This window comes from Sorex fumeus, unplaced genomic scaffold (genome assembly GCF_029834395.1).
Source record: "Sorex fumeus unplaced genomic scaffold, SorFum_2.1 ptg000069l, whole genome shotgun sequence".
NCBI classification, from domain to species: domain Eukaryota; kingdom Metazoa; phylum Chordata; class Mammalia; order Eulipotyphla; family Soricidae; genus Sorex; species Sorex fumeus.
The window spans coordinates 2,950,290-3,018,563 of NW_026606126.1; positions in this window are offsets into that span (position 1 = coordinate 2,950,290).

The window sequence follows — 68,274 nt, forward strand, 5'->3', positions numbered from 1 at the left end:
CGGCACCCGCTGGCCGAGGGCCAGGCCGCGCGTCCGGGCCGCCCCGCGCCCGTAACGACAGTCGGCCGCTCTCCCGACCGCTGCCGACCCCGGAGCTTAGCTCTGCGGTACCCACGAACCGAGGGCCGGGCCACATGCCCCAGCTGCCCCGCTCCCGTCGCGACCCTCGGCCGTGCTCCGGGCCGCTGACGAACCTCGGGCTTAGCTCCGCGGCACCCGCCGGCGGAGGGCCAGGTCACGTGCCCGGGCCGCCACGAGCCCGTCCCGTCCCTTGGCCCCGCTCCGGGCCGCTGCCGTCCCCGGGGCTTTGCTCCGCTGCACCAGCCGGCCAAGGGCCAGGCCGCGCGCCCGGGCTGCCCCGCGCCCGGCCCGGCCCTCGAACGCCTCCGGGCTGCTGCCAACACTGGGGCTTAGCTCCGCGGCACCCGCAGGCGGAGAGCCGGGCCTCGCGCCCGGGCCACCCCACTCCCGGTCCGGCCCTCGGCCCCGCTCTGGGCCGCTGCCGACCCCGGGGCTTAGTTCAGCGGCACCCACGGGCCGAGGGTCGGGCAGCGCGCCCGGGCCACCCGTCTCCCGTCCCGACCCTCGGCCGCCTTTAGGGCCGCTACCAAGACCGGGGATTAGCTCCGCGGCACCCGCCGGCGGAGGGCCGGGCCTCGCGCCCTGGTCGCCCCACACCCGGCCTGGCCCTCGGCCCCGCTCGGGCCGCTACCGACCCCGGGGCTTAGCTCCGCGGCACCTGCCGGCGGAAGGCCGGGCCTCGCGCCTGGGCTGACCCTCGCCCGGCCCGGCCCTCGGCCGCACTCCGGGCCGCTGCCGACCCCGGGGCTTAGGTCCGTGGCACCCGAGGGCCGAGGGTCGAACAGCACACCCGGGCTGCCCCGCTCCTGTCCAGACCCTCGGACCCGCTCCAGGCCGCTGCCAACCCCGGGGCTTAGCTCCGTGGCACCCGTCGTCGGAGGACCGGGCCGCGCGCCCGGGCTGCCCCGCGCCCGGCACAGCCCTCGTACCCGCTCCGGGCCGCTGCCGACCCCAGGGCTTATTTCCGTGGCACCCGCTGGCGGAGGACCAGGCCACGCGCCCGGGCCATCCCGCGCCCGTCACGGCCCACATACCTGCTCCGGGCCAGTACAGACCCCAGGGCTTAGCTCCGCGGCACACGCCAGCGGAGGACCAGGCCGCGCGCCCGGGCCGCCCGGCGCCCGGCACGTCCCTCGTACCCGCTCCGGGCCGCTGCCGACCCCAGGGCTTAGCTCCGCGGCACCAGCGGAACCGAGGCCAGGGCCGCGCGCCCGGGCCGCCCCGCGCCCGTACCGGCCCACGAACTCGCTCCAGGCCGCTACCGACCCCGGGGCTTAGCTCCGCGGCACATGAGGGCCGAGGTCCGGGCCGCTACACCGGGCCGCCCCGCGTCCCTAACGACGCTCGGCTGTGCTCCGGGCCGCTGCTGACCCCGGGGCTTAGCTCCGAGGCACCAGCCGGCGGAGGACCGGGCAGCGCGCCCGGGCCGCCCCGCGCCCGTCACAGCCCTCGTACCTGCTCCGGGCCTCTGCTGACCCCAGGGCTTAGATCTGTGGCACACACCAGCGGAGGACGGGCCACGCGCCCGGGCAGCCACGCGCGCGTCCCTGCACGCGGCCCCACTCCGGGCCGCTGCCGACCCCAGGGCATAGCTCTTGCGGTACCCGCCGACGGAGGGCAGGGCCACGCGCCCAGGCTGCCCCGCTCCTGTCCCGAACCTCGGCCGCTTTCCGGGCCGCTGACGACACCTGGACTTACTTCTGCGGCACACGCCAGCGGAGGGCCAGGCCTCGCGCCCGGGCTACCCCGCTCCCGGCACGGACCTTGGCCCCGCTCCGGGCTGCTGCCAACCCCGGGGCTTAGCTCTGCGCCACCAGTGGAGCGAGTGCTGGGCCGTGCGCCCGGGCCGCCCCACGCCCGTACCGGCCCTCGACCCCGCTCCAGGCCGCTGCCGACCCCAGAGCTTAGCTCCGCAGCACCCAAGAACCTAGGGCCGGGCCACGTGCCCTGGCACCCTGCTCCTGTCCCGACCCTCGGCCGCCTTTCGGGCCGCTGGCGACACCTGCGCTTACTTCTGCGGCACACGCCAGCGGAGGGGCAGGCCTCGCGCCCGGGCTACCCCGCTCCCGGCCTGCCCTTGGCCCCGCTCCGGGCTGCTGCCAACCCCGGGGCTTAGCTCTGCGCCACCAGCGGACCGAGGGCCGGACCACGCGCCCGAGCCTCCCCACGCGCGTACCGGCCCTCGGCCCTGCTCCAGGCCGCTGCCGACCCTGGAGCTTAGCTCCGCGGCACCCGCAGGCCGAGGGTCGGGCCGCGTGCCCGGGCAACACCGCGCCCGGCCCTTGGCCCCGCTCAGACCGCTGCCGACCCCAGGGCTTAGCTCCGCGGCACCAGCCGGCGGAGAGGGGGGCCCCGTGCCCGGACCGCCCCGCGTCCAGCACGGCCTTTGACCCTGCTCTGGGCCGCCGCCGACCCCGGGGCTTAGCTCCGTGTCACCCGCCGGCGGAGGACCGGGCCACGCGCCCGGGCCGCCCCGCGCCCGTCACGGCCCTCGTACCTGCTCCGGGCTGCTGCAGACCCCAGGGCTTAGCTCCACGGCACCAGCGGAACCGAGGCCAGGGCCGCGCGCCCGGGCTGCCCTAAGCCCGTACCGGCCCATGACCCCGCTCCAGGCCGCTACCGACCCCGGGGCTTAGCTTCACGGCACACGCGGGCCGAGGTCCGGGCCGCTACACTGGGCCGCCCCGCGCCCCTAACGACCCTCGGCTGCGCTCCGGGCCGCTGCCGACCCCGGGGCTTAGCTCCGAGGCACCCGCCGGCAGAGGACACCGCCGTGCGCCCCGGCGGCCCCACGCCCGGGACGGACATCGTACCCGCTCCAAGCCGCTGCCAACCCCGGGGCTTAGTTCCGCGGCACCCACGGGCCGATTGTCGGGCAGCGCGCCCGGGCCGCCCGTCTCCCGTCCCGACCCTCGGCCACCTCTCGGGCCGCTGCCAAGACCGGGGCTTAGCTCCGTGGCACCCGCCGGCATCGGGCCGAGCCTCGTGCCTGGCCTTCCCGCTCCCGGCCCGGCCCTCGGCCCCGCTCGGGCCGCTGTCGACCCCGGCGCTTAGCTCCGTGGCACCTGCCGGCGGAGGGCCTGGCCTCGCACCTGGGCTAACCCTCGCCCGGCCCGGCCCTCGGCCACGCTCCGGGCTGCTGCCGACCCCGGGGCTTAGGTCCGCGGCACCCAAGGGCCGAGGGTCGGGCAGCGCGCCCGGGCCGCCCCGCTCCCGTCCCGACCCTCGGCCGCCTTCCGGGCCGCTGCCAACACCGGGGCTTAGCTCCACGGCACCAGCGAACTGAGGGCGGGGCCGCGCTCCCGGGCCGCCACACGTCCGGACCGGCCCTTGGCCCCGCTCCAGGCCGCTGCCGATCCCGGGGCATAGCCCCACGGCACCAGCGGGCTGAGAGCTGGGCCACACGCCCGGGTTGCCCCGCGCCCGGGCCAGCCCTCGACCCCGCTCTGGGCCGCTGCCGACCCCAGAGCTTAGCTCCGTGGCACCCGCAGGCCGAGGGTCGGGCCGCATGCCCGGGAGGTGCCGCGCCTGGCCCTTGGCCCCACTTGGGTCGCTGCCGACCCCGGGGCTTAGCTCCGCGGCACCAGCCGGCGGAGAGGGGGGCCCCACGCCCGGGCCGCCCCAGGCCCGGCAGGGCCCTCGTCCCCTCTCCGGGCTGCTGTCAAACCCGGGGCTTAGCTCCACAGCACCTGCCGGCCGAGGTCCGGGCTACGAGCCCGGGCCACCCCGTGTCCGGCACGGCCCTCGGGCCCGCTCCGGGCCGCTGCCGACCCCGGGGCTTAGCTCCGTGGCACCCAAGAACCGAGGGCCGGGCCACGTGCCCGAGCCACCCCGCTCCTGTCCCGACCCTCGGCCGCCTTCCGGGCCGCTGACGACACCTGGGCTTACTTCCGCGGCACACGCCAGCGGAGGGCCAGGCCTCGTGCCCGGGCTACCCCGCTCCCTGCCCGGCCCTTGGCCCCGCTCCGAGCTGCTGCCAACCCCGGGGCTTAGCTCTGTGCCACCAGCGGACCGAGGGCCGGGCCGCGCGCCCGGGCCACCCAACGCCCGTACCAGCCCTCGGCCCCGCTCCTGCCGCTGCCGAACCTGGAGCTTAGCTCCGCGGCACCCGCAGGCCGAGGGTCCGGCCGCGTGCCCGGGCAAACCTGCGCCCGACCCTTGGTCCCGCTCGGGCCGCTGCCGACCCCGGGGCTTAGCTCCGAGGCACCAGCCGGCGGAGGACTGGGCCACGCGCCCGGGCCACCCCGCGCCCTGCACAGCCCTCGTACCTGCTCCAGGCCGCTGCAGACCCCAGGGCTTAGCTCCACGGCACCAGCAGAACCGAGGCCAGGGCCGCGCCCCCGGGCCGCCCCGCGCCCGTACCGGCCCACGACCCCGCTCCAGGCCGCTACCGACCCCGGGGCTTAGCTCGGTGGCACACGCGGGCCGAGGTCCGTGCCGCTACACCGGGCCACCCCGCGCCCCTAACGACCCTCGGCTGCGCTCCAGGCCGCTGCCGACCCTGGGGCTTAGCTCTGCGGCACACGCTGGCCGAGGCCTGGGCTGCGCTCCCGGGCCACCCCGCGTGTGTCCCTGCTCGCGGCCCCACTCCGGGCCGCTGCCGACCCCGGGGCATAGCTCCGCGGTACCCGCCGGCGGAGGGCCGGGCCACGCGCCCATGCCGCCCCGCTCCTGTCCCGAACCATGGCCGCCTTCCGGGCCGCTGAAGACACCTGGGCTTACTTCCGCGGCACACGCCAGCGGAGGGCCAGGCCTCGCGCCTGGGCTACCCTGCTCCCGGCCCGGCCCTTGGCTCCGCTCCGGGCTGCTGCCAACCCCGGGGTTTAGCTCCGCAGCACCAGCGGACCGAGTGCCGGGGCCGTGCGCCCGGGCCACCCCGCGCCCTTACCGGCCCTTGGGCCCGCTCCAGGCCGCTGCTGACCCTGGGGCTTAGCTCTGCGGCACACACTGGCTGAGGGCTGGGCCACGCACCCGGGCCGCCCTGCGTGCGTCCCTGCCCGCGGCCCCACTCCGGGCCGGTCCCAACCCAGGGGCTTAGCCCCACGGTACCCACTGGCCGAGTGCCGGGCCACGTGCCCTGGCCGCCCTGCTACCGTCGCAACCCTCGGCCGTGCTCCGTGCCGCTGCCGACCCCGGGGCTTAGCTTTGCGGCACCTGCAGGCCGAGGGCCGGGCCACGTGCCCTGGCCGCCCTGCTCCCATCGCAACACTTGGCCGCCCTCCGGGCCGCTGCCAACCCTGGGCTTAGCTATGCGGAACACGCCGGTGGTGGGTTTGGCCTTGCGCCCGGTCCGCCACACTCCTGAAATGGCCCTCGGTTCTGCTCCGGATCACTGCTGACCCCGGGGCTTCGCTCCACGGCACCCGCGGGCCGAGGGATGGTCCTTGAGCCAGGGCCACCCTGCGCCCGACCCGGCCCTCGGCCCTACTCTGGGCCACTGCCGACCCCGGGGCTTAGCTCCGCGGCACCCGCTGGCCGAGGGCCGGGCCACGTGCCCCGGCTGCCCCGCTCCCGTCGCGACCCTCGGCCTTGCTCCAGGCCGTTGACGAACCTGGGGCTAAGCACCGCGGCACCTGCCGGCGGAGGGCCTGGCCGCGCGCCCGGGCCGCCCCACGCCCGTACCGGCCCTCAGCCCCGCTCCAGGCCGCTGCCGACCCCGGAGCTTAGCTCCGTGGCACCCGCAGGCCGAGGGTCAGGCCGCGGGCCCGGGCAACCTCACGCCCGGCCCTTGGCCCCGCTCGGGCCATTGCCGACCCCCGGACTTAGCTCCACGGCACCAGCCCGCGGAGAGGGGGGCCCCGTGCCCGGACCGCCCCGCGTCCAGCACGGCCTTCGACCCTGCTCTGGGCCGCCGCTGACCCCGGGGCTTAGCTCCGCGTCACCTGCCGGCGGAGGAGCAGGCCGCGCGCCCGGACCGCCCCGCTCCTGTTACGGCCCTCGTACCTGCTCCGGGCAGTTGCAGACCCCAGGCCTTAGATCCACGGCACACGCCAACGGAGGACCGGGCCGCGCGTCCGGGCCGACCGGCGCCCGGCACGGCCCTCGTACCCGGTCTAGGCCGCTGCCGACCCCAGGGCTTAGCTCTGTGTCACCCACCGGCGGAGGACCGGGTCATGTGCCCGGGCCGCCCGGCGCCCGGCACGGCCTTCATACCCTCTCCAGGCCGCTGCCGACTCCAGGGCTTAGCTCCGCGGCACCAGCGGAACCGAGGCCAGGGCCGCGCGTCCGGGCCACCCCGCGCCCGTACCTGCCCACAACCCCGCTCCAGGCCCCTACCATCCCCGGGGCTTAGCTCCGCGGCACACGTGGACCGAGGTCCGGGCCACTACACCAGGCCGCCCCGCGCCCCTAACGACCCTCGGCTGCGCTCCGGGCCACTGCCAACCCCGGGGCTTAGCTCCGAGGCACCCGCCGGCGGAGGACTGGGCAGCGAGCCCGGGTTTCCCCGCGCCCGTCACGGCCCTTGTACCTGCTCCGAGCCGCTGCAGACCCCAGGGCTTAGATACGCGGCACACACCAGCGGAGGACCGGGCCACGCGCCCGGGCAACCCGGCGACCGGAACTGCCCTCATACCCGCTCCGGGCCGCTGCCGACCCCAGGGCTTAGCTCCGCAGCACCAGCGGACCGAGGCCGGGGCCGTGCGCCCGGGCCGCCCCGCGCCCTTATCGGCCCTCGTGCCCGCTCCAGGCCGCTGCCGACCCTGGGCTTAGCTCTTCAGCACACGCTGGCCGAGGGCTGGGCCACGCACCCAGGCCGCCCCGCGCGCGTCCCTGTCCGCGGCCCCACTCCGGACCGCTGCCAACCCAGGGGCTTAGCCCCATGGCACCCGCTGGCCGAGTGCCGGGCCACGTGCCCTGGCCGCCCCACTCCCGTCGCAACCCTCGGCCGTGCTCCATGCCGCTGCCGACCCCGGGGCTTAGCTTTGCGGCACCCGCGGGCCGAGGGCCGGGCCACGTGCCCTGGCCGCCCCGCTCCCGTCGCAACACTTGGCCGCCCTCCGGGCCGCTGCCACCCCTGGGCTTAGCTCCGCGGAACCCGCCGGTGGTGGGTTTGGCCTTGCGCCCGGGCCGCCACACGCCCGAAACGGCCCTCGGTTCCGCTCCGGATCACTGCCGACCCCGGGGCTTCGCTCCGCGGCACCCGCGGGCCGAGGGATGGGCCTTGAGCCAGGGCCACCCTGTGCCCAACCCGGCCCTCGGCCCTTCTCTGGGCCACTGCCGAACCCGGGGCTTAGCTCCGCGGCACCCGCCGGCGGAGGACCGGGCCGTGCGCCCAGGCTGCCCCGCGCCCGCCACGGCCCTCGTACCTGCTCCGGGCCGCTGCCGACCCCAGGGCTTATCTCCGTGGCACCCGCGGTCCGAGGTTTGGTGCGCGCCACCGGGCCGCCCCACGCCTGTACCAACCCTCGGCCGCGCTTCGGGCCACTGCCGACCCCGGGGCTTAGCTCCGCGGCACCCGCCGGCGGAGGACCGGGCTGCGCGCCCAGGCCGCCCCTCGCCCGGCACGGCCCTCGTACCTGCTCCGGGCCGCTGCCGACCCCAGGGCTTAGCTCCGCAGCACCCACCGGCGGAGGACCGGGCCACGCGCCCAGGCCGCCCCGCGCCCGGCACAGCCCTTGTACCCGATCCGGGCCGCTGCCGACCCCGGGGCGTAGGTCCGCGGCACCCGTGGGCCAAGAGTCGGGCAGCCCGCCCAGGCCGCCCCGCTCCCGTTCCGACCCTCGGCCGCCTTCCAGGCGCTGCAAACACCGGGGCTTAGCTCCGTGGCACCAGACAACCGAGGGCCGGGCTGTGCGCCCGGGCCGCCCCATGCCCAGACCGGCCCTCGGCCCCGCTCCAGGCCGCTGCCGACCCCAGGGCATAGCCCCGCGGCACCCGCGGGCTGAAGGCTGGGCCGCGCGCCCGGGCTGCCCCGCGCCCGGTCCGGCCCTCGGCCCCGCTCCGGGCCGCTGCTGACCCCAGAGCTTAGCTCCACGGCACCCGCCGGCGGAGGACCGAGCCGCGCGCCCGGGCCGCCCCGTTCCCTGCACGGCCCTCGTACCCGCTCCGTGCAGCTGCCGACCCCGGGGCTTAGCTCCACGGCACCAGCGGACTGAGGTTGACGCCGCGCACCCAGGCCTCCCCGCGCCGTAACTAGCCCTCAGACCCGCTCTAGGCCACTGCCGACCCCGGGGCTTAGCTCCGCGGTACCCGTCGGCGGAGGGCCGGGCCACGCGCCCGGGCCGCCCCGCGCCCGACCCAGCCCTTGGCCTCGCTCCGGGCCGCTGCCGACCCCGGCGCTTATCCCTACGGCACCCGCTGGCCGAGTGCCGGGCCACGTGCCCTGGCCGCCCCGCTCCCGTCGCAACCCTCGGCCTCGCTCTGGGCCGCTGCTGACCCCGGGGTTTAGCTCCGCAGCACCCGCCGGCGGAGGACCGGGCCGCACGCCAAGGCCGCCCCGCACCCAGCACGGCCCTCGTCCCTACTCCGGGCCGGCTGCTGACCCCAGGGCTTAGCTCCACGACACGTGCTGAAGGCTGGGCTGCGTGCCCGGGCCGCCCCATGACCGTACCGACACTCGGCCGCTCTCCAGACAATTGCCAACCTTGGGGCTTAGCTCCACGCACACTCCGGAGGAGGACCGGGCCCTGCTCCAGGCCGCTGCCGAACCCGGGGTTTAGCTCTGCGGCGCCAGCCAGTGGAAGGCAGGTCCGCGCGTCCAGGTCGGCCGCGCCCGGCACAGCCTTCGGCCCAGCTCCGGGCAGCGGCCGACCGCGGGGCTCAGCTCCACGGCACCCGCGGGCCGAGGGCCGAGCCGTGCGCCCGGGCCGCACGCGCCCGGCTCGGCCCTTGGACCTGCTCCGGGCCGCTACTGACTCCGGGGCTTAGCTCTGTGGCACGCGCCGGCGGAGGGCCGGGCGGCGCGCCCGGGCCGCCCCGCGCCCGCCCCGGCCCACGGCCCGCTCTGGGCCGCTGCCGAACCCGGGGCTTAGCTCCGTGGCACCCGTGGGCCTAGGCGGGGCCGCGCGCCCAGGACGCACCGAGCCTGTACCGACACTCAGCCGCTCTCCAGATCGCTGCCGACCCCAGGGCTTAGCTCCGTGGCACCCGCCGGCCGAGGGCCAGGCCACGCGTCCGGGCCGCCCCGTGCCTGTACCGACACTCGGCCGCTCTCCAGACCGCTGCTGACCCCGGGCTTACCTCCGCGGCACCCACCGGCCGAGGGCCAGGCCGCGCGTCCGGGCCGCCCCGCGCCTGTACCGACACTCGGCCGCTCTCCAGATCGCTGCCGACCCCAAGGCTTAGCTCCGTGGCACCCGCCGGCGCAGGTCGGTGCCGCACGCCCGGTCTGCCCAGCGCCCTGCCCGGACCTCGTCCCTGCTCCGGGCCGCTGCCGACCCCGGGGCTAAACTCCTCGGCACACTCTGGCGGAGGACTGGGCCACGTGCCCGGGCCAAGCCGCTCCAGTAGGTACCCTCGGCCGCGCTCCGGGCCCCTTCCATCCCCGGGTCTTAGCTCCGCGGCGCCAGCCGGCGGAGGGCAGGTCCACGCGCCCGGGCCGGCCGCGCCCGGCACGCCCTTCGGCCCAGCTCCGGGCAGCTGCTGACCACGGGGCTTAGCTCCGCGGCACCCGTGGGCCAAGGGCCGGGCTGCACGCCCGGGCCACCCCGCGCCCGGCACGGCCCTTGGACCCGCTCCGGGCCGCTACTGACCCCGGGGCTTAGCTCCGTGGTACACGCGAGCCTAAGGCCGAGCCGCGCCCCGGGGCCGCCCCACGCCCGGCCCGGCTGTGGCCCCGCTCCAGCCCCCTGCCGACCCCTTGGCTTAGCTCCGCGGCGCCAGCCGGCGGAGGGCAGTTCCGCGAGCACGGGCCGCCCCGCGCCCGGCACAGCCCTCGGCCCGGCTCCGGGTTCGCTGCCGACCCCAGGGCTTATCTCCGTGGCAACCCACGGCCGAGCGTCGGTCCACACACCCGAGCCTCCCCGCTCCCGTCCCGACCCTCGGCCTCGTTCCGGGCTGATTCCGACCCCGGCGCTTAGCTCTGCGGCACCAGCCGCAGAGGACCGGGCCGTGCATCTGGGCTGCCCCGCGCCCGGCCCGGCCCTCGGCCCCTTTCCGGGCCGCTGCCGACCCCGAGGAATAGCTCCGTGGTCCCATAGGACCGAGGGTCGGGGCGCGCGCCCGGGCCGCCCCACTCCCGGCCCGGTCCTCGGCCCCGGTCCGGGCCGCTGACGACCCCGGGGCTTAGCTGCGCGACACCAGCGGGCTGAGGGCTGGGCCGCGCGCCTGTGCCAACCCGCGGCCGGCTAGGCCCTCGGCCCTGCTCTGGGCCGCTGCTGACCCCGGGGTTTAGCTCTGCGGCAGCCGCGCGCCGAGGGCGGTACGCGCTCCAGGGCCGCACCGCGCCCGGCCCGGCCCTCGGACCACCTCCAGGCCGCTGCCGACCCCGGGTGTTAGCCCCGCAGCACTCGCCGGCGGAGGGCAAGGACTCGCGCCCGGAACACTCCAGGCCCGTCCCCGCCCTCGGCCCCGCCCCGGACCTCTGCTGACCCCGGGGCTTAGCTCCGCGGCACCCGCCTGCCGAGGCCGGGCCGCGTGCCCGGGCCGCCCCGCGCTCGTACCGACACTCGGCCGCTCTCCAGACCGCTGCCGACCCCGGGGCTTAGCTCCGCGGCACCCGCCGGCGCATGATGGTGCCGCGTGCCCGGTCTGCCCCGCGCCCTGCCCGGCCCTTGTCCCTGCTCCGGGCCGCTGCCAACCCCCGGTCTTAGCTCTGCTGCACCTGCCGGCAGAGCACCGGGCCACGTGTCCCGGCCGCCCTGCTCCCGTCGGGACCCTCCGCCGCGCTCCGGGCCTCTGCTGACCCTGGGGCTTAGCTCCGTGGCACCCACCGGCAGAGGACCGGGTCGTGCACCCGAGCCGCCCCGCTCCCCTCCTGACCCTCGATCGCGTTCTGGGCCGCTGCCGACCCCGGGGCTTAGCTCTGCAGCACACATCAGCGGAGGGCCAGGCCTCGCGACCGGGCCACCCCACGCCCGGCCCGGGCCTTGGTCCCGCTCCGGGCCACTGCCGACCCCGGGGTTTAGCTCCTCGGCACAGAAGAGCGGAGGGCAGGGCCGAGTGCCAGAGCCGACCTGTGCCCGGCTCAGCCCTCGGCCCTGCTCTGGGCTGCTGCTGACCCCGGGGCTTAGCTCCGCGGCACCCACCGGCGCAGGACCGTGCCGCATGCCCGGTCTGCCCCGCGCCCTGCCCTGCCCTCGTCCCTGCTCTGGGCCGCTGCCAATCCCGGGGCTTAGCTCCGCGGCACCTGCCGGCGGAGGACTGGGCCACGTGTCCCGGCTGTCCCGCTTCCGTTGGAGCACTCGGCCGCGATCTGGACCACTGCCGACTCTGGGGCTTAGCTCCACGGCACCCGCGGACCGAGGGCGGGGCCGCGCGCCTGGGCCGCCCTGCGCCCTGCCCGGCCCACGGCCCGCTCCGGGCAGCTGAAGACACCGGGGCTTAGCTCCGCGGCACCCACAGGCGCAGGACGGTGCCGCGCGCCCGGTCTGCCCCGCGCCCTGCTCGTCCCTCGTCCCAGCTCCGGGCTGCTGCCGACCCCGGGGCTTAGCTCCACGACACCCGCCTCAGGAGGACCGGGCCGTGCGCCAGAGCCGCCCCGCTCCCGTCCCGACCGTCGGCCGCGTTCTGGGCCGCTGCTGACCCCGCGGCTTAGCTCTGCGGCACTCGTCGGCGGAGGGCCAGGCCTCACGACTGGGCCACCCCGCGCCAGGCCCGGCCCTTGGCCCCGCTCCGGGCCGCTGCCGACCCCGGGGCTTAGCTCCGCGGCACTCTCCGGCGCAGGGCCTGGCCACGCACCCAGGCCGCCCAGACCCTGCCAGGCCCTCGGCCCCGCTCCGGGCCGATGCCAACCCCGGGGCTTAGCTCTGTGGGACACGCCGCGGAGGGCCGGGCCGCACGTCCGGGCCGCCCCGTGCCCGGCCCGGTCCTTGGCCCTGGTCGTGGCCGCTGACGACCCCGGGACTTAGCTCCGTGACACCAGCGGGCCAAGGGCCGGGCCGCGCGCCTGGGCTGCCCCGCGCCCCTGCCCGGCCCTCGGCCACGCTCCGGGCCGCTGCCAAACCTGGGGCTTAGCTCCTCGGCACACAACGGCGGAGGGCCGGGCCGAGCGCCAGGGCCGATTCGTGCCCGGCTCGGTCCTAGGCCCCGCTCTGGGCCGCTGCTGACCCCGGGGCTTAGCTCTGCGGCAGCCACGGGCCGAGGTCAAGGCCGCGCTCCTGGGCCGCACCGCGCCCGGCCCGGCTCTGGGCCCACCTCCAGAACGCAGCCGACCCCGGGGCTTAGCCACGCGGCATCCGCCGGCTGAGGGCTGGGCCTTGTGACCGAGCCACCTCGCACCCTGCCCGGCCCTCGGCCCCGCTCCTGTCTGCTGCCAAACCCGGGTCTTTGCTCCGCGACACACGCGAGCCGAGGGCCGAGCTGCGCGCCGGGGACATTTACCGCGCCCAGCCCGGCCCTGGCCCTGCTCCAGGCCGCTGCCGACCCTGGGTCTTAGCTCCGCGGAACCCGCGGGCCTAGGGTGGGGCCGCAGAGCCCGGACCGCACCGCGCACGGCCAGGCCCTTGGCCCCGCTCCGGGCCGCTGCCGACCCCTTGGCTTAGCTCTGCCGGCACCTGCCGGCGGAGTACCGGGCCACGTGTCCCGGCTGCCCCACTCCCGTCGGGACCCTCGGCCACGCTCCGTGCTGCTGCCAACCCTGGGTCTTAGCTCCTTGGCACCCGCGGACCGAGGGCGGGGCCACGCGCCCAGGCCGCACCGGTCCCGGCCCTGCCCTCGGCCCCACTCCGGGCCGCTGCCGACCCTGGGGCTTTGCTCCGGAGCACCCGCGGGCCGAAAGCCGGGCCCAGTGCCCGGGCCGCCCCTTACCTGTACCGACACTCGGCCGCTCTCTGGACTGCTGCTGACCCCGGGGTTTAGCTCCGCGGCACCCACCGGCCGAGGGCCAGGCCGCGCGTCCGGGCTGCCCCGCACCCGTAACGACACTCGGGCACTCTCCAGACCGCTGCCGACCCCGGAGCTTAGCACCGCGGCACCCGCGGGACGAAGGCAGGGCCGCGTGCCTGGGCCAACCAGTGCCCGGCCCGGCCCTCGGCCCCGCTCCGGGTCGCTGCCGACCCCAGGGCTTAGCTCTGTGGCACCAGAGTGCCGAAGGCCATGACGCGTGCCCGGGCCACCCCGCGCCCGTACCGACACTCGGCCGCACTCCAGACCGCTGCGAACCCCAGGGCTTAGCTCCACGGCACACTCAGGCGGAGGACCGGGCCATGTGCCCTGGCCACCCCGCTCCCCTCGGTACCCTCGGCCGTGCTCCGGGCTGCTTTCTACCCCGGGTCTTAGCTCCACGGCGCCAGCTCTGGGCAGCTGCTGACCGCAGGGCTTAGCCACGCGGCACCCGCCGGCGGAGGGCCAGGCCACGCTCCCGGGCCGCCCCGTGCCGGCCCGTCCTTCGGACCCGCACCGGGCCGCTGCTAACCCCGGGGATTAGTTCCGCGGCACCTGCCGGTTGAGGGCAGGGAGGCGCCTGGGCCACACCGCGCCCAGCCCAGCCCTCGGCCCCGCCCCAGGCCGCTGCCGACTCCGGGGCTTAGCTCTGTGGCACCCGTGGGACGAAGGCCAGGCTGCGTGCCTGCGCTAACCCGCGCCCGGCCCGGCCCTCGGCCCCGCTCCAGGCCGCTGCCGACCCCGGGGCTTAGCTCCGTGGCACCAGCGTGCCGAAGGCCGGGCCGCGTGCCCGGGCCGCCCCGCGCCCGGCCCAGGCCCTCGGCCCCGCTCCGGGCCGCTGCCGACCCCGGGGCTTAGCTCCGCGGAACCCGCCGGCCGAGGGCCGGGCCGCGCGCCCGGGCCGCCCCGCGCCCGGCACGTCCCTCGGCCCCGCTTTGGGCCACATCTGACCCCGGGGTTTAACTCCTTGACACCCCCTGGCCGAGCGTTGGGCCGCACGCCCGAGCCGCCCCGCTCCCGTCCCGGCCCTCGGCCTCGTTCCGAGCCGCTGCAGACCCCGGGGCTTAGCTCTGCGGGACACGCCGCGGAGGGCCGAGCCGAGCGTCCGGGCTACCCCACGCCCGGCCCGGTCCTTGACCCTGGTCCGGGCCGCTGACGACCCCGGGACTTAGCTCCATGACACCAGCGGGCCAAGGGCCGCGCAGCGCGCCTGGGCCGCCCGGCGCCCCCGCCCGGCCCTCGGCCACGCTCCGGGCCGCTGCCGACCCTGGGGCTTAGCTCCTCGGCACACAAAGTCGGAGGGCCGGGCCGAGCGCCAGGCCGACCCGTGCCCGGCTTGGCCCTCGGCCCCGCTCTGGGCCGCTGCTGACCCTGGGCCTTAGCTCCGCGGCAGCCGCGGGCCGAGGTCCGGGCCGCGCTGCCGGGCTGCACCGCGCCTGGCCTGGCCCTGGGCCCACCTCCGGACCGCAGCCGACCCCGGGGCTTAGCCACGCGGCACCCGCCGGCGGAGTGCGGGGCCGCGTGCCCGGGCCGCCCCGCGCCCTACCCGTCCTTCGGCCCCGCTCCGGGTCGTTGCAGACACCGGGGCTCAGCTCCGCGGCACCCGCGGGACGAGGGTCGGGCGGCACGCCCGGGCCGCCCCGCGCTCGGCCCGGTCTTCGGCCCCGCTCCGTGCCGCTGCTGAGCCCGGGGCTTAGCTCCATGACACCCGCGGGCCGAGAGTCGGTCCGTGTGCCCGGGCCGCACCACTCCCGTCCCGACCCTCGGCCGCCTTCCGAGCCGCTGCCGACTCCGGGTCTTAGCTCCGCGGCACCCGCCGTCAGAGGGCCGGTCCGCGCACCCTGGCCGGTCGCACACGGCCCGGCCCTCGGCCACGCTCCAGGCCGCTGCCAACCCCGGGGCTTAGCTCTGCGGCACCCGCGGGCCGAGGGCAGGGTCGCGCGCATGGGCCGCCCCGCGCCCGTACCGACATTCGGCCGCGCTAAGGGCCGATGCGGACCCCGGGGATTAGCTCCACGGAACCCGCCGGCGGAGGACCAGGCCACGCGCCCGGGATGTCCTGCGCCCGGCCCGGCACTCGGGCCCGCTCTGGGATGCTGCCGACCCTGGGGCTTAGCTCCGCGGCACCCGAGGCCCGAGGGCCGGGCCACGTACCCGGGCCGCCCCGCTTCTGTCGCGACCCTCAGCCGAGCTCCGGGCCGCTGCTGAGCCCAGGAGATAGCTACGCGGCAACCATCGGCGGAGGGCCTGGCCGCCCACCTGGGCCACCCCGCGCCCAGCACGGCACTCGGCCTCGCTCCTGGCTTCTGCCGACCCCGGGGCTTAGCTCCGTGGCACCTGCCGGCCGAGGGCGGGGCCGCGTGCCCGGGCCACCCCGCGCCCGGCTTGGCCCTCGGCCCCGCTCAGGGCCGCTGCCAACCCCGGGGCTTAGCTCCGCGGCACCCGCCGGCGGAGGGCCAGGCTGGGCGCCCGAGCCGCCCCGCTTCCATCCCGACCCTCGGCCGCATTCTGGGTGGCTGCCAACCCCAGGACTTAGCTCTGCGGCACCCGCCGGCGGAGGGCGGGGCCGCTCACCCGGGCTGCCCCACGCCCGACCCGGACCTCGGACTCGCTCCGGGCCCCTGCCGACCCCGGGGCTTATCTCCGCAGCACACGCCAGCGGAGGGCCTAGCCACGCGCCCGGGCCGCCCAGCGCCTGGCGCGGCCCTCGGCCCCGCTCCTGGTGGCTGCCGACGCTGGGGCTTAGCTCCGCGGCACCTGTGGGCCGAGGGCGGGGCCGTGCCCGGGCCGCTCCGCGCCCAGCCCAGCCCTCGGCCCCACTCCAGGTCGCTGCCGACCCCGGGGCTTAACTCTGCGGCACACACCGGCGGAGATCCGTGCCACGTGCCCGGGCTGCCCCGCAGCCGGCCCAGCCCTCTTCCCCGCTACTGGCCGCTGCTTACCCCGGTGCTTAGTTCCGCAGCACCCACAGGCGGAGGGCCTGTCCACGCGTTCGGGCCGTCCAGCGCCCAGCCCGGCCCGTGGCCCCGCTCCGGGACACTGCCAACCCCAGGGCTTAGCCCTGCGGCACACACGGGCCGAGGGCTGTGCCGCGCGCCCGGGCCACCCCTTGCCCGGCCATTCCCTGGCCCCGCTCCCGGCCACTGCCGACCCGAGGGCTTAGCCCCGTGGCACCCGTCGGCGGAGGGCCGGGACGCACGCCCGGGCCGGCCGCGCCCACCATATCCCTCGGACCCGCTCCGGGCAGCTGTCGACCGCAGGGCTTAGCTCCACGGAAACCGCGGGTCGAGCGCCGGGCCGCGAGGCATGGCCAACCCTCCCCCTCCACGGACCTCGGCCCCGCTCCGGGCCGCTGTCGACCACAGGGCTTAGCTCCACGGAAACCGCGGGCCGAGCGCCGGGCAACGAGGCATGGCCGACCCTCCCCCTCCACGGACCTCGGCCCCGCTCCGGGTCGCTGCCTACCCCGGGGCTTGGCTACGTGGCACCTGCCGGCGGAGGGCCGGGCCGCGTGCCTGGGCTGCCTCGCGCCCAGCTCGGCCCTCCTCCCCGCTCTGCGCCGCTGCCGACCCCGGGACTTAGCTTTGCGGCACCCGCCGGTGGAGGACCGGGCCGAGCGCCCGGACTGCACCGCGCCCGTCACGGCCCTCGGCCCCACTCCAGGCCAGTGCCATCCTCGGGGCTTAGCTCCGCGGCACCCGCGGGCCAAAGGTTGGGCCGCACGCATGGGCCGCCCCACTCACGTCCTGACACTCGGCCGCGCTTCGGTCCCCTGCCGACCCCGGGGCTTAGCTCCACGGCACCCACCGGCGGAAGGCCGGGCCGTGCGCCCGAGCCGCCCTGCTCATGTCCCAACCCTCGGACGCATTCTGGGCCACTTCCGACCCCGGGGCTTAGCTCCGCGAGACACGCCGGCGGAGGACCGTGCCGCATACCGGGGCCGCCCCTCGCCCGTCCCAGCACTGGCCCCGCTCTGGGCCGCTGCCAACCCCGAGGCTTAACTCCGCGGCACCCGCCGGCGGAGGGCTTGTCCACTCGCCCGGGCCGCCAAGCACCCGGCCCGGCCCTCAGCCCCGCTCCTGGCCGCTACTGACCCTGGGGCTTAGCTCCGCGGCACCCGCCAGCTGATGGCCGGGTCGTGCACCCGGGACGCCCCGCGGCCCCACTCCGCGCCACTGTGCCGGGCCGCCCCGCACCCGTGCCGACCCTCGGGCACGCTCTGGGCCGCTGACGACCCCGGGGCTTGGCTCCACGGACCCCGCCGGCGGAGAACCGGGCCGTGTGACCGGGCCACCCAGCCCCCAACCCGGTCCTCGGCCCTGCTCCTGTCCGCTGCAGCCCGTGGGACTTAGCTCCGCGGCACCCGCGGTCCGAGGGCTGGGCCACGCGCCCAATCCACCCCGTGCCCGGCACGGCCCTGGCCCCGTTACGGGCCGCTGCCAACCCAGGGGCTTAGCTCTGCGGCACCCGCCGGCAGAGGCCCGTGCCGCGCGCCAGGGCTGCCCCGCGCCTGACCCGGCCTCGTCCCCCCTCCGGGCCGCTGCCGACCCCGGGGCTTAGCTCGGCGGCACCCGCCGGCGGAGGACCGGTACACTTGCCCAACTGCCCCGATCCCATCCCGACCATCGGCCGCGCTCCGGGCCGCTGCCGAACCCGGGGCTTAGCTCCGCGGCACCCACGTGCCGAGGTCCAGGCTGCGTGCCCAGACCGCACCGCACCCGGCATGGCCCTCGGACCCGCTCCGGGCCGCTGCCGACCCAGGGGCTTAGCTCTGCGGCACCCGCCAGTGGAGGGCCGGGCCGAGAGCCTGGGCTGCCCCGCGCCCGGCCTGGCCCACCTCTCCGCTCCTGGCCGTTGCCGACCCCGGGGATTAGCTCCGTGGCACACGCTAGCGTAGGGCCTGGCCACGCTCATGGGCCAACCAGCGCCTGGCCTGGCCCTCGGCCTCTCTCCGGGCCGCTACGGACCTCCAGGCTTAGCTCCGCGGCACCCACAGGCCTTGGGCAGGGCCGCGTGCCAGGGCCGCTGCGTGCCCCACCCGGCTCTGACCCCGCTCCGTGCCGCTGCCAACCCCGGGGCTTAGCTCCACAGCACCCCCAGGCGGAGGGCTAGGCCACGCGCCTGGGACTCCCCGCGACCGGCCCGGCCCTAGGATCCGCTCTGGGCCGCTGCCTACCCCGAGGCGTAGCTCCGCGGCACATGCCAGCAGAGGGCCTGGCCACGCACCTGGGCCGCCCAGCACCCAGCTTGGCCCTTGGCCTCGCTCCGGGCCGCTGCCGACCCCGGGGCTTAGCTCCGCGGCCCATGCGGGCTGAGGGACAGGCCACGCGCTGGGGCCGCCCCGCGCCCGGCCTGGCCCTGGCCCCGCTCCGGGCCGCAGCCGACCCCGGGGCTTAGCTCCATGGCACCCTCCGGCGGTGGGGTCGGGCCGCCCGACTGGGCCGGCCGCGCCCGCCACGGCTCTCGGCCCCACTCATGGCCGCTGCTGACCCCTGGGCTTAAGCTCCGCGGCACCCGCGGGACAAGGGCCGGCTGCGCGCACCGGCCGCTCTGCTCACGTCCCGACACTCGGCCGCGCACCGGGCCGCTGCCGACCCCGGGGCTTACCTCCGCGGCCCACGCGGGCCGACAGACGAGCCACGCGCCGGGGCGCTGCCAACTCCAGGGCTTAGCTCCATGGCACACGCGGGCCGAAGGCTGTGCCGCGGGCCAGCGCCACCCCGCACCCGGCCCTGCCCTGGCCCTGCTCTGGGACGCTGCCTACCCTGGGGCTTAGCTCTGCGACACCCGCTTGCCGAGGGCCAGGCCGCGTGCCCGGGCCGCACCGCGCGCGGCCCGGCCTTCGGCCCCGCTCCGGGCTTCTGCCGACCCCAGGGCTTAGCTCCGCGGCACCCGCGGTCCGAGGGTCGGGCCGCGCGCCCTAGCCACCCCGCTACCGTCCTGACCCTCAGCCGCGTTCTGGGCCGCTGGCGAACCAGGGGCTTAGCTCTGCGGCAGCCGCCGGCGGAAGGCTGGGCCACACGCCCGGGCAGCCCCGCGCCCGGCCCAGCCTTCGGCCCTGCTCTGGGCCGCTGCAGAACCCGGGGCTTATCTCCGCGGCACCCGCGTGCCGAGGGCCAGGCTGTGTGCCCGGGCCGCATCGCGCCAGGCCCGGCCTTCGGCCCCGCTCCGGGCCACTGCCAAACCCGAGGCTTAGCTCCGCGGCACATGCGGGCAAAGGGCCGTGCCAGGCGCCGGGTCCGCCTTACGCCCCACCCGGCCCTGGCCCAGCTCCGGGCCGCTGCCGACCCGGGGCTTAGCTTCGCGGCACCCACCGGCGGAGTGCCGGTACTCGCACCCGGGACGGCCGCGCCCGTCATGGCCTTCGGCCATGCTCCGGGCTGCTGCCGACCCCGGGGCTTAGCTCCGCGGCACCCGCGGGCCGAGGGTCGGGCCGCGCGCCTGCGCCGCCCCGCGCCCGACCCGGCCCTCGCCCCAGCTCCGGGCCACTGCCGACCCCGGGGCTTAGCTCCGAGGCACCCGCCACGGCCCTCGGCCCCGCTCCAGGCCGCTGCCGACCCCTGGGCTTAAGCTCCACAGCACCCGCGGGAAAAGGGCCGGACTCTCACCGGGGTGTTGCCAACTCCAGGGCTTAGCTCCGTGGCACATGCGGGCCAAGGGCTGTGCCGCGGGCCGGTGCCGCCCCGCACCCGGCCCAGCCCTGGCCCTGCTACAGGCCGCTGACGACCCTGGGGCTTAACTCCGCGGCACCCGCGGGCAAAGGGCGGTGCCGCGCGCAGGGCCTGGCCCCGCTCTGAGCCGCTTCCGACCCGGGGCTTAGCTCTGTGGAACCACCCGGCGGACAGCTCGGCAGCGTGCCCGTGGCGCCCCGCGCCCGGCCCGGCCTTCGGCTGCTGCCGTCCCCGGGGCTTAGCTCTGCGGCACCCGCGGTCCAAGGATCGGTGGAGGGCCGGGCCGAGAGCCTGGGCGCCCCGCACCCGGCCTGGCCCACGTCCCCGCTCCAGGGTGCTGCCGACCCCGGGGCTTAGCTCCGCGGTACCCGCCGACAGAAGGACGGGCCGCGCAATTGTGCCGCCATGCACCCGTCCGGCCCCTGGCCCTGCTCCGTTCCGCTGCCGAACCCAGGGCTTAGCTCCGCGGCACCCCCAGGCGGAGGGCTAGGCCACGCGCCCGGGAGTCCCCGCGCCGGTCCCGAAACTCGGCTGCACTCCTGGCCGCTGCCGACCCTGGGGCTTAGCTCTGCGGCACCCGCTGTCGGAGTGCCGGGCCGGCGCCCGGCCCGCCCCGCACCCGGCCCGGCCCTTGGCACAGCTCCGGGCCGCAGCTGACCCCGGGCCTTAGCTCCGCGGCACCCGCAGGCCGAGGGCCGGGCCATGCGCCTGGCCGCCCTGCGCTGGACCTGACACTCGGCCGTGCTCCGGGCCGCCGCCGTCCCCGGGGCTTAGCTGCACGGCACAAGCCGGAGGAGGGCCGGCCAACCCTGGGCATAGCTCCGCTGCACCCTCCGGCGGAGAGCCGGGTCTTGCGCCCTGGCCGCCCAGCGCCCGGCCCCGCCCTCGAACCCGCTCCTGGCCGCTGCCAATCCCAGGGCTTAGCTCCGCGGCACCCGCCGGCCGAGGGCCGGGCCACGCGCCCGGGCGACCCCATGCCTGGCCCGGCCTTCAGCCCTGTTCCGGGCCACTGCCGACCCCGGGGCTTAGCTCCGCAGCACCCGCCGGTGGAGGGACGGGTCGCGCGCATGGACCTCCCCGCGCCCGGCCCGCCCCTCGGCCCCGCTGCGGGCCACTGCCGACCCCGGGGCATAGCTCCGAGGCACCCGCGGGCCGAGGGCCATGCCACGCGCCCGGCCGCCCCGCGCCGGTCCCCACCCTTGGCCGCGCTCCGGGCCGCTGCCGACCCCGGGGCTTAGCTCCACGGCACCAGCGGGCCGAGAGATGGGGCCGTGCGCCCCGGCCGTCCCGCGCCTTGCCCGGCCCTCGGCCCCGCTCCCGGCTGCTGCTGACCCTGGGGCTTAGCTCCGCGGCACTCGCCGGCGGAGGACCGGGCCACGTGCCCGGGCTACCACGATCCCGTCGGGACGCTCGGCCACGTTCTGGGCCTCTGCGATCCCCAGGGCTTAGCCCCGCGGCACCCGCGGTCCGAGGGTTGGGCCTCGCACCCGAGCCGCCCCGCTCCAGTCCCGACCCTCGGCCCCAATTCGGGCCGCTTCCGACCACGGGGCTTAGCTCCGTGGCACTCGCCGACGTAGGGCCGGGCCGTGCGCACGAGCTGCCCTGCACCCGGCCCGGCCATCGGACCTGCTCCGGGCCGCTGCCGACACTGGGGCTTAGCTCCGCGGCACACCTCGAGCGGAGAGCCTGGCCACGCGCCCGGGCCTCCCAGCTCCCGGCCCGGCCCTCGGCCCCGCTCCGGGCCACTGCCAACCCCGGGGCATAGCTCTGTAGCACACGCGGGACAAGGGCCCGGCCGCGCGCACGGGCCGCCCTGCTCCCGTCCTGAAATTCGGCCGCGCTCCAGGCCGCTACCGACCCCAGGGCTAAGCTCCGTGGCACCAGCAGGCCGAGGGCAGAGCCGCGCGCTCGGGCCGCCCCGCGCCCAGACCGGCCCTCGGCCCCGCTCCAGGCCGCTGCCGACCCCAGAACTTAGCTCCACGGCACCTGCCGGCGGAGGATCGGGCGGCGCACCAGGGCTGTCCCGCGCCCAGCCCGGCCATCGGCCCTGCTCCGGCCGCTGCCGACCCCAGGGTTTAGCCCCGCGGTACCCGCGGGCTGAGGGTCGGGCCGCGTGCCCGGGCCGCCCCGCGCCAGCCCGGCCCTCGGCCCTGCTCCAGGCCGCTGCCGACCCCGGGGCTTAGCTCTGCGGCACACGCGGGCCGAGGGTCGGGCTGCGAGCCGGGGGGGGGGCCAGTCCCGTCCCGGCCATGGCTCCGCTCCAGACCGCTGAATAAACCCGGGGCTTAGCTCCACGGCACCCGCGGGCCGAGAGATGGGGCCGTGCGCCCCGGCCGTCCCGCGCCTTGCCCGGCCCTCGGCCCCGCTCCCGGCTGCTGCTGACCCTGGGGCTTAGCTCCGCGGCACCCGCCGGCAGAGGACCGGGCCACGTGCCCGGGCTACCACGATCCCGTCGGGACGCTCGGCCACGTTTTGGGCCTCTGCGATCCCCAGGGCTTAGCCCTGCGGCACCCGCGGGCCGAGGTTTGGGCCGTGCGCCCGGGCCGCCCCGCGCCAGCCCGGCCCTCGGCCCCGCTCCGGGCCGCTGCCGACCCCGGGGCTTAGCTCCGCGGCACCCGCGGGCCGATTGCCGGGTGGCGAGCCGGGGGGGCCCCACTCCCGTTCCGGCCATGGCCCAGCTCTGGGCCGGTGCCGAACGCGGGGCTTAGCTCCGCGGCACCAGCGGAGCGAGGGCCGGGACGCACGCCTGGGCCGCCCTGCACCCTGCCTGGCCCTCGGCCACGCTCCTGGCCACTGCCGACCCCGGGGATTAGCTCCACTGCACACAACGGTGGAGGGCCGGGCCGCGCGCCCGGGCAGACACGCGCCCGGCCCAGCCCTCGGCCCCGCTTCGGGCCGCTGCCGACCCCGGGGCTTAGATCCGCAGCATACGCTGGCCGAGGGCCGGGCTGCGCACCTGTGCCGCCCCGCACCCGCTCGGGCCCGCGGCACCGCTCCAGGCCGTTGCCGAACTCCGCGGTACCCATGGGCCGAGGGCCGGGCGGCGAGCCGGGGGGGGGGCGCTCCTGTTCTGGCCATGGCCCAGTTCCAGGCCGCTGCCCAACCCGGGGCTTAGCTCAGCAGTACCCGCTGAAGGAGGGTCAGTCTGCGTGCCAGGGTCGGCCGCGACCGGCCCGGCCTTCGTCCCTGCTCCAGGGCACTGTCGACTCCGCGGCTTAGCTCCACGGCACCCGCGGGCCGAGAGACGGACCGCGCACCCGGGCCACCCCGCGCCTTGCCCGGCCCTCGGCCCCGCTCCCGGCCGCTGCCTACCCCGGGGCTTAGCGCCGCAGCACCCGCCGGCGGAGGACTGGGCCGCGCGCCCTAGCAGCCCCGCTCCCGTCCCGACCCTCGGACGCAATCTTGGCTGCTGCCGACCCCAGGGCTTAGCTCTGCGGCACCCGCTGGCGGAGGGCCAGGCCGCGCGTCCGGGCTGTCCCGCGCCCGGCCAGCCCCTGGCCCCGCTACGGGCCGCTGCCGACGCCGGGGCATAGCTCTGCGGCACACGCGGGTCGAGGGCCGTGCCGCGCCGGGGCCGCCCCGCGCCCGGCCCGGCCCTGGTCTCGCTCCGGGCCACTGCCGACCCCGGGGCTTAGCTCCGTGGCATCCGCTGGCGAAGGCCCGGTCTGCGAGCCCGGACCGATCGCGCCCTTCACGGCCTTCAGTCCCGCTCCTGGCAGCTTCCTACCCCGGGGATTAGCTCCGCGGCACCCGTGGGCCGAGGGCCGGGCCGCGCGCCAGGGCCGTCCCACGCCCGTCACATCCCTCGGCCCCGCTCCGGGCCACTGCCGACCCCGGGGCTTAGCTCCGTGTCACCCCCCGGCGGAGGGCCGGGCCGTGAGCCCATTCCGCATCGCACCCGTCACTGCCTTCGGCCCCCTTTCGGGCCGCTGCCGATCCCGGGGCTTAGCTCCACGGCAGCCGCCGGCGGAGGGCCTGTCCACGTGCCTGGGCCGCTCAGCACGCGGCCCGGCCCTCGGTCCCGCTCTGGGCCCCTGCCAACCCCGGGGCTTAGCTCCGCGGCACCCGCGGGCCGAGGGTCGGGCTGCGAGCCGGGGGGGCCCCACTCCCGTCCCGGCCATGGCTCCGCTCCAGACCGCTGAATAAACCCGGGGCTTAGCTCCACGGCACCCGCGGGCCGAGAGATGGGGCCGTGCGCCCCGGCCGTCCTGCGCCTTGCCCGGCCCTCGGCCCCGCTCCCGGCTGCTGCCAACCCTGTGGCTTAGCTCCGCAGCACCCGCCGGCGGAGGACCGGGCCGCGCACCCGAGCAGCCCCGCTCCCGTCCCGACCCTCGGCCGCGTTCTGGGCCGCTGCAGACCCCGGGGCTTAGCTCTGCGGCACTCGCCGGCAGAGGGACGGGCCGCGAGCCCAGGCCACCGTGCGCCCAGCCCGGCCCTCGGCCCCGCTCCGGGATGCTGCCGACCCCGGGGCTTAGCTCCACGGCACCAACAAGCCGAGGGCCGGGCCGCGCGCCTGGGCCTCCCTGCTCACAGCCTGGCGCTCGGCCACGTTCCGGGCCTCTGCTGACCCCGGGCCTTAGCTCCGCGGCACCCGCGGGCCGAGGGCCGGGCCGCACGCCCGGGCCGACCCACGCCTTGCACGTCCCTCGGCCCCGCTCCGGGCCGCTGCCGATGCCAGGGCTTAGCTCTACGGCACCCCCCGGCGGAGCGCCGGGATGCGCGCCGGGGCTGCACCGCGACCGGCCCAGCTCTCGGCCCCGCTTCGGGCCGCTGCCTACCCCAGGGCTTAGCTCCACGAAACCCGCCGGGGGAGGGCCTGTCCACACGCCCAGGCTGCCCAGTGCCAAACATTGCCCTCGGCTCCGCTCTGGGCCGCTGCCAACCCCGGGGCTTAGCTCCGTGGCACCAGCGGGCCACTGGCCGGGCCGTACGCCCGGGCAGCCCAGCGCCCTTCACGTCCCTCGGCCCCGCACCGGCCCGCTGCCGACCCCGGGGCTTAGCTCCGCGGCAACCCCCGGCGGAGGGACAGTCCACGTGCCCGGGTCACACCGCGCCGGCCCTGCCCTGGGCCCCTCTCCGGGCCGTTGCCGAAGCCGGGGCATAGCTTCACGGCACCAACAGGCCGAGGGCCGGGCCGCGAGCCCGGGCCGCCCCGCGCCCGTACCGACGCTTGGCCACGTTCCGGGCCGCTGCCAACCCCGGGGCTTAGCTCTGCGGCACCCGCCGGCGGAGGCCGGGGCCGCGCGCCCGGTCTGCCCCGCGCCCGGCCTGGCCCTCGGCCCCGCTCCGGGCCGCTGCCGAACCCGGGTCTTAGCTAAGCGACACCAGCGGGCCGAGGTTGGGTCCGTGCGCTTGGGCCTCCCCGTGCCCAGCCCGGTCCTCGGCCACGCTCCGGGCCGCTGCTGACCCCGGGCTTAGCTCCGCGCCACCTGCGGGCCGAGGACCGGGCCGCGCACCCAGGCCGCCCCGCGCCCAGCCAACCCTCGGCCCTGCCCCGGGCCGCTGCTGACCCCGGGGCTTAGCTCCGCGGCACCCACGGGCTCAGGGCCAGGTCGCGCGCCCGGGCCCCACAGCTCCCGGCCGGGCCTTTGGCCCTGCCGCGGGCCGCTCCTGACCCTGGGGCTTAGCTTGGTGGCACCCGCCCGTGGATGTCCTGGCCGCACGCCCGGGATGCCCCACGCCCAGCGCGGCCCTTGGCCCCACCCTGGGCCGCTGCCGACCCCGGGGCTTAGCTCCACGGCACCCGCTGGAAGAGGACCGGTACGCGCACCCGAGTCCCACTCCCGTCCCGACCATCGGCCGCGTTGTGGACCACTGCCGACCCCAGGACTTAGCTCTGCGGCACCCGCCGGCGGAGGGGTGGGCAGCGCGCCCGGGCTGCCCCCGCGCGGCCCGCCTCTGGCCCCGCTCCGGTCCGCTGCTGACCCCGGGGCTTAGCTCCGTGGCACCCCCCGGCGGAGGGCCTGTCCACGCGCCTGGGCCGCCCAGCGGCCGGCCCGGCCCTCGGTCCCGCTCCGGGCCACTGCCGACCCCGGGGCTTAGCTTCGTGGCACCCACATGCGGAAGCCCGGTCCTCGCGCCCGGGCCGGCCTCGCCCGTCAGAGCTCTCAGCCCGGATCAGGCCACAGCCGACCCCGGGGCTTAGCTCCGCGGCACCCCCCGGCAGAGGACCAGGCCGCGCGCCCGGGCCGCACCGCGCCTGGCACGGCACTCGGCTCTGCTTCGGGCCACTACCGACCTCAGGGCTTAGCTCCGCGGCACATGCGGGCCGAGGGCCGGGCCGCGCACCTTGGCCACTCCGCGCCCGGCCCGCCCTTGCCCCGCTCCGAACCGCTGCCTAACCCGGGGCTTAGCTCCGCGGCACACGCGGGCTGAGGGCCGGGCCACACGCCCGAGCCACCCCGCGCCCGGCCCGGCCCTTGCCCCTCTCTGGGCCACTGCCGACCCCGGGGCTTAGCTCCGCGGCACCCGCTGGCGGAGGGCTGGTCCGCGCGCCCGGGCCAGCCGCGCCCGCCACAGCCGTAGGCCCCGCTCCGGGCCGCTGCCGACCCCGGGGCTTAGCTCCGCGCCACCCGCCAGCGGAGGGCCTGGCCATGTGCCCGGGCTATCCAGCGTCCGGTCCGGCCTTCGGCCCTGCTCCGGGCAGCTGCCGAATCCGGGGCTTAGCTACGCGGCACCCGCCGGCGGAGGACCGGGCCACGTGCCCGGGCTACCCCGATCCCGTCGGGACCCTCGGCCACGTTCTGGGCCTCTGCGATCCCCAGGGCTTAGCCCCGTGGCACCCGCGGTCCAAGGGTTGGGCCGCACGCCCGAGCCGCCCCGCTCCCGTCCCGACCCTCGGCCTCGCTTCGGGCCGCTGCCGAACACAGGGCTTAGCTCCGCGGCACCCGCCGTCGTAGGGCCGGGCTGTGCACCCGAGCTGCCCCGCGCCTGGCCCGGCCCTCGGACCCGCTCTGGGCCGCTGCCGACACTGGGGCTTAGCTCCGCGGCACCCGCCAGCGGAGGGAATGGCCACGCGCCCGGGCATCCCAGCTCCCAGCCCGGCCCTTTGCCCCGCTCTGGGCCGCTGCCAACCCCGGGGCATAGCTCTGTAGCATACGCGGGACAAGGGCCCGGCCACGTGCACGGGCCGCCCTGCTCCCGTCCCGAAACTCGGCCACGCTCCGGGCCGCTATTGACCCCAGGGCTAAGCTCCGTAGCACCAGCGGGCCGAGGGCAGAGTCGCGCACTTGGGCCACCCCGCGCCCGGACCGGCCCTCGGACCCGCTCCGGGCCGCTGCCGACCCCGGGACTTAGCTCCGCGGCAACTACCGGCAGAGGACCGGGCGGCGCACCAGGGCTGTCCCGCACCCGGCCCGGCCATCGGCCCCGCTCGGGCCGCTGCCGACCCCGGGGCTTAGCCCCGCGGCAACCGCGGGCCAAGGGTCGGGCCGCGCGCCCCGGGCGGCCCCGCGCCAGCCCGGCCCTCGGTCCCGCTCCGGGCCGCTGCCGACCCCAGGGCTTAGCTCCGTGGCACCCGCGGGCCGAGGGCCGGGTAGCGAGCCGGGAGGGCCCCACTCCCGTTCCGGCCATGGTCCAGCTCTGGGCCGCTGCCGAACGCGGGACTTAGCTCCACGGCACCAGTGGAGCGAGGGCCGGGACGCGCGCCTGGGCCGCCCTGCACCCTGCCCGGCCCTCGGCCCCGCTCCGGGCTGCTGCCGACCCCGGGACTAAGCTCCGTGACAAAAGCGGGCCGAGGGCAGGGCCGCGAGCCCAGACCGCCCCGCGCCAGCCCGGCCCTCGTCCCCGCTCCGGGCCACTGCTGACCCCGGGGCTTAGCTCCGCGGCACCTGCCGGCCGAGGGCCGGGCCGCTCACCCGGGCCACCCCACGCCCGGCCCAGCCCTCGGCTCCACTCCGAGCCGCAGCTGACCTCGATACTTAGCCCCGCGGCGTCCGCTGGCTGAGGGCCGGGACACACGCCAGAGCCGCCCCGCTCCCTTCCTGACCCTCAGCCACGTTCCGGGCCGCTTCCGACCCTGGGGCTTATCTCCGCAGCTACCGCCGGCGTAGGTCCGGGCCATGCGCCCGGGCTGCCCCGCACCCTACCCGGCCCTCGGCCCCGCTCCGGGCTGCTGCCGACCCCGGGGCTTAGATCCGTGGGACCCGCGGGACAGGGGCTACTGCCGCGCGCACGGGCCGCCCCGCTCCTGTTCCGACAATCGGCCGTGCTCCGGGCCGCTGCCGACCCCGGGGCTAAGCTCCATGGCACCAGTAGGCCGAGGGCCGGGCCACGCGCCCTGGCCGCCCCGCGCCCGTACCAGCCCTCGGCCCCGCTCCGGGCCGCTGCCGACCCCGGGACTTAGCTCCGCGGCACCCGTGGGCAGAGGACCGCACCGCGCGCCCGGGCTGCCCCGCGCTCGGCACGGCCATCGGCCCAGCTCCGGGCCGATGCCGATGCTGGGGCTTAGCTCCGCGGCATCTGCCGGCAGAGGACCGGGCCACGTGCCCGGCCTGCCCCGATTCCATCGGGACCCTAGGCGGCACTCCGGGCCTATGACGACCCCGAGGCTTAGACCGTGGTACCGCCGGCGGAGAGCCGGGCCGCGTGCCCGGGCAGCCCGACGTCCGCCCCGGCCCACGGCCCCGCCCCAGGCCCCTGCTGACCCCGTGGCTTAGCTCCGCAGCACCCGCGGTCAGAGGTTCGGGCCGCGTGCCAGAGCCACCCCGCTCCCGTCCCGACCCTCGGCCGCGTTCTGGGCCGCTGCCGAACCCGGGGCTTAGCTCTGCGGCACCCACCGGCGGAGGGCCGGGCCGCGCACCTGAGCCACCCCGCGCCCTGTCCAGCCCATGGCCCCGCTCCGGGCTGCTGCCGACCCCGGGGCTTAGCTCCTTGGTACCCGCGGGCCGAGGACGGGGCCACGCGCCCTGGCCTCCCCGTGCCTGCTCCGGACCTCGGCCCCGCTCCGGGCCGCTGCCGACTCCGGGGCTTAGCTCCACGGCACCCGCCGGCGAAGGACCGGGCCATGTGCCCCGGCTACCCCGATCCCGTTGGGACCCTCGGCCGCGTTCTGGGCCGCTGCCGACCCCGGGGCTTAGCCCCGCAGTACCGCCGGTGGAGAGCCGTGTGGCGTGCCCTGACAGCCCCGCGACCGCCTCGGCGCTCGGCCCCACCCTATTCCGCTGCTGACCCCGGGGCTTAGCTCCGCGGCACCAGCGTGCTGAGGGCCGGGACGCACGCCTGCGCCTCGCCGCACCTGGCCCGGACCTCGGCCACGCTCCGGGCCGCTGCCGACCCCGGGAGTTAGCTCCGCGGCACACTACGGCAGAGTGCCGGGCCGCGCGCCCGGGCAGACCCGCGCCCGATGCAGCCCTCGGCCCCTCTCCAGGCCGCTGCTGACCCCGGGGCTTAGATACGCGGCACACAACGGCCGAGGGCCGTCCCGCGCCCGGCACATCCCTCGGCCCCGCTCCAGGGCGCTGCTGACTCCCTGGGGCTAAGCTCCGTGGCACCCCCCGGCGGAGGTCCGGGCCGCGCGCCCGGGCCGCACCGCGCCCGTCCCTTCCTCCGGCCCCGCTTCGGGCCGCTGCCGATCCCGTGGCTTAGCTACGCCGCACCCGCCGGCGGAGGGCCGGTCCATGCGGCCGTGCCGCCCAGCGCCCGGCCCAGCCCTCGGTCCCTCTCCGGGCAGCTGCCGACCCCGGAGCTTAGTTCTGCGGCGCCAGCAGGCCGCGGGCCATGCTGCGCGCCCGGTCCGCCCCGTGGCCGTACCGACACTTGGCCGCACTCCAGACTGCTGCCAACCCCGGGGCTTAGCTCCGCGGCACCCGCCGGCAGAGGACCGGGCCACATGCCCGAGCTACCCTGATCCCGTCGGGACCCTCGGCCACGTTCCGGGCCGCTGCAGACCCCATGGCTTAGCCCCGTGGCACCCGCGGTCCGAGGGTCGGGCCAGGCGCCCGAGCCGCCTCGCTCCCGTCCCGACCCTCTGCCCCGCTTCGGGCCGCTGCCGACCCCGGGGCTTAGCTCTGCAGAACACAACTGTGGAGGGCCGAGCCGTGCGCCCGGGGCAGACCCGCGCCTGGCCAAGCCCTCGGCCCCACTTCGTGACGCTGCCGACTCCGGGACTTAGCTAAACGGCACGAACAGGCCAAGGGACGGGCCGCGCGCCCGAGCCGGCACGCTCCCTTCCCGGCCCTCGCCGCGTTCCGGGCCGCTGCCGACCCCGGGGCTTAGCTCTGCGGCACCCACCAGCGGAGGCCCGGGCCACGCACCGGGTCTGCCCTGAGCCCAGCCCGGCTCTCGGTCCTGCTCCGGGCAGCTGCTGACCCCGGGGCTTAGCTCCGCGGCACCCGCCGGCAGAGGGACGGGCCGCACGCCCGAGCCGCCCCGCGCCCGGACCGGCCCTCGACCCCGCTCCGGGCCGCTGCCGACCGCGGTACTTAGCTCCGCGGCACCAGCGGGACAGGGGCCACTGCCACGCGCACGAGCCGCCCCGCTCCCGTCCCGACAATCGGCCGTGCTCCGGGCCGCTGCCGACCCCGGGGCTAAGCTCCGTGGCACCAGCGGGCCGAGGGCCGGGCCACGCGCGCTGGCCGCCCCGCGCCCAGACTGGCCCTCTGCCCCGATCCGCGCCGCTGCCGACCCCGGGACTTAGCTCCGCGGCACCCGTGGGCGGAGGACTGCGTCGCGCGCCCGGGCTGCCCCGCGCTCAGCCCGGCCATTGGCCCAGCTCCGGGCCGATGCCGACGCTGGGGCTTAGCTCCGCGGCATACGCCGGCGGAGGACCGGCCCACGTGCCCGGGCTGCCATGATTCCGTCGGGACCCTAGGCCGCACTCCGGGCCGCTGATGACCCCGAGGCTTAGACCCGCGGTACCGCCGGCGGAGAGCCGGGCCGCGTGCCCGGGCAGCCCCAAGTCCGTCCCGGCCCTCGTCCCCGCCCCGGGCCCCTGCTGACCCCGGGGATTAGCTCTGCGGCACCTGCGGTCAGAGGTTCGGGCCGCGCGCCCGAGCCTCCCCGATCCGGTCCCGACCCTCGGCCGTGTTCTGGGCCGCTGCCGACCCCGGGGCTTAGCTCTGCGGCACCCGCCGGAAAAGGGCTGGGCTGCGTGCCCGGGCTGCCCCGCTCCCGGCTCGGCCCTCGGCCCCACTCCGTGCCGCTGCTGACCCCAGGGGTTAGTTCCGTGGCACGCGCGGGCCGAGAGTCGGGCCGCGCGCCCGGGCCGCCCCGCGACCAGCCTGGCCCTCGGCCCCGCTCCAGGCCGCTGCCGACCCCGGGGCTTAGCTCCGTGGCACCAGCGGTCCGAGGGTCGGGCCGCGCACCTGGGCCGCCCCGCACCCGGCCCGGCCCTCGGCCACGCTCCGGGCCGCTGCCGACCCCGGGGCTTAGCTCAGCGGCACCCGCTGGTGGAGCACTGGGCCACGTGCGTGGGCTGCCCCGATCCTGTCTGGCTCCTTGGCCACATTCTGGGTCGCTGCGGACCACAGGGCTTAGCCCCACGTCACCCGCGGTCCGAGGGTCGGTCCGCGTCCCTGAGCCACCCCGCTCCCTTCCCGACCCTCGGCACCGCTTTGGGCCACTGCCGACCCCGTGGCTTAGCTCCACTGCACCCCATGGCGGAGGCCTGGGCCGAGCGCCCGGGCCACCTGCCCCTGGCACGGCCCTCGGCCCCGCTCCGGGCCGCTGCCGAGCCCGGGGCTTAGCTCCGTGGCACCTGCTGGCCGAGGGCCGGGCCGCTCGCCCGGGCTACGCCACGCCCGGCCCAGCCCTCGGCTCCACTCCGAGCCGCAGCCGACCCCGGGGCTTAGCGCAGCGGCATCCACCGGCGGAGGCCCGGGACGCGCGCCCGGGCCACCCCGCTCCCTTCCTGACCCTCAGCCATGTTCCGGGATACTGCCGACCCCGGGGCTTAGCTCAGCGGCACCTGACGGTGGAGGGATGGGCCGCGCCCTCCTGTCCCGCGCCCGGCCCGGCCCTCAGCCCCGCTCCGGGCCGCTTCCGACATCCGGGCTTAGCTCCGTGGCACCCGCTGGCATAGGGCTGGGCTGTGCGCCCGGTCTGCCCAGCGTCCGGCCTGGCCCTCGGCCCCGCTCCGGGCTGCTGCTAATCCCGGGGCTAAGGTCCGCGGCACCAGCGGGCCGAGGGCCGGTCCGCGCGCCTGCGACGCCCCTCGCCCGGACCGTCCCTTGGCCCTGCTCCAGGCCGCTGCCGACCCCGGGACTTAGCTCCGCGGCACCCGCCGGCGGAGGACCGGGCCACTCGCCCGGGCTGCCTCGTGCCTGGCCCTGCCATCGGCCCTGCTCCGTCCAATGCCAACCCCGTGGCTTAGGTCCGCAGCACCCACCAGCGGAGGACCGGGCCACGTGCCCGGGCTGCCCCGATCCCGTTGGGACCTGAGGCCGCGTTCCGGGCCGCTGCCGACCTCAGGGCTTAGCTCCGCGGCAACACCCGGCGGAGGGCCGGGCCGCGCGTCTGGGCCGCACAGCGCCCGGCCCGGCCTTCGGGCCCGCTCCAGGCCGTTGCCGACCCCAGGGCTTAGTTTCACGGCACCAACAGGCCGAGTGCCGGGTCGCGCGCCCGGGACAGCCCGCACCCGTAGCGACACTCGGCCACACTCCAGACCGCTGCCGACCCCGGGGCTTAGCTCCGCGGCACCCGCGGGCCGAGAGATGGGGCTGCGCACCCAGGCTTTCCCGCGCCTTGCCCGGCCCTTGGCCTCGCTCCCGGCTGCTGCCGACCCTGGGGCTTAGCTCCGCGGCACTCGCCGGTGGAGGACCGGGCCGCGCACCCGAGCAGCCCCACTCCTGTCCAGACCCTCGGCCGCGTTCTGGGCCAATGCAGACCCCGGGGCTTAGCTCTGCGGCACCAGCCGGCGGAGGGCCGGGCCGCGCGCCCGGGCCAACCCGCGCCCTGCCCAGCCCTCGTCCCCGCTCCGGGACACTGCCGACCACGGGGCTTAGCTCCGCGGTACACGCGGGCCGAGGGCGAGGCCGCGCGCCCCGGCCGCCCCGTGCCTGGTCCGGCCCTCGGCCCAGCTCCGGGCCGCTGCCGACTCCGGGACTTAGATCCGCGGCACCCGCCGGCAGAGGACCGGGCCACGTGCCCGGACTACCCCGATCCCATCGGGACCCTCGGCCGCGTTCTGGGCCGCTGCAGACCCCAGGGCTTAGCCCCTCGGCACCCGCGGTCCGAGGGTAGGGCCGCACGCCCGAGCCACCTCGCTCCCGTCCCGACCCTCGGCCCCGCTTCGGGACGCTGCAGACCCCGGGGCTTAGCTCCGCGACACCCCCCTGCGGAGGGCTGGGCCGTGCTCCCGCGCCGCCTCGCTCCCGTCCCGACCCTCGGCCCCGCTTCGGGACGCTGCAGACCCCGGGACTTAGCTCCGCGGCATCTGCCGACGGAGGGCCGGGCCGCTCGCTCGGGCCAACCCACACCCGGCCCAGCCCTTGGCTCCACTCCGAGCCGCAGCCGACCCCGGGGCTTAGTCCCGCGGCATCTACCGACGGAGGGCCGGGCCGCGCGCCCGAGCCGCCCCGCTCCCTTCCTGACCCTCGCACACGTTCCGGGCCACTGCCGTCCCCGGGGCTTAGGTCTGTGGCACCTGACGGCGGAGTGACGGGCCGCGCACTGGCTGTCCCGCGCCCGGCCTGACCCTCGGCCCCGTTCTGGGCCGCTGCCGACCCCGGGGCTAAGGTCCGCGGCACCATCGGGACGAGGGCCGGGCCGCACGCCCGGGACGCCCCGCGCCCGGACCGGCCCTTGGCCCCGCTGCTGGCCGCTGCCGACCCCGGGACTTAGCTCCACAGCACCCGCCGGCGGAGGACCGGGCCGCGCGCCCGGGCTGCCCCGCGCCTGGCCTTGCCATCGGCCCTGCTCCAGGCTGATGCACCCCCGGGACTTAGGTCCGCGGCACCCGCCAGCGGAGGACTGGGGCACGTGTCCGGGCTGCCCCGATCCCGTCGGGACCTGAGGCCGCGTTCCGGGACGCGGCCGACCCCGGGGCTTAGCCCCACGGTACCGCCGGCAGAGAGCCGTGTGGCGCACCCGGACAGCCCCGCGTCCGCCTCGGCCCTCGGCCCCGCCCCGGTCCGCTGCCGACCCCGGGGCTTAGCTCCACGACACCAGCGTGCCGAGGGCCGGGACGCACGCCTGGGCCGCGCCGCACCTGGCCCGGACCTCGGCCACGCTCCGAGCCGCTGCCGACCCCGGGGTTTAGCTCCGTGGCACACTACGGCGGAGTGCCGGGCCGTGCGCCCGGGCAGACCCACGCCCAACCCAGCCCTCGGCCCCGCTCCGGGCTGCTACCGACCCCGGGGCTTAGCTGCGCGGCACCCACCGGTGTAGGACCGGGACGTGCACCCGAGCAGCCCCCCTCCCGTCCCGACCATCGGCCGCGTTCTGGGCCGCTGCCGACCCCGGGGGCTTAGCACCGCAGCACCCGCCAGTGGAGGGCCTGGCCATGTGCCCGGGCCTCCCAGTGCCCAGCCCAGCCCTCGGCCCCACTCCATGTCGCTGCCGACCCCGGGGCTAAGCTCCGTGGCACCTGCAGGCCAAGGGCCGGGCCACGCGCCCGGGCTGCCCCGCCCCCGGACTGGCCTTGGCCCACCTCTGGGCCACTGCTTACCCCGGGGATAAGCTCTGAGGCACCAACGGGCTGAGGGCCTGGCCGCGTGCCGGGGCCGCCCCACCCAAGGAACGGCCCTCGGTCCTGCTCCAGGCCGCTGCATCCCTCAGAACTTAGCTCCACGGCACCCGCCGGTGGAGGACCGGGCCGCACGCCCAGGCTGTCCCGCACCCGGCCCGGCCATCGGCCCCGCTGCGGGCCGCTGCGGGCGGTGGGTCGGGTCGCGCGCCCGAGCCTTTCCGCTCCCGTTCCAACCATCGGCCGCGTTCTGGGCCGCTGCCGACCCCGGGGCTTAGATCCGCGGCACCCACCAGTGGAGGACCGGGATGTGCACCCGAGCTGCCTCGCTCCCATCCCGACACTCAGCCTCGCTCCGGGCCGCGGCCTACCCCGGGGCTAAGCTCCGCGGCACCCTCGGGCCGAGGGTCCGGGCCGCGCGCCCGGGCCGCCCCGCCCCCGGACCGTCCCTCTGCCCCGCTCCGGGCTGCTGCATACCCCGGAAGTTAGCTCTGTGGCACCCGCCGGTGGAGGACCGGGCTGCACGCCCAGACTGCCCCGCGCCCGGCCCAGCCATCGGCCCTTGCTCCGGGCAGCTGCCAGCAGAGGGTCGGGTCGCGCGCCCGAGCCGCCCTGCTCCCCTCCCGACACTCGGCCGCCTTCTGGGTCTCTGCCGACCCTGGGGCTTAGCTTCGCGGCACCAACAGGCCAAGGGCTGGGCCGCGCGCCCGGGCCGCACCGTGCCCGTACCGACACTCGGCTGCGCTCCAGACCGCTGCCAACGCAGGGGCTTAGCTCCGCGGCATCCGCCGGCGAAGGGCCTGGCCGCGCACCCAGGCCGCCCAGCACCCAGACGGCCCTTGGCCCTGCCCTGGGCCGCTGCCGACCCCGGGGCTTAGCTCCGCGGCACCCGCGGTCCGAGCGCCGGGCCGCGTGCCCGGGCCGCTCCGCGCCCGTTCCGGCCCTCGACCCCGCCCCGGGCTGATGCCGACCCCGGGGCTTAGCTCCACGCCACCTGCCGGCGGAGGACCGGGACGTGCACCTGACCCGCCCCACTCCCGTCCCGACCATCGGCCGCGCTCCGGGCCGCTGCTGACACTGGGGTTTAACTCCGCGCCACACGCCAGCGGAGGGCCTGGCTACGCGCCCGGGCAGTCCAGCGCCTGGTGCGGGCTTCGGCCCTGCTTCTGGCCGCTGCCAACACTGGGGCTTAGCTCCGCGGCCCAGGCGGGCCGAGGGCCGAGCCGCACGCTGGGGCCGCCCCGTGCCCGGCCCGGCCCAGGCCCCGCTCAGGTCCACTGCCGACTCCGGGGCTTAGCTCCGTGGCACCCGTCGGCGAGTGCCAGGCCGCGCGCCCAGGCTGGCCACGCCCGCCACGGCCCTCAGCCCCGCTCCGGGCCGCTGCTGACCACGGGGCTTAGCTCCGCGGCACCCGCGGGCCGAGAGATGGGGCCGTGCGCACAAGCCATCCCGCGCCTTGCCCGGCCCTCGGCCCCGCTCCAGGCCGCTGCCCACCCTGGGGCTTAGCTCCGCGGCACTCGCCGGTGGAGGACCGGGCCGTGCACCCGAGCAGCTCCGCTCCCGTTCCGACCCTTGGCCGCGTTCTTGGCCGCTGCAAACCCCGGGGATTAGCTCTGCGGCACAGCCAGCAGAGGGCCATGCCGCGCACCCGGGCCACACCGCGCCTGGCCCCGCCCTCGGGCCCGCTCCAGGCCACTGCCGACCCCGGGACATAGCTCCGTGTTGCCCTCCGGCCGAGGGCCGGGCCGCGCGCCCGGGCCGCACCGCGCCCGGCACGTCCCTCGGCCCCGCCCAGGGCCACTGCCGACGCCGGGGCTTAGCTCCGTAGCACAGGCCGGCGGAGGGCCTGTCCACGCTCCCGGGCTGCCCTGATCCCGACGGGACCCTAGGCCGTGCTCCGAGACGCTGCTGACCCCGGGGCTTAGCCCCACAGTACCCGCCGGCGGACGGCTGGGCCGCGCGCTCGGGCCGCCCCACGTCTGCCCCGGCACTCGGCCCCGTCCCTGGCCACTGCTGAACCCGGGGCTTAGCTCCGTGGCACCCGCCGAGGGAGGGCCTGTCCACACAGCTGGGCTGCCCAGCGCCCAACCCGGCCCTCGGCCCCGCTCTGGGCCGCTGCCGAGTCCGGGGCTTAGCTCCGCGGCACCAGCGGGCCGCGGGCCGGGCTGCGAGCCCGGGCCGCCCCGCGCCCGTCACGTCCCTCGGCCCCGCTCCGGGCCAATGCCGACCCCGGGGCTTAGCTCAGCGGCAACCCCTGGTGGAGGGCCTGTCCGCACACCCAGGCCGAACCACACCAGGCCTGGCCTTCGGTCCCGCTCCGCCCTGCTGCCGACCCTGGGGCATAGCCTCGCGGCACCAACAGGCCCAGGGCCGGGCCGCGCGCCAGGGCTGCCCCGCGTCCGTACCGACACTCGGCCCCGCTCCAGACCGCTGCGAACCCCGGGGCTCCGCTCCGCGGAACCCGCCGGCGGAGGGCCGGGTCGCGCGCCCCAGCCGGGCCGCTCCCTTCCCGACCCTGCGCCACGTTCCGGGCCGCTGCCGACACCAGGGCTTAGCTCCACGGCACCCGCGGGCCGAGGGCCGGGCGGTGCGCCCACACCGCACCACGCTCGGCCCGGCCCTCGGCCCCTCTCCAGGCTGTTGTCGTCCCCGGGGCTTAGCTCCGCGGCACCAATATGCTGAGGGCCGGGCCGCCCGCCCGGGCTGCCCCGCGCCCGTACCGACACTCGGCCGCGCTCCAGACCTCTGTCGACCCCGGGGCTTAGATCCGTGGCACTCGCTGGCCGAGGGCCGGGCCGCTCGCCCGGGCCACCCCATGCCCGGCACAGCCCTCGGCCCCACTCCGGGCCGCTGTCGACCCCGGGGCTTAGGCCCGCGGCTTCCGCCGGCGGAGGGCCGGGCCGCGAGCCCGAGCCGCCCCTCTCCCTTCCTGACCCTCAGCCGCGTTCCGGGCCGCTGCCGATCCCAGGGCTTAGCTCCGCGGCACCCGCGGACCGAGGGCTGGACCGCGTGCCCGGGCCGCCTTGCGCCGGTACGGACACTCGCCTGCGCTCCAGACTGCTGCCGACCCCAGGGCTTAGCTCCACGGCACCCGCCGGCCGAGGGCCGGGCCGCTCGCCCGGGCCACCCTATGCCCGGCCCAGTCCTCGCCCCCACTCCGGGCCGCTGCCGACCCCGGGGCTTAGCCACGCGGCATCCGCCGGCGGAGGGCCACGCCACATGCCTGAGCCGCCCCGCTCCCTTCCTGACCCTCGGCCACGTTCCGGGCCGCTGCCAACCCCGGGGCTTAGCTCTGTGGCACCTGATGGCGGAAGGAACGGCGGCGCTCCCTGGCTGTCCCGCACCCTGCCCGGCCCTCAGCCCCGCTCTGGGCCGCTTCCGACCCCGAGGCTTAGCTCCGCGGCATCCGCGGGCCAGGGTCGGGCCGCGCACCCGGGCCACCCCGTGCCCGGCCCTGTTCTCGGTCCCGCTCCGGGCCGCTGCCGATCCTGGTGCTTAGCTCCGCGACACCAGCGGGCCGAGGGCCGGGCTGCGTGCCCGGGCCGCACCACGCCTGTCCCGGCCCTCGGCCCCGCCCCCGGCCGCTTCCGTCCCCGGGGCTTAGCTCCGCAGCACCGCCGGCGGAGGGCTGGGCCGCGCGCCCGAGCAGCCCCGCTCCCATTCCGACCCTCGGCCGTGTTCTTGGCCGCTGCCAACACCGGTGCTTAGCTCCGCGACACCAGCGGGCAGAGGGCCGGGCTGCGCACCCGGGCAGCACCACGCCCGGCCCGGCCCGCGGCCCCGCTCCAGGCCGCTGCCGACCCGGGGGCTTAGCTCCGCGGTACCCTCTGGCCGAGGGCCGGGCCGCGAGCCCGGGCCACACCGCGCCCTGCAAGTCCCTCAGCCCTGCTCAGGGCTACTGCCGATGCCGGGGCTTAGCTCCTTAGGACCCGCCGGCGGAGGGCCTGTCCACGCGACTGGGCTGCCCCGATACCGACGGGACCCTAGGCCACGCTCCGGGCCACTGCCGACCCCGGGGCTCAGCTCCGCGGTACCCGCCGGCGGAGGGCTGGGCCGCGCACCCGGGCCGCCCCGAGTCTTAGCTCCGCGGCACCCGCCGGTGGAGGGCTGGGCCACGCGCCCTGGCCACCCAGCACCCGGCCCGGCCCTCGGTCCCCCTCCGGGCAGCTGTCAACCACGGGGATTAGTTCCGCGGCACCAGCAGGCCGCGGGCTGGGCCGCACGCCCAGGACAGTCCGCGCCCGTACCGACACTCGGCCGCGCTCCAGACCGCTTCCCACCCCAGGGCTTAGCTCCGCAGCATCCGCCGGCGATGGCCTGGACCGCATGCCCGGTCCGGCCGTGACCGGCACGGCCCTCAGTCCCGCTCCGGGCAGCTGCCGACCACGGGGCTTAGCTCCGCGGCACCCGCGGGCCGAGGGCCGGGCCGTGCGCCCGGGCCGTCCCGTGCCCGGCACATCCCTCGGCCCTGTTCCTGGCCGCTGCCGATCCCGGGGCTTAGCTCCGCAGCAACCCCGGGCGGAGGGCGGGGCCGCGCGCCCGGACTGCACCACGCCCGTCCCTGCCTTCGGCCCTGCTTCGGGCCAGTGCCGATCCGGGGACATAGCTCCGCGGCACCCGCTGGCGGAGGGCCTGTCCACGCACCCGGGCCGCTCAGCGCCCGGCCCAGCCTTCGGTCCCGCTCCGGGCAGCTGCCGACCCCGGGGCTTAGTTCCGTGGCACCAGCAGGCCGCGGGCCGGGCCGCGCACCCGGGTCACCCCGCACCAGGCACGTCCCTTGGCCCTGCTCCGGGCCGCTGCCGACCCCAGGGCTTAGCTCCGCGGCAACCCCCGGCGGAGGTCCGGGCCGCGCGCCCTGGCCGCACCGCGCCCGGCCCAGCCCTCGGTCCCGCTCCGGGCCGCTGCCAACCCCGGGGCTTAGCTTCGCGGCACCAACAGGCCGAGGGCCGGGCCGCGCGCCAGGGACAGCCCGCGCCCGTACCAATACTCGGCTGCGCTCCAGACCGCTGCCGACCCCGGGGCTTAGCTCCGCGGCACCAGGGGTCCGAGGGCCAGGCCGCGTGCCTGGGCCGCCCCGCGCCCGGCCCGGCCCTCGGCCGCGCGTCGGACCGCTACTGACCCCGGGGCTTAGCTCCGCGGCACTTGCCGGCCGAGGGCCGTGCCACGCGCCTGTGCTGCACCGCACCCGGCCGGGCCCGCGGCACCTCCCTGGGCGGCTGCCAACTCTGGGGCGTAGCTCCGCGGCACCCACGGGCCGAGGGCCGGGCCGCGAGCCGGGGGGCCCCGCTTCCTTTCTGGCCATGGCCCCGCTCCAGGCCGCTGCCGACTCTGGGGCTTAGCTCCGCGGCACCCGCCAGCGGAGGGCCTGGCCACGTGCCCAGGCCGCCCAACGCCCGGCCCGGCCCTCGGCCCCGCCCCAGACCGCTGCTGACCCCGGGGCTTAGCTCCGGGGCACCCGCGGTCCGAGGGTCGGACCGCGCCCCCGAGCCGCCCCGCTCCCATTCCGACCCTCGGCCACATTCTGGGCTGCTGCCCATCACGGGGCTTAGCTCCGTGGCACCCACGGGCCGAGGGTCGGGCCGCGCGCCCGGGCTGGCTTGCGCCTGGCCCTGCCCTCAGCCCCCCTCCGGGCCGCTGCCGACCCCAGGGCTTATCTCCGCGGCACCAGGGTTCCGAGGGCCGGGCCGCGCGCCTGGATCGCCCCGCGCCCGGCCCGGCCCTAGGCCACGCTCCTGGCCGCTGCCGACCCCGGGGCTTAGCTCCGCGGCACACAACGGCGGAGGACCGGGCGCGAGCCGGGGGGCCCCGCTCCCTTTCTGGCCATGGCCCTGCCCCGTTCCTCTGCCGACCCCGGGGCTTAGCTCCACGGCACCTGCCGGCGGAGGACTGGTACGTGCAACCGAGCCGCCCCGCTCCCGTCCCAACCATCAGCCGCGTTCTGGGCCGCTGCCGACCCCGGGGCTTAGCTCTGCGTCTCCCGCCAGCGGAGGGCTGGGACGCACACCCGGGCTGCCCCGCGCCTGGCCCTGCCCTCGGCCCCACTCCGGGCCACTGCCGACACCGGGGCTTAGCTACGCGGCACCCGCGGGCCGAGGGCCAGGCCGCGTGCCAAGGCCGCACCGCGCCCTGACGACACTCAGCCCCGCTCCGGGCCGCTGACGACCTGGGGCTTAGCTCCGTGGCACCCACCGGCGGAAGGCCGGTCCTTGCGCCCTGGCCGGCCGCGCCCGTCACGGACCTCATCCTCGATCCGGGCCGCTGCCGACCCCGGGGCTTAGCTCCGCCGCACCCCCCGGCGGAGGACCGGCCTGCACACCAGGGCCGCACCGCGCCCGGCCCGACCTTCGGACCCGATTAGGGCCGCTTCCGACCCTGGGGCTTAACTCCGCGGCGCCCGCCGTCGGAGGGCCTTTCCACGCCCCCGGGCTGCCCAGAGCCCAACCCGGCCCTCGGCCCAGGTCCGGGCCGCAGCCGAACCCAAGTCTTAGCTCGGTGGCAACCGCTGGCTGAGGGCCGGTCCGCGTGCCCGGGCCGGCTGCGCCCGGAACGGCCCTCGGTCCCGCTCCAGACCCCTGCTGACCCCCGGAGCTTAGTTCTGCGGCACCAGCTGGCCGCGGGCCGGGCCGCGCTCCCGGGACGCCCTGGGCCCGTCATGTCCCTCGGCCCCGGTCCGGGCCGCTGCCGACCCCGGGGCTTAGCTCCACGACAACCCCCGGCGGAGGGCCGGGACCGCGCACAGACACCGGGGCTTAGCTTCGCGGCACCAACAGGCGGGGCCGTACCGCCCGGCGCCAGTACTGACACTCGGCCGCGCCCCATACCGCTGCCGACCCCGGGTCTTAACTCCGCGGTACCCGCGGGCCGAGGGCTGGGCCACGCGCCCGGGCCGCACCGCGCCTGGCCCGGCCCTAGGCCCCGCTCTGGGCCGCTGACGACCCCGGGGCTTAGCTCCGTGGCACCCGCCGGCGGAAGGCCTGGCCACGCGCCCGGGCTTCCCAGCGCCCGGCCTGTCCCTCGGCCCCGCTCCAGGCTAATCCCAACCCCGGTGCTTACCTCCGCGACACATGTGGGCCGAGGGATGTGCCGCGCGCCGGGGCCGCCCCGTTCTTAGCCCATCCGTGGCCCCGCTCTGGGCCGCTGCCGACCCTGGGGCTTAGCTCTGCAGCACACGCCAGCGGAGGGCCCGGCCATATGCTCGGGCCGCCCAGCGCCTGGCCCGGCCCTCCGCCTCGCTCCGGGACACTGCATACCCTGGGGCTTAGCTCCGCGGCACTCGCCGGCGGCGGACCGGGACATGCACCCGAGCCGCCCCGCTCCCGTCCCGACCATCGGCCGCATTCTGGGCCGCTGCCGACCCCGGGTCTTAGCTCCGCGGCACCCGCCAGCGGAGGGCCTGGCCATGTGCCCCGGCCGCCCAACGCCCGGCCCAGCCCTCGGCCCCGCTCCGGGCCGCTGCCGACCCTGGGGATTAGCTCCGTGGCACACGCCAGCAGAGGGCCTGGCCACGCGCCCGGGCCGCAAGCACCGGCCCGGCCTTCGGCCTCACTCCGGGCCACTGCCTACCCCGGGGCTGAGGTCCAAGCCACGCGCCCGGACAGCCCCACGCCCGGACCGGCCCTCGGCCCCGTTCCTGGCCGCAGCCGACCCCGTGACTTAGCTCCGCGGCACCCACCGGCGGAGGCCCGGGCCACATGCCCGGGCCACCCCGCTCCCGCCCTGGACCTCGGCCCCGCCCCAGACCGCTGCTGACCCCGGGGCTTAGCCCCGCGGCACCCGCGGTCCGAGGGTCGGACCATGCCCCCGAGCCGCCCTGCTCCCATTCCGACCCTCGGTCCCGCCCCGGGCTGCTGCCGACCCCAGGGCTTAACTCCGCGGCGCCCGCCGGCGGAGGGCCTGGCCGCGCACCAGGCCCGCGCAGCGACCAGCCCGGCCCTCGGCCTCGCCCCGGGCCGCAGCCGACTATGGGGCTTAACTCCGCGGCACCCGCGGTCCGAGGGCCTAGCCGCGCACCCGGGCAATACTACGCCCTGCCCGGCCTTCGTCCCCGCCCTGGGCCGATGCCAACCCCGGGGCTTAGCTCCGCGGCACCCGCCGGCGGAGGACTGGTACGTGCAACCGAGCCGCCCCGCTCCCGTCCCGACCATTGGCCGCGTTCTGGGCCGCTGCCGACCCCGGGGCTTAGCTCTGCGTCTCCCGCCGGCGGAGAGCTGGGACGCGCACTCGGGCTGCCCCGCGCACGGCCGGCCCTCGGCCCCGCTCCGGGCCGCTGCCGACAACGGGGCTTAGCTACGCGGCACCCGCGAGCTGAGGGCCGGGCCGCGTGCCCAGGCCGCACTGCGCCCTGACGACACTCGGCCCCGCTCCGGGCCGCTGACGACCCGGGGCTTAGCTCCGTGGCATCCACCTGCGGAAGGCCGGTCCTCGCGCCCTGGTCGGCCACGCCCACCACGGCCCTCGGCCCTGCTCTGGGCCGCTGCCGACCCCGGGGCTTAGCTCCACGGCACAAGCGGGCTGAGGGCCCGTCCACGCACCCGAGCTGCCCCGATTTATCCCATCCTGACCCTCGGCCCCGCTTCGGGTCGCTGACGACCCCGGGGCTTAGCTCCGCGGCACCAGTGGGCTGAGGGTTCGCCACGCGCCCGAGCTGCCCCGCTCCCATCCCGACCCTCGGCCCCGCTTCGGGCCGCTGCCGACCCCAGGGCTTAGCTCCGCGGCACCCCCCGGCAGAGGACTGGGCAGCGCGCCCGGGCCGCCCCGCGCCCGGCCCGGCCCTTGGCCCCGCTCCTGGCCGCTGCCCACCCTGTAGCTTAGCTCCGTGGCACCCGCGGGAAGGGCCGGGCCGCGCGCACGGGCCGCCCTGCTCCCGTCACGACACTCGGCCGCACTCCGGGCCGCTGCTGACCCAGGGGCTTAGCTACGCGGCACCCGCGGTCCGATGGCCAGGCTGCGCGCCCGGGCCACACCACGCCCGGCCCGGCCCTCGGCCCCGCTCCGGGCCGCTGCCGACACCGGGGCTTAGCTCCGCGGCAACCACCATCAGAGGGCCTGGCCACGCGCCCGGGCCGCCCAGCGCCCGGCCCGGCCCTCGGCCTTTCTCCGGGCCGCTGCCAGCCCCGGGGCTTAGCAACGCGGCACCCGCGGGCCAAGGGCCGGGCCATGAGCCCGGCCCCAATCCAGGCCACTGCCGACCCCGGGGCTTAGCTCCGCGGCACACACGGGCCGAGAGCTGTGCCACGTGCCGGGGCGGCCCCGCTCCCTGCCCGACCCTCTGCCCCGCTTTGGGCTGCTGCCAACCCCGGGGCTTAGCTCAGCGGCACCGCCCTGGGGAGGGCTGGGCAAGCACCCTGGCCGCCTAACGCCCGGCCCGGCCCTCGGCCCCGCTCTGGGCCGATGCACACCCCGGGTCTTTGCTCCGTGGCACCCGCGGGAAAAGGGCTGGGCCGCGCGCACGGGCTGCCACGCTCCGGTCCCGACAATCGGCCCCGTTCCGGGCCGCTGCCGAGCCCGGGGCTTAGCTCTGCGGCACCAGGGGGCTGAGGGCCGGGCCGCGCATCTGGGCCGCCCCGGGCCAGGCCCGGTCCTCAGCCGCGCTTCGGGCCGCTGCCGACCCCGGGGCATAGCTCCGCGGCACACAACGTCGGAGGGCCGGGCTGCGCGCCCGGGCTGACCCGCGCCCGGCCCGGCCCTTGGCCGTGCTCCGGACCGCTGCCGACCCCGGGGCCTGGCTCCGCGGAACCCGCCGGTGGAGGAACGGGCCACGTGCCCGGGCTGACCCGATACTGTCGGGACCCTCGGCCCCGCTCCGGTACGCTGCTGACCCTGGGGCTTAGCTCCACGGCACCCGCGGTCCGAGGGCCGGGCCACGCACCCGGGCCGAACCCGGTCCAGCCCAGCCCTCGGCCCTGCCCCGGGCTGCTGCCGACCCTGGGGCTTAGCTCAGCAGCTCCTGCCGGTGGAGGAGCGGGATGCGCACCCGAGCCGCCCTGCTCCAGTCCCAACCGTCTGCCGCGTTCCGGGCCGCTGCCGACCCCAGGACTTATCTCTGTGGCACCCGCCGGCAGAGTGCCGGGCCGCGCGCACTGGCTGCCCCGCGCCTGGCCCAGCCCTTGGCCCGGCTCCGGGCCACTGTCGATCCCGGGTCTTAGCTCCGCGCCACCCGCCGGCGGAGGGCCGTGCCAGGTGCCCGGGCTGCCCCATACCGTCGGGACCCTCGGCCGCGCTCCAGGCCGCTGCCGACCCCGGGGCTTAGCTCTGCCGAACCCGTCGGCCGAAGGCCGGGACGCGCGCCCGGGCCAGCCGCGCCCACCACGGCCCTCGTCCCTGCTCTGGGCCGCTGCCAACCCCAGGGCTTAGCTCCATGGCGCCAGCGGGCTGAGGGCCCGTCCATGCGCCCAAGCTGCCCAGATCCCATCCTGACCCTCGGCCCCGCTTCGGGTCGCTGACGACCCCGGGGCTTAGCTCCGCAGCACCAGCGGGCTGAGGGCCCGCCACGCGCCTGAGCTGCCCCGCTCCCATCCCGACCCTCGGCTCCGCTTCGGGCCGCTGCCGACCCCAGGACTTAGCCCTGCGGCACCCGCCAGCAGAGTGCCGGGCCAGCGCCCTGGCTGCCCCGCGCCTGGCCCAGCCCTTGGCCCCACTCCGGGCCACTGTCGACCCCCGTGGCTTAGCTCCGCGCCACCCGCCGGCGGAGGGCCGTGCCAGGTGCCCGGGCTGCCCCATACCGTCGGGACCCTCGGCCGCGCTCCGGGCCGCTGCTGATCCCGGGGCTTAGCTCCGCAGCAACCGTCGGCAGAGGGCCATACCACGCGCCCTGGCCGCCCCGCAAACGGTCTGGCACTCACCCCGCTCCGGGCCGCTTCCATCCCCGGGTCTTAGCTCTGTGGCGCCAGCCAGTGGAGGGCAGGTCCGCGCGCCAGGGCCGGCCGTGCCCGGCATGGCCCAAGGCCCGCTCTGGGCGGCTGCCGACACTGGGGCTTAGCTCCGCAGCACCCGCCGACGCAAGACGGTGCCGCACGACCGGTCTGCCCCGCACCCTGTCCGGCCCTTGTCCATGTTATGGGCCGCTGCCGACCCCGGGGCTTAGCTCTGCAGCACCCGTTGGCAGAGGGCCAGGCCACGCGACCAGGCCACCCCGCGCCTGGCCCGGTCCTGGCCCCACTCCAGGCCACTGGCGACAACGGGGCTTAGCTCCGCGGTACCCGCCAGCGGAGGACCGGGACGCGCGCCCAGGCCATCTGTGCCCGGCACGGCCCTCGGCACTGCTCCGGGCAGCTGCCTACCGCCGGGCTTAGCTCCGCGGCACCCACGGGCCGAGTTCCGGGCAGCGCGTCCGAGCCGCCCCGCTCCCGTCCCAACCCTCGGCCTTGTTCAGGGCCGCTGCCGACCACAGGGCTTAGCTCTGAGGCGCACGCGAGCCGAGCGCCGAGCCGCGCGCAGGGGCCGCCCCACACCCGGCCTGGCCCTGGACCCGCTCCAGGCCGCTGCCGACCCCGGGGCATAGCTCCGGGCAGCTGCGGACCGCGGGGCTTAGCTCCACGGCACACTCCGGCGGAGGACCGGGCCACGTGCCTGGGCCGACCCGCTCCCGTCGGTACCCTTGGCCGCACTCCAGGCCACTTACAACCCCAGGGCTTAGCTCCAAGACACACATGGGCCAAGGGCCTGGCCGAGCGTTGGGGCTGCCCCGCGCATGGCCCGGCCCTGGCCCAACTCCAGGCCGCTGCCGACCCCGGTGCTTAGCTCCGCGGCCGCCGCTGGCTGAGGGCCGGTCCGCGCGCTCGGGTCGCCCCGCGCCCAGCACGGCCCTCGGCCTCGCTCCGGGCCGCTGCCGACCCCGGGACTTAGCTCCGCGGCAACCCCAGCCGAGCGTCTGGCCGCACGCCCAGCTGCTCCGCTCCCGGCCCCGACCCTCGGCCTCGTTCCGGGCTGCTGCCAGACCCCGGGTCTTAGCTCTGTGGCACCAGCCGCAGAGGGCCGGGCCGCGCATCCGGGCTGCCTCACGCCCGGCCCGGCCCTCGGCCCCTCTCCGGGCCGCTGCCAACCCCGGGGCTTAGCTCCTCGGCACCCGCTGGTGGAGGACCGGGCCGCGCGCCCGAGCCGCCCCGCTCCCGTCCCGACCCTCGGCCGCGTTCTGGGCTGCTGCCGACCCCGGAGCTTAGCTCTGTGGCACCCGTCGGCGGAGGGCGAGGCCTCGCGACTGGGCCACCCCACGCCCGGCCCGGCCCTTGGCCCCGCTCCGGGATGCTACCGAACCCGGGGCTTATCCCTGCTGCACCCGCTGGCCAGGGCCGGGCCGTGCGCCCGGGCCGCAGCGCACCCGGCCCGGCCCTTGGCCCCGCTCCGGGCCGCTGACGACCCCGGGGCTTAGCTCCGCGGCACGCACCGGCAGAGGACCGGGCCGCGCGCCCAGGCTGACCGCGCCCGGCATGGCCCTCAGCACCGCTCCTGGCAGCTGCCGACCGCCGGGCTTACCTCCACAGCACCCGCGGACCAAGGGTCATGCCGCGTGCCAGGGCCGCTCCACTCCCGGCCCGGTCCTCGGCCCCGGTCCGGGCGGCTGACAACCCCGGGGCTTAGCTCCTCGGCACAGGATGGCAGAGGGCCGGGCCAAGTGCCAGAGCTGACCTGTGCCCAGTTAGGTCCTCGGCCCCACTCTTGGCCGCTGCCGACCCCGGGGTTTAGCCCCACGGCACTCGCCGGTGGAGGGCCGGGACGTGCGCCCGGGCCGCCCCCTGGCCCGGCCCCGCCCTCGGCCCTGTCCTGGACCTCTGCTGACCCCGGGGCTTAGCTCCGCGGCACCCGCCTGCCGAAGGCCGGGCCATGTGCCCGGGCCGTCCTGCGCCCTTAACGACACTCGGCCAATCTCCAGACCGCTGCCGACCCCGGGGCTTAGCTCCGTGGCATCCTCCAGCCGAGGGCCAGGGCGCGCCTGGGCCACCCCTCGCCCGGCCCGGCCCTCAGCCCTGCCCTGGGCCGCTGTCAACCCTCGGACTTAGCTCCGAGGCGCCAGCTGGTGGAGGGCAGGTCCGCGCGACCGGGCCAGCCACGCCCGTCACGGCCTTCGGCCCCGCTCCGGGCCACTGCCGACCCCGGGGCTTAGCTCCGCAGCACCCGCCATCGGAGGAACGGGCCGCGCGCCCGAGCGGCCCCGCTCCTGTCCCAACCCTCGGCCCCGCTCCTGGCTACTGCTGACCCAGGGGCTTAGCATCGCGGCACCCATGTGCCGAAGGCCGGGCCTCATGCCCGGGCCGCACCACGCCCGTACCGACACTCGGCCGCTCTCCAGACCGCTGCCGCCCTGTGGCTTAGTTCCGCGGCACCCGCCGGCCGAGGGCCAGGCCGCGCACTCAGGCAAACCCGCGCCCGGCCCGGCCCTCGGCCCCGCCCCGGGACGCTGCCGACCCCGGGGCTTAGCTCCGCGGCGCCAGCCGGTGGAGGGCAGGTTCGCGCGCCAGGGCCTTCCGCGTCCGGCACGGCCTTCGGCCCGCTGACGACTCCGTGGGTTAGCTCTGCGGTATACGCAGGCCGAGGGCCGGGCCGCGTGCCGGGGCTGCCCCGCGCCTGGCCAGGCCGCACGCCGTGGCCGCCCCCGCGCCTGGCCCGGTCCTGGCCCCGCTCCAGGCCACTGGGGACAACGGGGCTTAGCAACGTGGCACCCGCCGGCGGAGTACCGAGACGCTCGCCCAGGCCGGCCGCGCCCGGCTCGGCCATCGGCACCGCTCCGGGCAGCTGCCGACCACCGGGCTTAGATCCGCGGCACCCGCCGGCCGAGGGCCGGGCAGCGCGCCCGGGCCTTCCCGCACCGGGAACGTCCCTCGGCCACGCTCCGGGCGGCTGCCGACCCCGGGGCTTAGCTCCGCGGCACCCTCCGGCGCAGGGCCTGGCCACGCACCCGGGCCGCACAGCGCCCTGCCCGGCCCTCGGCCCTGCTCCAAGCCGTTGCCGACCCCGGGGCTTAGCTCCGCGGCACCAGCCGGGAGAGGGCAGGTCTGCACGCCCGGGCCATCTGCGCCCGGCACGGCCTTCGGCCCATTTCTGGGCAGCTGCCGACCGTGGGGCTAAGCTCGGCCCTTGGACCCGCTCCGGGCTGGTACCGACCCCGGGGCTTAGCTCCGCGACATGCGCCGGCGGAGGGCTGGATCGCGCGACCTGGCCGCCCCGCGCCTGCCCCGGTCCACGGCCCGCTCCGGGACACTGCCGACCCCGGGGCTTAGCTCTGCAGCACCTGCCGGCGGAGGACTGGGCCACGTGTCCCGGCTGCCCCGCTCCCATCGGGACCCTCGGCCGCACTCCGGGCCGCTTCTGACCCTGGGGCTTAGCTCCGCGGCACTCGTGTTCCAAGGGCGGTGCCACGCGCCCGGGACGCACCGGGCCCGGCGCGGTCCACGGCCCCGCTCTGGGCCGCTGCCAACCCCGGGGCTTAGCTCTGCGGCACCCGGGCCGCCCCTTGCTCGTACCGACACTCGGCCGCTCTCTAGACCGCTGCCGACCACGGGCATAGCTCCGCGGCACCCGCTGGCCGAGGGCCAGGCCGCGCGTCCGGGCCGCCCCGCGCCCGTAACGACACTCGGCCGCTCTCCAGACCACTGCCGACCCCGGAGCTTAGCTCCGCGGCACCTGCGGGACATAGGCCGGGCCGCGTACCTGGGCCAACCACCGCCTGGCCCGGCCCTCGGCCCCGCTCCGGGCCGCTGCTGAGCCTGGGTCTTAGATCTGCGGCATGAGTGTGCCGAAGGCCGGGACGCGTGCTTGGGCTGCCACGTGCCGGTAGTGACACTTGGCCGCACTCGAGACCGCTGCCAACCCCAGGGCTTAGCTCCACGGCACACTCCAGCGGAGGACTGGGCCACATGCCCAGGCCGCCCCGCTCCCCTCGGTACCCTCGGCCGCGCTCCGGGCCGCTTCCAACCCCGGGTCTTAGCTCCGCGGAGCCAGCTCTGGGCAGCTGCTGACCAAGTGGCTTAGCTCGGCGGCACCCGCGAGATGAGGGCCGGGCCGCGCGCCCGGGCCGCCCCGCGCCCGGCACGGCCCTTGGACCCGCTCCGGGCGGCTACCGAGCCCGGGGCTTACCTCCGCAGCACACGCGAGCCGAGGGCCGAGCCGCGCGCCGGGGCTGCCCAGCGCCCGGCCCGGCCCTGGCCCCGCTCAAGGCCGCTGCTGACCCCGGGGCTTAGCTCCACGGTGCCAGCCAGCGGAGGGCAGGTACGTGCGCCTGGGTAGGCCACGCCCTTCAATGCCTTCGGCCCAGCTCCGGGCAGCTGCCCACCGTGGGGCTTAGCACTGCAGCAACTGCAGGCCGAAGGCCGGGCCGCGCGTCCGGGCCGCCCCGCACCTGTACCGACACTGGGCCACTCTCCAGACCGCTGCCGACCCCGGGGCTTAGCTCCGCGGCACCTGCCGGCCGGGGGCCAGGCCGCGCGTCCGGGCCGCCCCGCGCCTGTACCGACACTGGGCCACTCTCCAGACTGCTGCCGACACCGGGGCTTAGATCCACAGCACCCGCGGGACGAAGGCCGTACCGCCTGCCTGCGCCAACCCTCGCCTGGCCCAGCCCTCAGCCCCGCTGCGGGCCGCTGCCGACCCCGGGGCTTAGCTCCGCGGCACCAGCGTGTCGAAGCCTGGGACGCGTGCCCGGGCCGCCCCATGCCAGTACCGACACTCGGGCCGCACTCAAGACTGCTGCCGACCCCGGGACTTAGGTCTGCGGCACCCGCCGGCTGAGGGCCAGACCGCGCGCCTGGGCCACCTAGCACCCGGCCCGACCCTCGGCCCCGCTCCGGGCCGCTGCTGACCCAGGGGCTAAGCTCCACGGCACACTCCGGCGGAGGATCGGGCCACGTGCCCGGGCCAACCCGCTCCCGTCGGTACCCTCGGCCGCGCTCCGGGCCGCTTCCAACCCCGGGTCTTAGCTCTGTGGCACCAGCCGGTGGAGGGCAGGTCCGCGCGCCAGGGCCGGCCGTGCCTGGCATGGCCCAAGGCCCGCTCTGGCCGGCTGCCGACACTGGGGCTTAGCTCCGCGGCACCCGCCGATGCAAGACGGTGCCGCACGACCGGTCTGCCCCGCACCCTGTCCGGCCCTTGGCCATGTTATGGGCCGCTGCCGACCCCTGGGCTTAGCTCCGCGGCAACCCCCAGCCGAGCGTCTGGCCGCACGCCCAGCTGCTCCGCTCCCGGCCCCGACCCTCGGCCTCATTCCGGGCCGCTGCCGACCCCGGGTCTTAGCTCTGTGGCACCAGCCACAGAGGGCCGGGCTGCGCATCCGGGCTGCCTCACGCCCGGCCCGGCCCTCGGCCCCTCTCCGGGCCGCTGCCAACCCCGGGGCTTAGCTCCGCGGCCCCCTAGGACCGAGGGTTGGGGCGCGCGCCCGGGCTGCCCCACTCCCGGCCCGGTCCTCGGCCCCGGTCCGGGCCGCTGATGACCCCTGGGCTTAGCTCTGCAACACCAGCTGGCCGAGGATCGGGCCGCATGTCTGTGCCACCCCACGCCTGGCTAGTCCCTCGGCCCCGCCCTGGGCAGCTGCTGACCCCGGGGTTTAGCTCGGCGGCAGCCGCGGGCCGAGGGCGAGACACTCTCCAGGGCCGCACCGTGCCCGGCCCTGCCCTCGGCCCACCTCCGGGCCGCTGCCGAACCCGGGGCTTAGCTCCGTGGCTTCCGCCGGCCGAGGGCCAGGCCGCGCGCCTGGGCCACCCTGCGCCCGGCCTGGCACTCGGCCCAGCCCCGGGCCGCTGTCGACCCGGGGGCTTAGCTACACGCCACACTCTGGCGGAGGACCGGGCCACGAGCCCGGGCTGCCCCGCTCCCCTCGGTACCCTCGGCCCTGCTCCGGGCCGCTGCCTACCCCGGGGCTTAGCTCCGCGGCACCCGCGGGCCTAGGGCGGGGCCGCGCGCCAAGGTGGCACAGCGCCCGGCCCGGCCCTCGGCCCCGCCCCGGGCCGCTGTCGACCCGGGGGATTAGCTCCGTGGCACACTCTGGCGGAGGACCAGGCCACGAGCCCGGGCTGCCCCGCTCCCGTCGGTACCCTCGGCCCTGCTCCGGGCCGCTGCTGACCACGGGGCTTTGCTCCGCGGCACCTGCGTGCTGAAGGACGGGCCGTGTGCCCAGGCCGCCCCGCGCCCGTACTGACACTCGGCTGCTCTCCAGACCGCTGCCGACCCCGTGTCTTAGCTCCGCGGCACACTCCAGTGGAGGACCGGGCCACGGGCCTGGGCCGCCCCGCTCCCGTTGGTACCCTCGGACGTGCACCGGGCCGCTTCCGACCCCGTGGCTTAGCTCCGTGGCACAGGTCGGCAGAGGGCCGGGCCTCGCCACCGGGCCACCCCGCGACCTGCCTGGCCCACGGCCTGCTCCAGGCGGCTGCCGACCCCGGGGCTTAGCTCCGCGGCACCCGCCGGCGCAGGACGGTGCCGCGCACCCGGTCTCCCCCGCGCCCTGCCCGGCCCTCGTCCCTGTTCCGGGCCTCTGCCGACCCCGGGGCTTAGCTCCGCGGCACCTGCCGGCAGAGAACCGGGCCACGTGTCCCGGCCGCCCGCTCACGTCGGGACCCTCGGCCGCGTTCTGGGCTGCTGCCGACCCCGGGGTTTAGCTCTGCAGCACCCGTCGGTGGAGGGCCAGTCCTCGCGACTGGGCCATCCCGCTCCCAGCCCGGCCCTCAGCCGCGCTCCGGGCCGCTGCTGACCCCGGAGCTTAGCTCCGCGGCATCTGCTGGCGGAGGACCGGGCCACGTGTCCCGGCTGCCCCACTCCCTTTTGGACTCTCGGCCGCGCTCCTGGCCGCTGCCGACCCTGAGGCTTAGCTCTGCAGCACCCGCGGGCCGAAGGCCGGGACGCGTGCCCGGGCTGCCCCTTGCCTGTACCGACACTCGGCCGCTCTACAGACCGCTGCCGACACCGGGGCTTAGCTCCGAGGCACCCGCCGGCCGAGGGCCAGGCCGCGCGTCCAGGCCGCCCCGCGCCCGTACCGACACTCGGCCGCTCTCCAGACTGCTGCCGACCCCGGGGCTTAGCTCCGCGGCACCCACAGGATGAAGGCCAGGCCGCGTGCCCGGGCCAACCCACGCCTGGCCCGGCCCTCGTCCCCGCTCCGGGCCGCTGTCGACCCCGGGGCTTAGCTCCACGGCACCCGCGTGCTGAAGGCCAGGCCGCGTGCCCGGGCCGCCCCGCGCCCTTACCGACACTCGGCCGCTCTCCAGACCGCTGCCGACCCCGGGGCTTAGCTCCGTGGCACCTGCCGGCGGAGGACCGGGCCACGTGTCCCGACTCCCCCTCTCCCGTCGGGACCCTTGGCCGCGCTCCGGGCCGCTGCCGACCCTGGGGCTTAGCTCCGCAGCACCCGCTGGCCTAAGGGAGAGCTGCGCACCCGGGCTGCACCGCGTCTGGCCCGGCCCTCGGCCCCGCTCCGGGCTGTTGCCGACCCCGGGGCTTAGCTCCGCGGCACCCGCGTGCCGAAGGCCGGGCCGCGTGCCCAGGCCGTCCCACGCCTGCTGCCGACCCCGGGTCTTAGCTCCACGGCACACTCCGGCGGAGGACCGGGCCACCTGCCCGGGCCGCCCCGCTCCCATCGGTACCCTCGGCCGCGCTCTGGGCCGCTTCCGACCCTGGGGCTTAGTTCCACGGCACACGTGGGCTGAGGGCCTGGCCACGCATCGGAGCTGCCCCGCGCCCGGCCCTGCCCTGGCCACACTCCGGGCCGCTGCCGACACCGGGGCTTAGCCCTGCGGCAACCTCCGTCCGAGCGTCGGGCCGAACGCCCGAGCCGCCCCGCTCTTGTCCCGACCCTCGGCCTCGTTCTGGGCCGCTGCCGACCCTGGGGCTTAGCTCCTCCCCACAGGACGGCGGACCCGTTCTGGGCCGCTGCTGACCCCGGGGCTTAGCTCCGCGGCACCCGTGTGCCTAGGGCGGGGCGGCACACCCGGGCTGCACCGCGCCAGGCCAGGCCCTCGGCCCCACTCCTGGCCGCTGCCGACCCCGGGGCTTAGCTCCGCGGCACCCGCGTGCTGAAGGCTGGGCTGCATGCCCTGGCCGCCCCATGCCCGTACCGACACTCGGCCGCTCTCCAGACCATTGCCAACCTTGGGGCTTAGCTCCACACACACTCCGGAGGAGGACCGGGCCCCGCTCCAGGCCGCCTCCGACCCCAGGGTTTAGCTCCACGGCGCCAGCCGGTGGAAGGCAGGTCCGCGCGCCCGGGCCGGCCGCGCCTGGCACAGCCTTCGGCCCAGTTCCGGGCAGCTGCTGACCGCGGGGCTCAGCTCCACGGCACCCGCGGGCCGAGGGCGAGACGCTCTCCAGGGCCGCACCATGCCTGGCCCTGCCCTCGGCCCACCTCCGGGCCGCTGCCGAACCCGGGACTTAGCTCCGTGGCTTCCGCCGGCCGAGGGCCAGGCCGCGCGCCCGGGCCACCCCACTCCCATCCCGACACTCGGCTGCGCTTCGGGCCCTGCCGACCTGGGGGCTTAGCTCCACGGCACACGTCAGCGGAGGGCCTGGCCACGCGCCTGGGCCGCCCCGCGCCCGGCCTGGCCCTCCGCCTCGCTCCGGGCCGCTGCCGAACCCGGGGCTTAGTTCTGCGGCACCCACCGGCGGAAGGCCGGGCGGCGCGCCCGAGCCGCCCCGCTCATGTCCCGACCCTCGGCCGCGTTCTGGGCCGCTTCCGACCCCGGGGCTTAGCTCCACGACACACGCCGGCGGAGGACCGTGCTGCATGCCGGGGCCGCCCCTCGCCCGTCCCAGCACTGGCCCCGCTCCGGGCCGCTGCCGACCCCGGGGCTTAACTCCGCGGCACCCGCCGGCGGAGGGCCTGTCCACTCGCCCGGGCCGCCCAGCGCCCGGCCCGGCCCTCGGCCCCGCTCCTGGCCGCTACTGACCCCGGGGCTTAGCTCCGCGGCACCCACCGGCCGATGGCCGGGTCGTGCACCCGGGACGCCCCGCGGCCCCACTCCGCGCCACTGCCCAAACCGGGGCTTAGCTCTGCGGCACCCGCCGGCGGAGGGCCGGGCCGTGCGCCGGGATGCCCCGCACCCGTGCCAACCCTTGGGCCCGCTCCGGGCCGCAGACAACCCTGGGGCTTGGCTCCACGGACCCCGCCGGTGGAGAACCGGGCCGTGCGACCGGGCCACCCAGCCCCCAACCCGGTCCTCGGCCCCGCTCCTGGCCGCTGCAGACCGTGGGACTTAGCTCCGCGGCACCCGCGGTCCGAGGGCTGGGCCACGCGCCCAGTCCACCTCGCGCCCGGCATGGCCCTGGCACCGCTACGGGCCACTGCCAACCCAGGGGCTTAGCTCCGCGGCACCCGCCGGCAGAGGCCCGTGCCGCGCGCCCGGGCTGCCCCGCGCCTGACCCGGCCTCGTCGCCCCTCCGGGCCGCTGCCGACCCCGGGGCTTAGCTCGGCGGCACCCGCCGGCGGAGGACCGGTACACTTGCCCAACTGCCCAGATTCTGTCCCGACCATCAGCCGCGCTCCGGGCCACTGCCGAACCCGGGGCTTAGCTCCGCGGCACCCGCGTGCCGAGGGCCAGGCTGCGTGCCCGGGCCGCACCGCGCCCGGCATGGCCCTCGGACCCACACCGGGCCACTGCCGACCCAGGGGCTTAGCTCTGCGGCACCCGCCAGTGGAGGGCCGGGCCGAGAGCCCGGGCTGCCCCGCGCCCTGCCCGGCCTCGTCCCCCCTCTGGGCCGCTGCCAACCCCGGGGCTTAGCTCCGCAGCACCCACCGGCGGAGGACCGGTAGACTTGCCCAACTGCCCCGATCCCGTCGCGACCATCGGCCGTGCTCCGGGCCGCTGCCGAACCCAGGGCTTAGCTCCGCGGCACCCGTGTGCCGAGGGCCAGGCTGCGTGCCCGGGCCGCACCGCGCACGGCATGGCCCTCAGACCCGCTCCGGGCCGCTGACGACCCCGGGTCTTAGCTCCGCGGAACCCATGGGCCTAGGGCGGGGCCGCAGAGCCCGGACCGCACTGCGCACGGCCAGGCCCTTGGCCCTGCTCCGCGCCGCTGCTGACCCCTTGGCTTAGCTCCACCGGCACCTGCCGGCGGAGTCCCGGGCCACGTGTCCTGGCTGCCCCACTCCCGTTGGGACCCTCGGCCATGCTCCGTGCTGCTGCCAACCCTGGGTCTTAGCTCCTTGGCACCCGCGGACCGAGGGCGGGGCCACGCGCCCAGGCCGCACCGGGCCTGGCCCTGCCCTCGGCCCCACTCCGGGCCGCTGCCGACCCCGGGGCTTTGCTCGGCAGCACCCGCGGCCCGAAAGCCGGGCCTCGTGCCCGGGCCGCCCCTTGCCCGTACCGACACTCGGCCGCTCTCTAGACTGCTGCCGACCCCGGGGCTTAGCTCCGCGGCACCCACCGGCCGAGGGCCAGGCCGTGCGTCCGGGCCGCCCCGCACCCGTAACGACACTCGGGCACTCTCCAGACCGCTGCCGACCCCGGAGCTTAGCACCGCGGCACCCAGGGGGCCGAAGGCAGGGCCGCGTGCCTGGGCCAACCAGTGCCCGGCCCGGCCCTCGGCCCCGCTCCGGGTCGCTGCCGACCCCGGGGCTTAGCTCTGTGGCACCAGAGTGCCGAAGGCCAGGACGTGTGCCCGGGCCACCCCGCGCCCATACTGACACTCGGCCACACTCCAGACCGCTGCGAACCCCAGGGCTTAGCTCCACAGCACACTCAGGCGGAGGACCGGGCCACGTGCCCTGGCCACCCTGCTCCCCTCGGTACCCTCGGCCGCGCTCCGTGCTGCTTTCAACCCCGGGTCTTAGCTCCACGGCGCCAGCGCTGGGCAGCTGCTGACCGCAGGGCTTAGCCACGCGGCACCCGCCGGCGGAGGGCCAGGCCACGCTCCCGGGCCGCCCCATGCCGGCCCGTCCTTCGGACCCGCACCGGGCCGCTGCTAACCCCGGGGATTAGTTCCGCGGCACCTGCCGGTTGAGGGCTGGGAGGCGCCTGGGCCACACCGCGCCCTGCCCAGCCCTCAGCCCTGCCGCAGGCCGCTGCCGACTCCGGGGCTTAGCTCCGTGGCACCCGTGGGACGAAGGCCGGGCTGCGCGCCTGGGCTAACCCGCACCCGGCCCGGCCCTCGGCCCCGCTCCAGGCCGCTGCCGACCCCGGGGCTTAGCTCCGTGGCACCAGCGTGCTGAAGGCCAGGCCGCGTGCCCGGGCCGCCCTGCGCCCGGCCCAGGCCCTCGGCCCCGCTCCGGGCCGCTGCCGACCCCGGGGCTTAGCTTCGCGGAACCCGCCGGCCGAGGGCCGGGCCGCGCGCCCGGGCCGCCCCGCGCCCGGCACGTCCCTCAGCCCCGCTTTGGGCCACATCTGACCCCGGGGTTTAACTCCTTGACACCCCCCGGCCGAGCGTTGGGCCGCACGCCCGAGCCGCCCCGCTCCCGTCCCGACCCTCGGCCTCGTTCCGGGCCGCTGCAGACCCCAGGGCTTAGCTCTGCGGAACACGCCGCGGAGGGCCGGGCCGAGCGTCTGGGCCACCCCACGCCCGGCCCGGTCCTTGGCCCTGGTCCGGGCCGCTGATGACCCCGGGGCTTAGCTCCGCAGCACCCACCGGCGGAGTGCGGGGCCGCGTGCCCGGGCCGCCCCGCGCCCTGCCCGTCTTTAGGCCCCGCTCCGGGTCGCTGCAGACACCGGGGCTCAGCTCCGCAGCACCCGCGGGCCGAGGCTCGGGCGGCGCGCCCGGGCCGCCCCGCGCTCGGCCCGGTCCTCGGCCCCGCTCCGTGCCACTGCCGACCCCGGGGTTTAGCTCCATGACACCCGCGGGCCGAGAGTCGGTCCATGTGCCCGGGCCGCACCACTCCCGTCCCGACCCTCGGCCGCCTTCCGAGCCGCTGCCGACTCCGAGGCTTAGCTCCGCGGCACCCGCCGTCGGAGGGCCGGTCTGCGCACCCTGGCCGGTCGCACACGGCCCGGCCCTCGGCCACGCTCCGGGCCGCTGCCAACCCCGGGGCTTAGCTCTGCGGCACCCACAGGCCGAGGGCAGGGTCGCGCGCCTGGGCCGCACCGCGCCCGTACCGACACTCGGCCGCGCTATGAGCCGATGTGGACCCCGGGGATTAGCTCCGAGGACCCGCCGGCGGAGGACCAGGCCGCGCGCCCGGGATGTCCCGCGGCCGGCCTGGCACTCGGGCCCGCTCCGGGACGCTGCCGACCCTGGGGCTTAGCTCCGCGGCACCCGAGGCCCGAGGGCCGGGCCACGTACCCGGGCCGCCCTGCTTCCGTCGTGACCCTCGGCCGAGCTCCAGGCCACTGCTGATCCCGGGAGATAGCTCCGCGGCAACCGTCGGCGGAGGGCCTGGCCGCCCACCTGGGCCACCCCACGCCCGGCACGGCACTCGGCCTCGCTCCTGGCTGCTGCCGACCCCGGGACTTAGCTCCGTGGCACCTGACGGCCGAGGGCGGGGCCGCATGCCCGGGCCACCCCGCGCCCGGCCTGGCCCTCGGCCCCGCTCGGGGCCGCTGCCAACCCCGGGGCTTAGCTCCGCGGCACCCGCCGGCGGAGGGCCTGACTGGGCGCCTGAGCCGCCCCGCTCCCATCCCGACCCTCGGCCGCATTCTGGGTGGCTTCCAACCCTGGGACTTAGCTCTGCGGCACCCGCTGGCGGAGGGCCAGGCCGCTCACCCGGGCTGCCCCACGCCCGACCCGGACCTCGGACCCGCTCCGGGCCCCTGCCGACCCCGGGGCTTATTTCCGCAGCACACGCCAGCGGAGGGCCTGGCCACACGCCCGGGCCGACCAGCGCTTGGCGCGGCCCTCAGCCCCGCTCCTGGTGGCTGCCGACGCTGGGGCTTAGCTCCGCGGCACCCGTGGGCCGAGGGCGGGGCCGCGCCCGGGTCGCTCCGCGCCCAGCCCAGCCCTTGGCCCCGCTCCAGGTCGCTGCTGACCCCGGGGCTTAACTCCGCGGCACACACCGGAGGAGATCCGTGCCACGTGCCTGGGCTGCCCCGCAGCCGGCCCTGCCCTCTTCCCCGCTACTGGCCGCTGCTGACCCCGGTGCTTAGTTCCGCGGCACCCACAGGCGGAGCGCCTGTCCACGCGCCCGGGCCGTCCAGCGCCCGGCCCCGCTCTTGGCCCCGCTCCGGGCCACTGCCAACCCCAGGGCTTAGCCCTGCGGCACACGCGGGCCGAGGGCTGTACCGCGCGCCGGGGCCGCCCCTTGCCCGGCCCTTCCCTGGCCCCGCTCCGGGCCACTGCCGACACGAGGGCTTTGCCCCGCGGCACTCGTCGGCGGAGGGCCAGGACGCACGCCCGGGCCGGCCGCGCCCACCATAGCCCTCGGACCCGCTCCGGGCAGCTGTCGACCGCAGGGCTTAGCTCCACGGAAACCGCGGGCCGAGCGCCGGGCCGCGAGGCATGGCCGACCCTCCCCCTTCATGGACCTCTGCCCCGCTCCGGGCCGCTGCCTACCCCGGGGCTTAGCTCCGCGGCACCCGCCGGCCGATGGCTGGGTCGTGCACCCGGGACGCCCCGCGGCCCCACTCTGCGCCACTGACCAAACCGGGGCTTAGCTCTGCGGCACCCGCCGGCGGAGGGCCGGGCCGTGCGCCGGGCCACCCCGCACCCGTGCCGACCCTCGGGCCCGCTCCGGGCCGCTGACGACCCCGGGGCTTGGCTCCACGGACACCGCCGGCGGAGAACCGGGCCGTGCGACCGGGCAACCCAGCCCCCAACACGGTCCTCGGCCCCGCTCCTGGCCGCTGCAGACCGTGGGACTTAGCTCCGCGGCACCCGCGGTCCGAGGGCTGGGCCACGCGCCCAGTCCACCCCGCGCCCGGCACGGCCCTGGCACCGCTACGGGCCGCTGCCAACCCAGGGGCTTAGCTCCGCGGCACCCGCCGGCAGAGGCCCGTGCCGCGCACCCGGGCTGCCCCGCGCCTGACCCGGCCTCGTCCCCCCTCCAGGCCGCTGCCGACCCCGGGGCTTAGCTCGGCAGCACCCACCAGCGGAGGACCGGTACACTTGCCCAACTGCCCCGATCCCGTCCTGACCATCGGCCGCGCTCCGGGCCGCTGCCGAACCCGGGGCTTAGCTCCGCGGCACCCGCGTGCCGAGGGCCAGGCTGCGTGCCCGGGCCGCACCACGCCCGGCATGGCCCTCGGACCCGCTCCGGGCCGCTGCCGACCCAGGGGATTAGCTCCGTGGCACACGCTAGCGGAGGGCCTGGCCACGCGCATGGGCCGCCCAGCGCCCGGCCTGGCCCTCAGCCTCGCTCCGGGCCGCTGCCGACCTCCAGGCTTAGCTCCGCGGCACCCACAGGCCTTGGGCAGGGCCGCGTGCCAGGGCCGCTGTGTGCCCCACCCGGCCCTGGCCCCGCTCCGTGCCGCTGCCGACCCTGGGGCTTATCTCCGCGGCACCCCCAGGCCGAGGGCTAGGCCACGCGTCCAGGCTCCCCGCGACCGGCCCGGCCCTAGGACCCGCTCCAGGCCGCTGCTGACCCCGGGGCTTAGGTCCGTGGCACCGCGGGACAATGGCCGGGCTGCGGGCATGTGCCGCTCCGCTCCCGTCCCGACACTCGGCCGCGCTCTGGGCCGCTGCCTACCCCGAGGCGTAGCTCCGCAGCACACGCCAGCAGAGGGCCTGGCCACGCACCTGGGACGCCCAGCGCCCAGCCCAGCCCTTGGCCTCGCTCCGGGCCGCTGCCGACCCCGGGGCTTAGCTCCGCGGCCCATGCGGGTTGAGGAACAGGCCGCGCGCTGGGGCCGCCCCGCGCCCGGCCCGGCCCTGGCCCCGCTCCAGGCCGCAGTCGACCCCGGGGCTTAGCTCCGTGGCACCCGCGTGCCAAATACCAGGCCGTGCGCCCGGACCACACCGCGCCCAGCCCGGCCTTCGGCCCGCTCCGGGCCGCTGCCGACCCCTGGGCTTAAGCTCCGCGGCACCCGCCGGCGGTGGGGCCGGGCCGCCCGCCTGGGCCCGCCGCGCCCGCCACGGCTCTCGGCCCCGCTCCGGGCCGCTGCCGATCCCTGGGCTTAAGCTCTGCAGGACCCGTGGGACAAGGGCCGGCTGCGCGCACCGGCCGCTCTGCTCACGTCCCGACACTCGGCCGCGCACCGGGCCGCTGCCGACCCCGGGGCTTACCTCCGCGGCACCCGCGTGCCGAGGGCCAGGCTGCGTGCCCGGGCCGCACCACGCCCGGCATGGCCCTCGGACCCGCTCCGGGCCGCTGCCGACCCAGGGGATTAGCTCCGTGGCAAACGCTAGCGGAGGGCCTGGCCACGCGCATGGGCCGCCCAGCGCCCGGCCTGGCCCTCGGCCTCGCTCCGGGCCGCTGCCGACCTCCAGGCTTAGCTCCGCGGCACCCACAGGCCTTGGGCAGGGCCGCGTGCCAGGGCCGCTGTGTGCCCCGCCCGGCCCTGGCCCCGCTCCGTGCCGCTGCCGACCCTGGGGCTTATCTCCGCGGCACCCCCAGGCCGAGGGCTAGGCCACGCGTCCAGGCTCCCCGCGACCGGCCCGGCCCTAGGACCCGCTCCAGGCCGCTGCTGACCCCGGGGCTTAGGTCCGTGGCACCGCGGGACAATGGCCGGGCTGCGGGCATGTGCCGCTCCGCTCCCGTCCCGACACTCGGCCGCGCTCTGGGCCGCTGCCTACCCCGAGGCGTAGCTCCACAGCACACGCCAGCAGAGGGCCTGGCCACGCACCTGGGACGCCCAGCGCCCAGCCCAGCCCTTGGCCTCGCTCCGGGCCGCTGCCGACCCCGGGGCTTAGCTCCGCGGCCCATGCGGGTTGAGGAACAGGCCGCGCACTGGGGCCGCCCCGCGCCCGGCCCGGCCCTGGCCCCGCTCCAGGCCGCAGTCGACCCCGGGGCTTAGCTCCGTGGCACCCGCGTGCCAAATACCAGGCCGTGCGCCCGGACCGCACCGCGCCCAGCCCGGCCTTCGGCCCGCTCCGGGCCGCTGCCGACCCCTGGGCTTAAGCTCCGCGGCACCCGCCGGCGGTGGGGCCGGGCCGCCCGCCTGGGCCCGCCGCGCCCGCCACGGCTCTCGGCCCCGCTCCGGGCCGCTGCCGATCCCTGGGCTTAAGCTCTGCGGGACCCGTGGGACAAGGGCCGGCTGCGCGCACCGGCCGCTCTGCTCACGTCCCGACACTCGGCCGCGCACCGGGCCGCTGCCGACCCCGGGGCTTACCTCCGCGGCCCACGCGGGCCGAGGGACGGGCCGCGCGCCGGGACGCTGCCAACGCCAGGGCTTAGCTCCACGGCACACGTGGGCCGAAGGCTGTGCCGCGGGCCAGCGCCGCGCCGCACCCGGCCCTGCCCTGGCCCTGCTCTGGGTCGCAGCCTCCCCTGGGGCTTAGCTCTGCGGCATCCGCGTGCCGAGGGCCAGGCCGCGTGCCTGGGCCGCACCGCGCCTGGCCCGGCCTTCGGCCCCAGTCTGGGCTTCTGCCGACCCCAGGGCTTAGCTCCGCGGCACCCGCGGTCCGAGGGTCGGGCCGCGCGCCCTAGCCACCCCGCTACCGTCCTGACCCTCAGCCGCGTTCTGGGTCGCTGGCGAACCAGGGGCTTAGCTCTGCGGCACCCTCCGGCGGAGGGCTGGGCCACACGCCCGGGCAGCCCCGCGCCCGGCCCAGCCTTCGGCCCTGCTCTGGGCCGCTGCCGAACCCGGGGCTTAGCTCTGCGGCACCCGCGTGCCGAGGGCCAGGCTGTGTGCCCGGGCCGCACCGCACCGGGCCCGGCCTTTGGCCCCGCTCCGTGCCGCTGCCAAACCCGAGGCTTAGCTCCGCGGCACTTGCGGGCAAAGGGCCGTGCCAGGCGCCGGGTCCGCCTTACGCCCCACCCGGCCCTGGTCCCGCTCCGGGCCGCTGCCGACCCGGGGCTTAGCTTCGCGGCACCCACCGGCGGAGGGCCGGTACTCGCGCCCGGGACGGCCGTGCCCGTCACGGCCTTCGGCCACGCTCCGGGCTGCTGCCGACCCCGGGGCTTAGCACCGCGGCACCCGCAGGCCGAGGGTCGGGCCGCGAGCCTGCGCCGCCCCGCGCCCGACCCGGCCCTCGCCCCAGCTCTGGGCCACTGCCCACCCCGGGGCTTAGCTCCGAGGCACCCGCCACGGCCCTCGGCCCAGCTCCGGGCCGCTGCCGACCCTTGGGCTTAAGCTCCACGGCACGCGCGGGACAAGGGCCGGCTGCGCGCCGGGGTGTTGCCAACTCCAGGGCTTAGCTCCCTGGCACACGCGGGCTGAGGGCTGTACCGCGGGCTGGCGCCGCCCCGCACCCGGCCCTGCCCTGGCCCTGCTCCAGGCTGCTGCCGACCCTGGGGCTTAGCTCCGCGGCACCCGCGGGCAAAGGGCGGTGCCGCGTGCAGGGCCTGGCCCCGCTCTGGGCCGCTTCCGACCCGGGGCTTAGCTCCGTGGAACCACCCGGCGGACGGCTCGGCAGTGTGCCCGTGGTGCCCCGCGCCCGGCCAGGCCTTCGGCCGCTGCCATCCCTGTGGCTTAGCTCTGCGGCACCCGCGGTCCAAGGATCGGTGGAGGGCCGGGCCGAGAGCCTGGGCGTCCCGCACCCGGCCCGGCCCACGTCCCTGCTCCGGGCCGCTGCCGACTCCGGGGCTTAGCTCCGCGGTCCCCGCCGGCCAAGGGACGGGCCGTGCGATTGTGCCGCCATGCACCCGTCCGGCCCCTGGCCCCGCTCCGTGCCGCTGCCGACCCCGGGGCTTAGCTCCGTGGCACCCCCAGGCAGAGGGCTAGGCCACGCGCCCGGGACTCCCCGCGACCGGCCCGGCCCTAGGACCCACTCTGGGCCACTGCCGACCCCGGGGCTTAGGTCCGAGGCACCCGCGGGACAATGGCCGGGCCGCGGGCATGTGCTGCTCCGCTCCCGTCCCGACACTCGGCCGCACTCTGAGCCGCTGCCTACCCCGAGGCGTAGCTCCGCGGCACACGCCAGCAGAGGGCCTGGCCACGCACCTGGGCTGCCCAGCGCTCAGCCCGGCCCTTGGCCTCGTTCCGGGCCGCTGCCGACCCCGGGGTTTAGCTCCGCGGCCCATGCGGGCTGAGGGATAGGCCGCGCGCTAGGGCAGCCCCACGCCCGGCCCGGCCCTGGCCCCGCTCCGGGCCGCAGCCGACCCCGGGGCTTGGCTCCATGGTACCCGCGTGCCAAATACCAGGCCGCGCGCCCGAACCGCACCGCGCCCGGCCCGGCCTTCGGCCCGCTCCGGGCCGCTGCCGACTCCTGGGCTTAAGCTCCGCGGCACACGCTGGCGGTGGGGCCGGGCCGCCCGCCTGGGCCGGTCGCGCCCGCCACGGCTCTCGGCCCCGCTCCGGGCCGCTGCCGACCCCTGAGCTCAAGCTCCGCGGCACCCGCGGGACAAGGGTCGGCTGCGCGCACCGGCTGCTCTGCTTCCGTCCCGACACTCGGCCGCGCTCCGGGCCGCTGCCGACCCCGGGGCTTACCTCCGCGGCCTACGCGGGCCGAGGGACAGGCCGTGAGCCGGGGTGCTGCCAACTCCAGGGCTTAGCTCCACGGCACACGTGGGCCGAAGGCTGTGCCACGGGCCAGCGCCGCCCCGCACCCGGCCCTGCCCTGGCCCTGCTCTGGGACGCTGCCTACCCTGGGGCTTAGCTCTGCAGCACCCGCGTGCCGAAGGCCAGGCCGCGTGCCCAGGCCGCACCGTGCCCGGCCCTGCCTTCGGCCCCGCACCGGGCTTCTGCCGACCGCCGTGCTCCGGGACGCTGGCGACCCCGGGGCTTAGCTCCGCTGCACCCGCAGGCGACGGCAGGGCCGCGCGCCCGGGCCGCCGCGCGCCCGTCTCGGCCCTCGGCCCCGCTCCGGCCCGCTCCCAACCCCAGGGCTTAACTACATGGCACCCGCTACCGGAGGGCCGGGCCGCGAGCCCGGGCTGGCCGCGCTCGGCCGGCCCTCGGCCCTGGACCGGACCTCTGTCGACCCCAGGGCTTAGCACCGCAGCACCCATGGGCCGAGGCCTAGGCCGCATGCCCGGGCCGCCCCGCGCCCATCCCGTCCCTCGGCCGCGCTCGGTGCCGCTGCCGACCCCGGAATTTAGCTCCTCAGCACCGACCTTCGGAGGGCCGAGGGCTAGGCCGCATGCCCGGGCCGACCCGCGCCCGTCCCGACCCTCGGCCGCGCTCCGGGCCGCAGCAGACTCTGGGTCTTAGGTCCGGGGCACCCGCTGTCAGAGTGCCGGGCCATGAGCCCGTGCCGCCCCGTGACCGTCCCAATCCTCGGCCACGCTCCGGGCCGCAGCAGACTCTGTGGCTTAGCGCCGCAGCACCCGCAAGTGCAGGGCCGGGCCGCGCGCCCGGATCGCCCAGCTCCCAGCACGGACCTCGACCCCGTTCCGGGCCGCTGCCGACCCCGGGGCTTAGCTACGCGGCACCCACCGGCGGAGTGCCATGCCGCGAGGCCAGGCTGGCCCGCGCCCGGCCCAGCCCTCGGTCCCGCTCCGGGCCGCTGCCGAACCCCAGGCTTAGCTACACGGCACCCGCTGGTGAAGGGGCGGGCCGCGCGACCTCGCCGCCCCATGCCCGGTCAGGCCCTCGGCCCCGCTCCGGGTCGCTGGCGACCCCAGGGCTTAGCTCCGCGGCACCAGCCAGCAGAGGGCCGGGCCGCACTCCCGGGCTGCCCCACGCCCAGCCCGGCCCTCGGCCCTGCTCCAGGCCACAGCCGACCCCGGGGTTTAGCTCCGTGGCACCCACCGCCGGAGGGCCGGCCGTACGCTTCGGGCCACCCGTGCCCAGCCGGCCCTCTTCCCCTCTGCCGACCCCGGGGCTTAGCTCCGTGGCACCCGCCAGCGGAGGGCCAGGCAGCACGTCCGGGCCGCCCCACGCCCGTCCGTCCCTCATCCGCGCTCCGTGCCACTGCCGACCCCGGAACTTAGCTCCGCGGCACCGGCCGTTGGAGGGCCGGGCCGCTCGCCCGGGTCGACCCACTCCCTTCGTTTCCCTCGGCCGCGCTCCGCGCCGCTACCGACCCCAGGGCTGAGCTCAGCAGCACCCCCGGGCCGAGGGCCGTGCCACGCGCCCGGGCCGCCCCGCGCCCGTCCCATCCCTCGGCCGCGCTCCGTGCCGCTGTCGACCCCGGAATTTAGATCCGTGACACCGGCCTTCGGAGGGCCGGGCCGCGCGCCCGTGCCGCCCCGTGCCTGTCCCGATCCTCGGCCGCACTCCAGGCCGCAGCAGAGTCCGTGGCTTAGCTCCGCAACACCCGCAAGCGCAGGGCCGGGCCGCGCGCCCGGATCGCCCCTCTCCCGGCCCGGACCTCGACCCCGTTCCGGGCTGCTGCCGACCCCGGGGCTTAACTACATGGCACCCGCTACCAGAGGGCCGGGCCGCGCGCCCGGGCCGCCCGCGCTCGGCCGGCCATCGGCCCTGCTCCAAGCAGCTGCCGACCCCGGGGCTTAACTACATGGCACCCGCTACCAGAGGGCCGGGCCGCGCGCCCGGGCCGCCCGCGCTCGGCCGGCCCTCGGCCCCGCTCCGAGCCGCTCCCGACCCCGGGGCTTAACTGCATGGCACCCGCTACCAGAGGGCCGGGCTGCGCGCCCGGGCTGCCCGCCCTCGGCCGGCCCTCGGCCCCGCTCCGAGTCGCTATCGACCCCGGGGCTTAGCTCCACGGCACCCGTGGGCCGAGGGCCAGGCCGCGCACCCGGGCCGACCCCGCCCGTCCCGTCCCTCGGCCGCGCACCGTGCCGCTGCCGACCCCGGAATTTAGCTCCGCGGCACCGGCCTTCGGAGGGCCGGGCCACGCGCCCGGGCTGCCCCGCGCCCATCCCGACCCTCGGCCGCGCTGCGGGCCGCAGCAGACTCTGGGCCTTAGGTCCGCGGCACCCGCCGTAGGAGTGCCGGGCCGTGAGCACGTGCCGCACCGTGCCCGTCCCGATCCTTGGCTGCGCTCCGGGCCGCAGCAGACTCCGTGGCTTAGCTCCGCAGTACCCGCAAGCGCAGGGCCGGGCCGCGCGCCCGGATCGCCCTGCTCCTGGCCCGGACCTCGACCCCGTTCCAGGCCGCTGACGACCCCAGGGCTTAACTCCGCGGCACCCACCAGCCAAGGGCCATGCCGCGCGCCCAGGCCACCACGTGCCCGGCCCGACCCTCGGCCCCTTTCCGGGCCGCTGTTGAACCCGGGGCTTAGCTCCGCGGCACCCGCCGGTGGAGGGCCGGTCCGCGCGCCTCGGCAGCGTCTGTCTCGGCCCTCGGCCCGCTCCGGCCCGCTGTCGACCCTAGGGGTTAGATCCGTGGCACCTGCCGGCGGAGGGCCGGGCCGCGCTCCCAGGCTGCCCCGAGCCCGGTCCGGCCATTGGCCCCGCTCCGGGCCGCTGCTAACCCCGGGTCTTAGCTCCGAGGCACCCACGGGCCATGGGTTGGGCCGCGGGTCAGGGCCGCCCTGCGCCTGGCCCGGCCCTCGGCCCCAGACCGGACCGCTGCAGACCACGGGGCTTAGTTCCACGGCACCCGTGGACGAGGTCCGGGCCTCACGCCCAGGCCGCCGTACACCCGGCCTGGCCCTCGGCCCCGCTTCGGGCCGCTGCTGTCCCTGGGTTTTAGCTCCGTGACACCCGTGGGCCGAGGGACGGGCCGCGCACCCCGGCCGCCCCGTGCCCTGCCCCGCCCTCTGCCCCGCTCTGGGCCGCTGCTGACCCCGGGGCTTAGCTCCGCGGCACCCGCTGGCGGAGGGCAGGGCCGTGCGCCCCGGCCACCCCGTGCCCGGCACGGCCCTCGGCCCCGCTCCGGGCTGCTACCGACCCCAGGGCTTAGCTCCGCGACACCCGTCAGCGGAGGGCTGGACCGCGCACCCGTGCCGCCCCGCACCCGTACCGGCCCTCGGTCAAGCTCCGTGCTGCTGCCGACCCAGGGGCTTAGTTCCGCGGCACCCGCTGGCCGAGAGCCGTGCCGCGCTCCCGGGCCAGCCCGCGCCCGGCACGGCCCTCGTCCTTGCTCTGGGTCGCTGCCGACCCCGGGTCTCAGGTTAATGGCATTCGCGGGCCGAGGGCCGGGCCACGCGCCCGGGCCGCCCCGCGCCCAGCCTGGCCCTCGTCCCCGCTCCGGGCCGCTGCAGACCCCGGGGCTTAGCTCCGCTGCACCCACCGGCAGAGGGCCTGTCCGCGCGCCCGGGCAGCCCTGCTCCCTTCCCGACCCTCATAAGCGATCTGGGCTGCTGCCGACCCCGGGGCTTAGCTCCGCGGCATGCGCGGACCGAGGGCCGGGATGCGCGCCCGGGTCACCCCGCGCCCGGCCAAACCCTCAGACCACCTCCGGGCTGCTGCCGACCCCGGGCTTAGCTCCGCGTCACCCTCCGGCGGAGGTCCCAGCCGCACGCGCGGGCTGCTCCGCGCCCGGTCCAGCCCTCGGCCCTGCTCCGGACCGCTGCCGACCCCGGGACTTACCTCCGCGGCACCCACGGGCCAAGGGCCCGGCCACTTGCCCGGGCTGCCTCGCGCCCTGCCCAGCCCTCGGCCCCACTCTGGGCCGCTGCCAACCCCGGGGCTTAGCTCCGCGGCACCCACCGGTCGAGGGACGGGCCGCGTGCCCAGACCGCCCCGCGCCCAGCCCGGCCATTCGCCCCGCTCCGGACCGCTGCCGACCCCGGGACTTACCTCCGCGGCACCCGGGGGCCAAGCGCCCGGCCACGTGCCCGGGCTGCCCCGAACCCGTCAAGACCCCCCGCCCCGCTCAGGGCCTCTGCCGACCCCTGGGCTTAGCTCTGCGGCAGCCGCGGACCGAGGGCCAGGCCGCGCGCCCAGACCGCCCCACACCCTGCCCAGCCCTTGGCCCCACTCCGGGACTTTGCCGACCCCAGGGCTTAGCTCCGCGGCACCCGCGGGCCAAGGGCCAGGACGTGCACCTGGACCGCCCCGCCCCCGGCCTGGCCCTCGGCCCTGATCCGGTCTGCTGCCGTCCCCGGGGTTTAGCTCTGCGGCAACCGCCGGCGGAGGACCGAGTCGCGCGCCCGGGGATACCCGCGCCCGACCCAACCCTCGGCCCCGCT